Here is a 72,089-nt window from a genome sequence, read left to right on the forward strand (position 1 = left end):
AGAGCGTATGACTGAAAGCAAGAAGATGGAAAAATTCCTGGACGGTCTGGCACCCGCGCTTAAATGCCAGTTGGTCGTGCACACCTTCCCAGATTTCAAAACACTGGTGGATAAGGCTATTACCTTGGAAAATGAGCGATGCAGCTTGGAGGATTTCCGCAAGCGCAAAAGGGACCAGACTACTCTTGCTCGCAACCACCGGAGCAAGACGGATTTTCAGAAAGGTGGGACACACAGACCCACGACAAATGTTTCACACCCAATCAAGAATTTCCATGCAAGGGACAAGGAGTTCACATATCGCCCATGCGTTACTTGCTACGCTTGTGGAGAAGAAGGGCACTATGCCAAGCAATGCCCCAAGCCAAGGAACTCGACCCCAAAGCCAAACAACGGTGGCAATAATTCAGCACCCAAGCGAAACAATTTCAACCCCAATAACAACCACAAGAAGGGTCATCTGAACCACGTGACCAGAGAAGAAGCACAAAATTCCCCGGATATCATACTCGGTACGTTCCCTATCAACACAATACCTGCCACGGTTTTGTTTGATTCTGGAGCTTCTCACTCGTTCATTTCGAAGAGTTTTGCTTTGCAAAAATAATTTTTCGATGCTTCCCTTGGAAAAATCCATGATCATCAAGTCCCCTGGGATTAAGCAAGTTACTCAGAGTTACTGCCAAGGTGTGGTTATTGAGTTTGAAGGATTGAAGTTTCACGCCAACCTGATTGTATTGGAAAATAAAGGACTGGATGTCATCCTAGGGATGGATTGGTTAACCACCAACAAAGGATTTATTGACTGCAACCGGACCGTAATTCTCACCCACCATCACGGGAAGACAATAAAAGTTTCAGCAAAGAGAGACAAATATCTCGGCAACCGAGATTGAACAAGGTGGATGTTTCTGAGTTAAGCAAAGTTCCAGTAGTATGTGAGTTTCCAGACATATTTCCCAAAGAACTACCAGGCATGCCACCAGACCGAGAGATAGAATTCAGCATTGAGCTAGCACCCGAAACCGCCCCCATATACAAGAAACCATACAGAATGGCACCATCCAAGTTGGTAGAATTGAAGAAGCAAATAAAAGAATTACTGGACAAAGGATATATACGAGCCAGTTCCTCACCTTGGGGTTCACCAATTTTATTTGCCAAGAAAAAGGATGGGACACTGAGATTGTGTATAGACTATCGAGCACTTAACATGGTCACAATCAAGAACAAATACCCAATGCCGCGGATAAATGATTTATTTGATCAGCTCGCTCAGGCCAAGGTCTTCTCAAAAATTGAATTAAGGTCGGGATACCATCAATTAAAAGTGCGAACAGAAGATATCCCCAAGACAGCCTTCACCTCTAGATATGGACTGTATGAGTTCATAGTAATGCCGTTTGGACTAACAAAGGCCCCCGCATATTTTGTTCACCTCATGAACAAAGTATTTATGAAGTTTATGGACAAGTTTGTTGTGGTATTCATCGATGATATTCTGATATACTCCAAGACACCAGAAGAGCACGATGAACCTCTCAGAATTGTACTAGGAGAACTCAGGAAACATCAATTGTAGGCCAAGTTCAGCAAATGTGAATTTTGGCTAAGGCAGGTGGGTTTTCTGGGCCACGTACTGACCCAAGAAGGTATTGCCGTAGACCCGGAAAAGGTCAAGGCCGTACTTGGCTGGAAACCACCAGCCAGCGTAACGGACGTACGGAGTTTCTTGGGAATGGCAGGATACTACCGAAGATTTATTGAAGGGTTCTCCACCATAGCAAAGCCAATGACGCAGTTACTCAAGAAGGACAAGAAGCTTGCGAGAAAAGTTTCCAAGAACTAAAAAGGAAATTAACGACAGCACCAGTATTAATTGTGCCAGACATACACAAGAATTTTGAGGTGTATTGTGACGCATCCCGGAAGGGCCTCGGATGCGTATTGATGCAAGAAGGCAAAGTAGTCGCGTATGTTTCCAGACAACTTCGCAAGCATGAAGAAAATTATCCTACTCATGACCTGGAGTTGGCAGCAGTTATCCATGCACTCAAAGAATGGAGACACTTTTAACTTGGAAATCATTGTGAAATATACACAGACCATAAGAGCCTCAAGTATATTTTCACACAACCGGAACTCAATTTACGACAACGACGCTGGTTGGAATTAGTGAAGGATTATGATGTTGGAATCCACTACCATCCAGGAAAAGCAAATGTAGTGGCGGATGCTCTAAGTCGAAACCCCAGCTCGGACGACAACAACCTATCAAGTCTGAGACCTGAATTTCGGCAGGAGTTTACTAAACTCAACTTAATAATGGTCACCGAAGGCAGTGTCTCGAATTTAGAAATACAACCTACCCTGATAGAAAAGATTAAGGAGGCTCAGCATGGACACCCCAGCATTAAAGGCATAAAAAGGAAAGTGAGTTTGGGCAAGGCCTCAGAATTCATCATAGACGAGCAGGGAATATTGTGGTACGGAAATAGGCTTTGCGTACCAAATATCGAGGACCTTAAACAACAAATTTTAGCTGAAGGCCACACCGCTCCGTATTCAATCCATCCTGGAGGAACAAAAATGTACAAGGATCTTCAGGAAAATTTTTGTGGCACGGTATAAAGAAGGACAAAGCCACGTTCATTGCATGTTGTGACTTATGTCAACGCATCAAGGCAGAGCACCAGAAACCGGCCGGACTATTACAACCAAATAAGATACCCGAGTGGAAATGGGACGAGATTGGAATGGATTTTATTGTTGGACTACCTCGGTCACGACACGGGAATGATGCCATATGGGTCATCACAGATAGACTGACTAAGGTGGCACACTTCATCCTTGTGAAGACAACCCACACCACTCAGAAGCTTGCCAGGCTTTATCTTTCCCGTATCGTCTGCTTGCATGGAGTTCCAAAGACTACAATATCAGACAGAGGCACTCAATTCATCTCCCGATTTTGGGATCAATTACAACAAGCTCTGGGAACTCAACTGGCGTTTAGTACTGCATACCACCCCCAGACTGATGGACAAACTGAACGCATAAACCAAATTCTAGAAGACATGCTGAGGGCATGTGTCCTTACCTATGGAACCAGTTGGGAAGAAAGCTTGCCATACGCAGAGTTTGCATACAACAACAGTTACCAAGCCAGCCTACAAATGGCACCCTTTGAAGCCTTTTACGGGCGGAGATGTCGTACCCCACTAAATTGGTCAGAGGCCGGAGACAGCCGAATCTTCGGCCCAGACATGCTCAAAGAAGCCGAGGAAAAGGTTAAGCTAATCAGGGACCGACTCAAGACAGATCAAAGTCGACAGAAGAGTTATTACGATCGAAAACATCGGGGAGTCAATTTTGATCCCGGTGATTATGTGTACCTACGAGTATCTCCTATGAGGGGCCTGCAACGATTCAAGGTTAAGGGAAAGCTAGCACCAAGATTCATCGGACCATTCTGTATAGTGGCCCGAAGAGGCACGGTAGCCTACCAGCTAGACTTACCCGAAGAATTCTCTTGAAACATCTTATATGTTCCATGACGTTTCAAAAAATGTTTTTGTAGTCCCGGTTCTAAGCCATAAAGCATGGTGCACAAAACTATCAAGTAGTCATCATATTGAGCTAGCCAAACGTTCATAACGTCTGCATCTGCTCCTGCAATAGGTCTGTCACCTAGCGGTGCATTAAGGACATAATTCTTCTGTGCAGCAATGAGGATAAACCTCAGATCACGGACCAAGTCCGCATCATTGCTACTAACATCTTTTCAACTTAGTTTTTCTCTAGGAACACATATAAAAACATAGGGAAACAAAAAACATAGGGAAGCAACAACGCGAGCTATTGATCTACAACATAATTTGCAAAATACTACCAGGACTAAGTTCATGATAAATTTAAGTTCAATTAATCATATTACTCAAGAACTCCCACTTAGATAGACATCCCTCTAATCCTCTAAGTGATTACGTGATCCATATCAACTACACCATGTCCGATCATCACGTGAGATGGAGTAGTTTCAATAGTGAACATCAATGTGTTGATCATATCTACTATATGATTCAAGCTCGACCTTTCGGTCTCCGTGTTCCGAGGCCATATCTGTTATATGCTGGGCTCATCAAGTTTAACCTGAGTATTCCGCGTGTGCAACTGTTTTGCACCCGTTGTATTTGAACGTAGAGCCTATCACACCCGATCATCATGTGGTGTCTCAGCACGAAGAACTTTCGCAACGGTGCATACTCAGGGAGAACACTTCTTGATAATTTTAGTGAGATATCATCTTAAAATGCAACCATCAATCAAAGCAAGATAAGATGCATAAAGGATAAACATCACATGCAATCAATATAAGTGATATAATATGGCCATCATCATCTTGTGCTTGTGATCTCCATCTTCGAAGCACCGTCATGATCACCATCGTCACTGGCGCGACACCTTGATCTCCATCGTAGCATCATTGTCGTTACGCCATCTATTGCTTCTACGACTATCGCTACCATTTAGTGATAAAGTAAAGCAATTACAGGGTGTTTGCATTTCATACAATAAAGCGACAACCATATGGCTCCTGCCAGTTGCCGATAACTTCGGTTACAAAACATGATCATCTCATACAATAAAATATAGCATCACGTCTTGACCATATCACATCACAACATGCCCTGCAAAAACAAGTTAGACGTCCTCTACTTTGTTGTTGCAAATTTTACGTGGCTGCTACGGGCTGAGCAAGAACCGTTCTTACCTACGCATCAAAACCACAACGATAGTTTGTCAAGTTGGTGCTGTTTTAACCTTCGCAAGGACTGGGCGTAGCCACACTCGGTTTAGCTAAAGTGAGAGAGACAGACACCCGCCAGTCACCTTTAAGCACGAGTGCTTGTAACGGTGAAACCAGTCTCGCGTAAGCGTACGCGTAATGTCGGTCCGGGCCGCTTCATCTCACAATACCGCTGAGCCGAAGTATGACATGCTGGTAAGCAGTATGACTTGTATCGCCCACAACTCACTTGTGTTCTACTCGTGCATATGACATCTACGCATAAAACCAGGCTCGGATGCCACTGTTGGGGAACGTAGTAATTTCAAAAATTTCCTACGCACACGCAAGATCATGGTGATGCATAGCAACAAGAGTGGAGAGTGTTGTCCATGTACCCTCGTAGACCGTAAGCGGAAGCGTTATGACAACGCGGTTGATGTAGTTGTACGTCTTCACGATCCGACCGATCCAAGTACCGAACGTACGGCACATCCGAGTTCAGCACACATTCAGCTCGATGACGATCCCCGGGCTCCGATCCAGCAAAGCTTCGGGGATGAGTTCCGTCAGCACGATTGTGTGGTGAGGATGATGATGCTCTACCGGCGCAGGGCTTCGCCTAAACTCCGCGACGATATGACCGAGGTGGAATATGGTGGAGGGGGGCACCACACACAGCTAAGGAACGATCCATAGATCAACTTGTGTTGTCCCTAGAGGTGCCCCCCTGCCCCCGTATATAAAGGAGCAAGGGGGGAGGGGGCGGCCGGCCTAGGAGGGGCGCGCCAAGGGGAGTCCTACTCCCACCGGGAGTAGGACTCCCTCCTTCCTTGTTGGAGTAGGAGAAGGGGGAAAGAGGGGGAAAGGAGGAAGGAAAAGGGGGCCGCACCCCTTGTCCAATTCGGACCAGAGGGGGGCTGCGCGCCTCCTTCCTTTCGGCCTCTCTCCTCTATTCCCGTATGGCCCAATAAGGCCCATATACTCCCCGGCGAATTCCCGTAACTCTCCGGTACTCCGAAAAATACCCGAATCACTCGGAACCTTTCGGAAGTCCGAATATAGTCGTCCAATATATCGATCTTTACGTCTCGACCATTTCGAGACTCCTCGTCATGTCCCCAATCTCATCCGGGACTCCGAACTCCTTCGGTACATCAAAACTCATAAACTCATAATATAACTGTGATCGAAACCTTAAGCGTGCGGACCCTACGGGTTCGAGAACAATGTAGACATGACCTAGAACTATTCTCGGTCAATAACCAATAGCGGAACCTGGATGCTCATATTGGCTCCTACATATTCTGCGAAGATCTTTATCGGTCAAACCGCATAACAACATACGTTATTCCCTTTGTCATCGGTATGTTATTTGCCCGATATTCGATCGTCGGTATCCAATACCTAGTTCAATCTCGTTACTGGCAAGTATCTTTACTCGTTACGTAATGCATCATTCTGTAACTAACTTATTAGCTACATTGCTTGCAAGGCTTATAGTGATGTGCATTACCGAGAGGGCCCAGAGATACCTCTCCGACAATCAGAGTGACAAAACCTAATCTCGAAATACGCCAACCCAACATGTACCTTTGGAGACACCTGTAGTACTCCTTTATAATCACCCAGTTACGTTGTGACGTTTGGTAGCACCCAAAGTGTTCCTCCGGTAAACGGGAGTTGCATAATCTCATAGTTACAGGAACATGTATAAGTCATGAAGAAAGCAACAACAACATACTAAACAATCAAGTGCTAAGCTAACGGAATGGGTCAAGTCAATCACATCATTCTCCTAATGATGTGATCCCGTTAATCAAATGACAACTCTTTTGTCTATGGTTAGGAAACATAACCATCTTTGATAAACAATCTAGTCAAGTAGAGGCATACTAGTGACACTATGTTTGTCTATGTATTCACACATGTATTATGTTTCCGGTTAATACAATTCTAGCATGAATAATAAACATTTATCATGATATAAGGAAATAAATAATAACTTTATTATTGCCTCTAGTGCATATTTCCTTCAGTCTCCCACTTGCACTAGAGTCAATAATCTAGTTAACATCATCATGTGATTCAACACCAATATTCACATATGTATGTGATTAACACCCATAGTTCACATCGTCATGTGATCAACACCCAAAGGGTTTACTAGAGTCAACAATCTAGTTCACATCGCTATGTGATTAACACCCAAAAGAGTACTAAGGTATGATCATGTTTTGCTCGTGAGAGGAGTTTAGTCAACGGGTCTGTCATATTCAGAGCCGTATGCATTTTGCAAATATTCTATGTCCACAATGCTCTGCACGGAGCTACTCTAGATGATTGCTCCCACTTTCAATATGTATCCAGATTGAGACTTAGAGTAATCTGGATCGGTGTAAAAGCTTGCATCAATGTAACTCTTTACGACGAACTCTTTTATCACCTCCATAATCAAGAAACATATCCTTATTCTACTAAGGATAATTTTGACCAATGTCCAGTGATCTACTCCTAGATCACTATTGTACTCCCTTGCCAAACCAGGGCAGAGTATACAATAGGTCTGGTCCATAGCATGGCATACTTTTATAGAACCTATGACTGATGCATAGGGAATGACTTTCATTATCTTTCTATTTTCTGCCGTGGTCGGGTCTTGAGTCTTACTCAATTTCACACCTTTGCAACACAGGCAAGAACTCTTTCTTTGACTGTTCCATTTTGAACTATTTCAAAATCTTGACAAGGTATGTACTTATTGAAAATACTTATCAAGCGTCTTGATCTATCTCAATAGATCTTGATGCTCAATATGTAAGCAGCTTCACCGAGGTCTTTCATTGAAAAACCTTTTATTCAAGTATCCTTTATGCTTTCCAGAAAATTCTACATCATTTCCAATTAATAATATTTCATTCACATATACTTATTAGAAATGTTGTAGTGCTCCCACTCACTTTCTTGTATAATACATGTCTTCCAAAAGTCTGTATAAAACCATATGCTTTGATCAACTCATCAAAGCGTATATTCCAACTCCGAGATGCTTGCACCAGTCCATTGATGGATTGTTGGAGCTTGCACACTTTGTTAGCATCTTTAGGATTGACAAAACCTTTCTGGTTGCATCATATACAACTCTTCTTTAATAAATCCATTAAGGAATGCAGTTTTGACATCCATTTGTCAGATTTCATAAAATGTGGCAATTGCTAACATGATTTAGACAGACTTAAGCTTCGATACGAGTGAGAAAATCTCATCGTATTCAACACCTTGAACTTGTTGAAAACCTTTCGCAAAAAGTCGAGCTTAGTAGATAGTAACACTACTATCAGTGTCCGTCTTCCTCTTGAAGATCCATTTATTTAACATGGCTTGCTGATCATCGAGAAAGTCAATCAAAGTCCATACTTTGTTCTCATACATGGATCATATCTCAAATTTTATGTCCTCAAGCCATTTCGTGGAATCTGGGCTCATCATCGCTTCCTCATAGTTCGTAGGTTCATCATGGTCTAGTAACATGACTTCTAGAACATGATTACCGTACCACTCTGGTGCGGATCTTACTCTGGAAGACCTACGAGGTTTGGTAGCAACTTGAACTGAAGTTTCATGATCATCATCATTAACTTCCTCACTAATTGGTGTAGGAATCACTGGAACTGATTTCTGTGATGAACTACTTTCCAATAAGGGAGAAGGTACAATTACCTCATCAAGTTCTACTTTCCTCCCACTCACTTCTTTCAAGAGAAACTCCTTCTCTAGAAAGGATCCGTCTTAGCAACGAATCTTGCTTTCGGATCTGTTATAGAAGGTGTATCCAATAGTTACCTTTGGGTATTCTATGAAGACGCACTTCTCCGATTTGGGTTTGAGCTTATCAGGTGAAAACTTTTTCACATAAGCATCGCAGCCCCAAACTTTAAGAAACGACAACTTTGGTTTCTCGCCAAACCACAGTTCATAAGGCGTCGTCTCAACGGATTTTGATGGTGCCCTATTTAAAGTGAATGCAGCTGTCTCTAATGCATAACCCCAAAATGATAGTGGTAAACCGATAAGAGACATCATAGATCGCACCATATCCAATAAAGTGCAGTTACGACGTTCGGACACACCGTTACGCTGTGGTGTTCCAGGTGGCATAAGTTTGTGAAACTATTCCACATTGTTTTAATTGAAGACCAAACTCGTAACTCAAATATTTGTATCAGTGATCAAATTGCAGAAACTTTATTTTCTTGTTATGATGATTCTCCACTTCACTCTGAAATTATTTGAACCTTTCAAATGTTTCAGACTTGTGCTTCATTAAGTAGATATACTCATATCTGCTCAAATCATCTTGTGAAGGTCAGAAAATAACGATACCCGCCACGAGCATCAACACTCATTGGACCGCATACATCGGTATGTATTATTTCTAATAAGTCACTAGCTCGTTCCATTGTTCCGGAGAACGGAGTTTTAGTCATCTTGCCCAAAAGGCACGGTTCGCAAGCATCAAATGATTCATAACCAAGAGATTCCAAAAATCCATCTTTATGGAGTTTCTTCATGCGCTTTACACCGATATGACCAAAATGGCAGTGCCACAAATAAGTTGCACTATCATTATCAACTTTGCATCTTTTGGCATCAATATTATGAATATGTGTATTACTACGATCGAGATCCAACAAACTATTTTCATTGGGTGTATGACCATCGAAGGTTTTATTCATGTAAACAGAACAACAATTATTCTTTGTCTTTAAATGAATAACCGTATCGCAATAAACATGATCAAATCATATTCATGCTCAACGCAAACGCCAAATAACATTTATTTAGGTTTAACACTAATCCCGAAAGTATAGGGAGTGTGTGATGATGATCATATCAATCTTGGAACCACTTCCAACACTCATCATCACTTCCCCTTCAACTAGTCTCTGTTTATTCTGTAACTCCTGTTTCGAGTTACTAATATTTAGCAACCGAACAAGTATCAAATACTCAAGGGCTACTATAAACACTAGTAAAGTACACATCAATAACATGTATATCAAATATACCCATTTTCACTTTGCCATCCTTCTTATCCACCAAATATTCAGGGTATTTCCGTTTCCAGTGACCATTTCCTTTGCAGTGTAAGCACTCAGTTTCAGGCTTTGGTTCAGCTTTGGGCTTCTTCGTGGGAGTGACAACTTGCTTGCCATTCTACTTGAAGTTCCCTTTTCTTTCCCTTTGCCCTTTTCTTGAAACTGGTGGTCTTGTCAATCATCAACACTTGATGCTCTTTCTTGATTTTTACCTTCGTCGATTTCACCATCACAAAGAGCTCGGGAATCGTTTTCGTCATCCCTTGCATTATAGTTCATCACGAAGTTCCAGTAACTTGGTGATGGTGACTAGAGAACTCTGCCAATCACTATCTTATCTGGAAGATTAACTCCCACTTGATTCAAGCGATTGTAGTACTCAGACAATCTAAGTACTTGCTCACTAGTTGAGCAATTCTCCTCCATCTTTTAGGCGAAGTATTTGTCAAAGGTCTCATACCTCTTGACACGGGCATGAGTCTGAAATACCAATTTCATCTCTTGAAACATCTTATATGTTCCATGACGTTTCAAAAAACGTTTTTGTAGTCCCGGTTCTAAGCCATAAAGCATGGTGCACAAAACTATCAAGTAGTCATCATATTGAGCTAGCCAAACGTTCATAACGTCTACATCTGCTCCTGCAATAGGTCTATCACCTAGCGGTGCATTAAGGACATAATTCTTCTGTGCAGCAATGAGGATAAACCTCAGATCACGGACCAAGTCCGCGTCATTACTACTAACATCTTTTCAACTTAGTTTTTCTCTAGGAACACATATAAAAACATAGGGAAGCAACAACGCGAGCTATTGATCTACAACATAATTTGCAAAATACTACCAGGACTAAGTTCATGATAAATTTAAGTTCAATTAATCATATTACTCAAGAACTCCCACTTAGATAGACATCCCTCTAATCCTCTAAGTGATTACGTGATCCATATAAACTACACCATGTCCGATCGTCACGTGAGATGGAGTAGTTTCAATAGTGAACATCAATATGTTGATCATATCTACTATATGATTCACGCTCGACCTTTCGGTCTCCGTGTTCCGAGGCCATATCTGTTATATGCTAGGCTCGTCAAGTTTAACCTGAGTATTCCGCGTGTGCAACTATTTTGCACCCGTTGTATTTGAACGTAGAGCCTATCACACCCGATCATCACGTGGTGTCTCAGCACGAAGAACTTTCGCAACGGTGCATACTCAGGGAGAACACTTCTTGATAATTTTAGTGAGATATCATCTTAAAATGCTACCGTCAATCAAAGCAAGATAAGATGCATAAAGGATAAACATCACATGCAATCAATATAAGTGATATGATATGGCCATCATCATCTTGTGCTTGTGATCTCCATCTTCGAAGCACCGTCATGATCACCATCGTCACCGGCGCGACACCTTGATCTCCATCGTAGCATCGTTGTCGTTATGCCATCTATTGCTTCTACGACTATCGCTACCGTTTAGTGATAAAGTAAAGCAATTACAGGGCGTTTGCATTTCATACAATAAAGCGACAACCATATGGCTCCTGCCAGTTGCCGATAACTTCGGTTACAAAACATGATCATCTCATACAATAAAATATAGCATCATGTCTTGACCATATCACATCACAACATGCCCTGCAAAAACAAGTTAGATGTCCTCTACTTTGTTGTTGCAAATTTTACGTGGCTGCTACGGGCTGAGCAAGAACCGTTCTGACCTACGCATCAAAACCACAACGATAGTTTGTCAAGTTGGTGCTGTTTTAACATTCGCAAGGACTGGGCGTAGCCACACTCGGTTCAGCTAAAGTGAGAGAGACAGATACCCGCCAGTCACCTTTAAGCACGAGTGCTTGTAACGGAGAAACCAGTCTCGCGTAAGCGTACGCGTAATGTCGGTCCGGGCCGCTTCATCTCACAATACCGCTGAGCCAAAGTATGACATGCTGGTAAGCAGTATGACTTGTATCGCCCACAACTCACTTGTGTTCTACTCGTGCATATGACATCTATGCATAAAACCAGGCTCGGATGCCACTGTTGGGGAACGTAGTAATTTCAAAAATTTCCTACGCACATGCAAGATCATGGTGATGCATAGCAACGAGAGGGGAGAGTGTTGTCCACGTACCCTTGTAGACCGTAAGCGGAAGCGTTATGACAACACGGTTGATGTAGTTGTACGTCTTCACGATCCGACCGATCCAAGTACCGAACGTACGGCACCTCTGAGTTTAGCACACGTTCAGCTCGATGACGATCCCCGGGCTCCGATCCAGCAAAGCTTCAGGGATGAGTTCCGTCAGCATGATGGTGTGGTGACAATGATGATGCTCTACCGGCGCAGGGCTTCGCCTAAACTCCGCGACGATATGACCGAGGTGGAATATGGTGGAGGGGGGCACCGCACACGGCTAAGGAACGATCCATAGATCAACTTGTGTTGTCCCTAGAGGTGCCCCCCTGCCCCCGTATATAAAGGAGCAAGTGGGGAGGGGGCGGCCGGCCTAGGAGGGGCGCGCCAAGGGGAGTCCTACTCCCACCGGGAGTAGGACTCCCTCCTTCCTTGTTGGAGTAGGAGAAGGGGGAAAGAGGGGGAGAGGAGGAAGGAAAAGGGGGCCGCACCCCTTGTCCAATTCGGACCAGAGGGGGGCTGTGCGCCTCCTTCCTTTCGGCCTCTCTCCTCTATTCCCGTATGGCCCAATAAGGCCCATATACTCCTCGGCGAATTCCCGTAACTCTCCGGTATTCCGAAAAATACCCGAATCACTCGGAACCTTTCCGAAGTCCGAATATAGTCGTCCAATATACCGATCTTTAAGTCTCGACCATTTCGAGACTCCTCGTCATGTCCCCGATCTCATCCGGGACTCCGAACTCCTTCGGTACATCAAAACTCATAAACTCATAATATGACTGTGATCGAAACCTTAAGCGTGCGGACCCTACGGGTTCGAGAACAATGTAGACATGACCTAGAACTATTCTCGGTCAATAACCAATAGCGGAACCTGGATGCTCATATTGGCTCCTACATATTCTGCGAAGATCTTTATCGGTCAAACCGCATAACAACATACGTTATTCCCTTTATCATCGGTATGTTACTTGCCTGATATTCGATCGTCGGTATCCAATACCTAGTTCAATCTCGTTACTGGCAAGTCTCTTTACTCGTTACGTAATGCATCATTCCGTAACTAACTTAATAGCTACATTGCTTGCAAGGCTTATAGTGATGTGCATTACCGAGAGGCTTGCAAGGCTTATAGTGATGTGCATTACCGAGAGTCTCTTGAGTTATCACTTTCATATACTAGTGGGAATTTTTCATCATAGAACTTGGCTTGTATATTCCAACAATGGGCTTCCTCAAAATGCCCTAGGTGTTCGTGAGCAAGCAAGTTGGATGCACACCCACTTAGTTTCGGTTTGAGCTTTCATACACTTATAGCTCTTAGTGCATCCGTTGCATGGCAATCCCTACTCCTCACATTGACATCAATTGATGGGCATCTCCATAGCCCATTGATTAGCCGCGTCGATGTAAGACTTTCTCCCTTTTTGTCTTCTCCACACAACCTCCACCATCATATTCTATTCCACCCATAGTGCTATATCCATGGCTCACGCTCATGTATTGCGTGAGAGTTCAAAAAGTTTGAGAATACGAAAGTATGAAACAATTGCTTGGCTAAAACTGTGGTTGTGCATGATTTAAATACTTTGTGTGATGAAGATGGAGCATAGCCAGACTATATGATTTTGTAGGGATAACTTTCTTTGGCCATGTTGTTTTGAAAATACATGATTGCTTTATTAGTACGCTTGAAGTATTATCGTTTTTATGTCAAATGATAGACTATTGCTTTGAATCCCTCGTGTCTTGATATTCATGCCATGATTAGATTACATGATCAACATTATTCTAGGTAGCATTCCACATCAAAATTTATCTTTTTTATCATTTACCTACTCGAGGACGAGCAGGAATTAAGATTGGGGATGCTGATAAGTCTCCGTTGTATCTATAATTTTTGATTGTTCCATGCCTATATTACTCAACTTTCATATACTTTTATCAATTTTTTATATTATTTTTGGGACTAACATATTGATCCAGTGCCCAGTGCCAGTTCCTGTTTGTTGCATGTTTTATGTTTCACAAAAAGCCCATATCAAACGGAGTCCAAACGTGATAAAGACGGACGGAGAATATTTTTGGAATATTTGTGATTTTTGGGAAGAAGAATCAACGCAAGACGGTGACCGAGGGGGCCACGAGGCAGGGGTCCCGCCCCAGACCCTAGTGGGCACCCCATAAGGCGGTTCACGCTCTTCTTTTGCCGCAAGAAAGCTAATTTTTGGAGAAAAATCTGGGCGAAGGTTTCAACCCAATCGGAGTTACGGATCTTCGGATATAAACGAAACGGTGATAGGGCAGAATCAAAGAGCGCTGAAACAGAGAGAGACAGAGAGACAGATCCAATCTCGGAGGAGCTCTCGCCCCTCCCATGCCATGGGAGCCAAGGACCAGAGGGGAAACCGTTCTCCCATCTAGGGAGATGGTCAAGGAAGAATAAGAAGAAGAAGAATGGGGGATCTCTTCCCCTTGCTTCCGGTGGCACCGGAACGCCGCTGGAGGCCATCATCATCGCCGCGATCTATACCAACACCTCTGCCATCTTCACAAACATCTCCATCACCTCCCCTCATCTATATTCAGTGGTCCACTCTCCCTCAACCCGCTGTACCCTCTACTTGAACATGGTGCTTTATGCTTCATATTATTATCCAATGATGTGTTGCCATCCTATGATGTCCGAGTAGATTTTAGTTGTCCTACCGGTGATTGATGAATTGCTATGATTGGTTTAATTTCCTTGTGGTTATGTTGCTGTCCTATTGTGCCCTTCGTGTCGCGCAAGCGTGAGGGATTACCGCTGTAGGGTGTTTCAATACGTTCATGATTCACTTATAGTGGGTTGCTTGAGTGACAGAAGCATAAACCCAACTAAGGGGGTTGTGGCGTATGGGATAAAGGGAACTTGATGCTTTAATGCTATGGTTGGGTTTTACCTTAATGATCTTTAGTAGTTGCGGATGCTTGCTAGAGTTCCAATCATAAGTGCATATGATCCAAGAAGAGAAAGTATGTTAGCTTATGCCTCTCCCACATAAAACTTGCTATCGGTCTAGTAAAGTAGTCAATTGCTTAGGGACAATTTCGCAACTCCTACCACCACTTTTCCACACTCGCTATATTTACTTTATTGCTTCTTTATCTAAACAGCCCCTAGTTTATATTTACGTGCTCTTTATATTCTTGCAAACCTATCCAACAACACCTACAAAGCACTTCTAGTTTCATACTTGTTCTAGGTAAAGCGAACATCAAGCGTGCGTAGAGTTGTATCGGTGGTCGATAGAACTTGAGGGAATATTTGTTCTACCTTTAGCTCCTTGTTGGGTTTGACACTCCTACTTATCAAAAGAGGCTACAGTTGATCCCCTACACTTGTGGGTTATCAGCGGGCCAACCCATGGAGACGAAGAACTCCAAGAAACAAGCACTGGCCAAAGAGTTGACGGTGTTGGTGGACGAGCTCCTCTAGGAAAGTTGGAAGAACAACAAGGGCCCCACCGTGCCTACCCCAGAAACTCTAATGGCCACCTATGCGAGGCTCAAGGCCGAGTTTGAGGAGATAGTCGCCGTTGAGAAGCAGTTCCCCTGGCAAGGTGATGGCCCCCATCGAGGACGAGGAGATGGCCCACTGAGGGATGGGATCCCCCGGTGAGCTGCACAAGGTAAAAAAAATAATGGCTTACCATAGTTGTGGTTTTTGATTATTTGCAATGTGCTTGCTAATATGTTAGGGTTGTGCAGGTCCCGGTGGACGTCCTTGATGATTCCGATGTCGTGGGCCGTCCTGTGGACAATGCCCCAGAGATCGTTTTCAATGTCGCGGTCCGTCGTGTTGACACTATAAGAAATACATCAACCTGTGACCTTCTGTCAGTGACCCTGGAAGAATTGGTCATAAATTTATGACCATTCTAGACCAATTGGTCAAAAGCTGTTCGGGGGGCTGCAAACCCTAAACCATAACGACCATTTTGGTCAGAAAGGTCATAATTTCATTAGAGGAAATGGTCGTAAAGCTGGCAGCACTTTCCACTGCCTCACGTCTAGTTGATAACAACCAATATAAAAGGTCACTACACTTGAGTTCGAATGCATTAGGATGATTAAGCAGCTACCTCAGCAACCTCGCTTATGTGTCATTGTCTAGGTGTCATCTTTTTGCTAAAATGTTTATATTCAACAGACAGGCTTGGCCCATTTGACAGCAGGTGGGCACACACTGACAGGCGGGACTGAGCGCTTAATTCGCCCAAAAAAGTTGCGCGAGGCCAGACTCGAACCCACGACCTCGCGCTTGGTTCGCTCGTTCGCTACCGCTGGGCTAGAGAGGGACAGTTGCACATCTATGGGAATTTATCTGTACATTATATAAATCTACAACTCTCTCGTATCATTGACAAGTGGGACCTTCCGACCAGGTGGCATCGAATAGAGCAACACTTAGCATTTTTCTAGGTCTTCCGACCAGGTGGCGGCGGGCGTTTTTTAGGTCTTTCGACCAGGTGACGGCGGGTGATGGCGGGCGCGGGGGCCGGCAGTGGAAGCAACTGGCATGGGCGGGGCAGCGACCGACGATGGTGTTGTCGGGGCCGCTCGCCTCGACCACGACAGGAACGGCGACCTCACTGCTCGCCTCGCCCACGACAAGAACGACGACCTCGCTGCTCGCCTCTCCCACGCATGGGGGACTCGCTGCCGGCGAGCATGGGGGAGTCACCGCAGCCACAAGCAGACCTCGCCCACGTATGCACCCCTCTCCTTCTCCCCTATCCTCTCCCCCTCTCCTCTCTGTTGATGTTGATGATTTGATGTAGATTTGTTCAAAGAATCTCCACACACATACACTGATTTGATGTAAGCTTGGAAATCTCTTGGAAATGTTATTGATGATTTTGGTAGAAATTGTGAAGAGAATTTATGTTGATGAAATCGTTAGGAGAATTGTTGTTGATGAAATAGTTAAGAATTCTTTTGCAATTCAGTCAATTGTTAGCGGTGAATTATGTTTTCAGCAATTAGTAGAACCGAGCTCAAGTTGGTCTTTCCCTGAAACAGGATCCCGGGGTTGATTTAGATTTGATGTTACACCTCTGAAATTTCAGCCTCAAATCTGTTAAAGAACCTGAATATTGATGTAGATTGGATGTAAACTAGGAAAAATCTCATTGATGTAGATTTGATGCAATCTTGGAAATGTCATTCATGTAAATTTACTGTGTTGTTATGGTTGGTGGTTTAACCAAAATAGTTCTTAGTGGCAGCATATATTGTTATTGTTGGTGGTTTAACCACCTCTGTAAACCACCTCTATTTTTTGTGAACCATCATGTTTTTGTTAGCTTTTCTTTTCTCCCATGTGAAATCTGTATTTCCATTTGAACTGCTTTTTATTGCTCCCATGTGAAATCAATAAACCAAACTGGACTAAAGTAGTGAGAAATGGGAAATAGCTGAATGTTGTGGTTAGGCAGTTAGCATATAAAGTTGTGTGCCTACCTTATTTTTTGGATTTTTAGCTGCCATTACTGCCATCCATTTTCATTAATTAATGTTGATGCACTTAGATTGATTTGCTAAGTTGCAACAATTTGCTGTCTTTGGAAGATGGACAGAAGCTGGACTAGAAAAGGAGTTAGAAAGTTTTCGAAAGAACATATGAAAGGAGTTGATGATTTCATGGCATTTGTTCCGGCAAATTTTGCCAACGATGCTCACATTCTTTGCCCATGCTGCGAATGCCTCAACCGTTCAAGAATGGATCAAGGAAGAGTGGAAGATCATCTGCTTCTTAATGGGATGTCCAGCACATATGATAGATGGATATATCATGGAGAACCTTTAGACGGACAACCTCAACATTTTGAAGCTGATACAGAGGCCCCTCAGATGATGGGTGGTGGTTATGCTGGCATTGCTTTCATGGAAAAGTTTTTTCGAGATAATGCTGCTTTGGAAGAAGAGGATGGGCATGAAGATGATAGGATTCCTGACCTATTGAAGGATTTGTACGATGCTGAAGATCATGCTGCTGGAGAGAAGTTGATGTTTGCTGAGGTGTTAGAGGAGGAGAAGCGTGCAGCTCATGAAGGGGGTAAAGTTTCAAGATTTACCTTCACTGTGAAGTCACTCCACATCAAGTCTTTCTACCGGATTAGTGATGCTACACTCAACGCAATTCTCTGCCTTTTGAGCTTGCAATTCCCTGATAGCTGTGTTCCTAGGTCTTATGATGAAGCATTGAGCAAAATCCACAGGCTGGGGCTAGGTTATGTTTCAATACATGTGTGCCCAAATAACCGTGTCTTGTTTCGGAAGGATTTAGCAAAGCATGACAATTGTCCAAAATACAATGCCTCTAGGTGGAAAGATGCTAATGGGAAGAAGTCAATACCAGAGAAGGTACTGAGGCACTTTCCATTGATACCAAGGCTGCGGCAGATGTTTATCTCGAAGAAATCATCACTGGAGGTACAATGGCACAAGCTGAAGCGGTAACCTGTGGACAATGAGCTGAACCATCCAGCGGACGGAGAGGCATGGAAAGAGTTTGACAGTTAACATGTAGATTTTGCTGCAGATCCAAGGAACATAAAACTTGGCATTGCCACAGATGGCTTTAATCCATTTGGGAACATGAGCACGTCTTATAGCATGTGGACCGTTTTTGTGGTGCCGTACAACCTGCCACCATGGGCATGCATGGATCAGTCAAACTTCATGATATCGTTGCTTATCCTGGGTCCAGAGTCTCCAGGAAAGGATTTTGATGTCTTTATGGAGCCCCTCGTAGAAGAACTACTCCAGCTCTGGACTGGTGTACCTACTTACAATGCCTTGAGTCCGGAAGAAAAGTTCAATCTACGTGCTGCAATCATATGGTCTATCCATGATTTCCCAGCGCTGCACACTCTATCTGGGAGGATCATGGTGGGTTATCAGGCCTGTGTCCATTGTGACAAAGACCCTTGCTCAAAGAGAATAAGGAGCAAGATCTGCTATATTGGGCACCGCCGCTTTCTTCCCCGAAACCATCACTGGCGAAGAAGCAAATATTTTAATGGTGAGAATGAAACACGTGACAAGCCAGCTGAATTCACTAAAGAAGAGCTAGAGCAGCAACTTGAAAAGGTGAAAAATGTGAGACCAGGAAAGCTTGCGAAGAAAAGAAAGCACGAGGAAGGTCAATGTTGGGACCAAAGGTCTTGTTTGTGGGACCTTCCATACTGGGATGATATGAAATTAAGGCATAATCTCGATGTAATGCACATTGAGAAAAACATATGCGAGAATCTGCTAGGGACGTTTCTGAACATTGACGGGAAGACAAAGGACACGGTTAGTTCTAGGCTTGATTTGGAGGACATGGGCATAAGAGAAGATTTGCATCTACAACATAATGAAGATGAAGATTCATTTGAAATGCCACGAGCATGGTATACAATGAGTAAAGAATAAAAGCTTGCATTCTGTGAATTCCTAAGAGCGGTGAAATTTCCAGATGAGGTTATGCTACTAACCTAGCAAAGTGTGTTACTTCTGGTGGATTCAACCTTTCAGTACTGAAAACCATGATTGTCACATCCTCCTCCAGAGGATTTTACTGGCGGGCCTCTGAGGAATCATGGACAAGGATATATATGAAGCGGTTGCTAAGCTGGGAAATTTCTTTAGAGAACTGTGCTGCAAAACACTCAAGTTAACTGTCCTGGAAAGACTTGAAAAAGAAATCCCAATTATTCTTTGCCAGCTTGAGAACATTTTCCCTCCAGCTGTATTCACCATGATGGTCCATTTGGCGGTACACTTACCAAAAGAGGCAATGCTTAGAGGCCCTGTGCAATACGGTTAGATGTACCCAATTGAAAGAAGGCTGCTTACTTGTGAGCATTACATGCAAAACACGGCAAGACCTGAAGGTTCGATTGCTGAAGCATATGTTGTTGATGAGTGCTTGACTTTTTGCTCTAGATACTTTGGCGATGTGGAAACAAGATGGAACCGGCCGGGCAAAAATAGAGAGCGGTCTGATTCGCAAAGTGGTGATGTCTCTGTTTTCAACCATGGTGTGAACTTTCTTGGAGCCTAACAATACTTGAAGGCTGGTGATGAGTATGACAAGATGGTTTGGTATGTGCTCAGCTATTGCGCCGAGGTTCTACCATATATCGAGTACATTATATCTTGTGCACTCATTATATTTTTTTGCTTGCGTTGGCACCAGCCTAATGTTTTAATTCACATGTTTTGTTGGCATTGCAGGAAATGCAAGGAAGAGTTAAATCAGGAAGAAAGCAATATCCATGTTGATAAAAGGGTTGCCAAGGGGTTTGCTAAGTGGTTTAAGAATCATGTGAGATCTTTAGCCACATGTTTTATGTTTTCTGTGTTATTCACCAACTGTTAAATACCATTTTTGCTAAATTGTTTTTTGTGCATATTGGAAAGTTGCATGAGGAGAAGAAGGTCAGTGATGATCTATTTTCTTTGGCATGCTTACCAGATAAGCGAGTGAGAGTGTATTCAACATGCATTGCTGACGGTGTCCGATACCACAAAGTTGACCACGAGGAAAAAAGGAAGACACAGAATAGTGGAATCGTCACTGAGGGGTCACATGATCGTGAGATCATTGACTTCTATGGTCAGTTGAGATACATCGTAGAGTTGCAGTACAACTCTAGTGGAAGCATCCATCGCTCGGTTGTCTTATTTCGCTGTGACTGGTTTGAGCTTGGTAGCAAGAAGAAGAGAGACTCTTTTGTCAAATATGATGGCCACTTCAAAAGCATCAACACTGCAAGGTGCTGGTATAAGAGTGATCCCTTTATTCTAACAACACAAGCAACAACGGTGTTTTATTTGCCAGACACTCTTTTGCATGGAAAATGGCGAGTTGTGCAAAACTTTGAGCACAGACACTTGTGGAGTGTGACTGAAACTGAAGTGGAAAAGGGCCCTGATGGTGGTGGACTAACATACCAGGATTATGACTCTACGGAAGTTCCGTTGCAAGCTGACGATGACTATATGGAAGTTCCGGTGCAAAGCAGAGTGCGAAGGGACCGGGAATGTGTGCTCATTGATGCTGCAACAGTTGAAGGCATCAAGAAAAGAAGAAAGGTGGTAGCGTATGGACATGAGAGCGAGGATGAGGAAAAAAAGACTGATCATACTATGCTGCAATATTGTAGTGATGATGAGGAAAACATGTGTGGGCATAGAGTTCCTTGTTTTCGTATCAACGATGATGAGTAGCGAATGGACATGAAGGTAAATTTTGTGTCCTTGGTGATCCTTGTTTTGATTGCTAGTTTTTTTGTTGTGATCCTGATGTAGTTTTTGTACTACAATTCTCCCCAGGTACCAAAATGCATGTGATGGAGAGGCAGATGATGGTTGAAGATACAAAATGAAGAGTCAAAATGAAGTTTTGGTGTTCCTGATCCTGATCTACAAGTTTTGAAGATACAAGATGATGGTTGATGTGATCCTGATCTACAAGTTTTGGTGATCATGAAGTTTTGGTGATCATTAAGATGTTGAAGTAGTGGTCAACTATTTTGTCGACAAGTCATGAAGTAGTGGTGAACTGTTTTCAGAGCTGTTTTTCTTAGTTTTGGTGAACATGCTCTAGTAGTTTTGGTCAGAACTATTGTTGTCAAAATGTTGTCAAATGATTGCAAAACTATTGTGTTGTAATGTTGTCAAAATGTTGTCTTGTAATGCAAAAGATTGCAAAATGATCAGACAAAAGATGTTGTTTTTGTGATCATTTAGTAGGTTTGGTAATCTATTTAGTTCATGTTTTTTTGAACTAAAGATGTTTTGGTCAGATCTGTTTTGGATAGAAGATGTAACTGAATTTTGCATCATTTCACGGTGAGCAAAAAAATATGCGCGAGCAGGGACTCGAACCCACGACTGTGCACTCGTTTCACTGTGTTTCTACCACTGGGCTAGGAAGAGGCTACTTGTCTTCTACTCTATGCCATCTCTTTTCAAATCATTAAACCAGGCAAGTATTTAACACATACCTCGCTGACAAGTGGGCTACTCGACCCACTCACTGACAAGTGGGCCATTTTGCTACTCTACCCACTCGACCCACTCCCCAGAAAATATTGGCGCGTGGCCAAAAAATATGCGCGAGCGGGGGCTCGAACCCACGACCGTGCAGTTATCTCACATGGCTTCTACCACTGGGCTAGGAAGAGGTTGTTGGTTTTGTACTCTATGCCCACCCTTTTCAATATATCAAACCACTCGCTGACAATTGGGCCCGCTACTCCTCCTCTCCACTCTTTTCCCCACTCCCCCTGTCCACTCCTCCTCTCCACTCGACCCGCTCCTCCTCTCCACTCGACCCGCTCCTCCTCTCCGCCGACGCCGACTCCTTCCTCTCTCTCCATCGCCGACTCTCCCGAGGTATGAATCCACTTCCTCTTCTTCTTCTTATCTACTGTTATGATTAGATTAGGTTTCTTGCCGCCGCCTAGATTGGATTAGGGTTTGATTAGGATTGGATTAGGGTGATTGTTAATACAAATTTTGTGCTATTTTAGGTGACGGTGATGGCCTCCCATTCTCCTCCCCGGCGACTCTGCTCATCTGCTGGTCTGACGCCTCCCGCGCGGCTTCCCCTGCGCCGCCGGCGACCACTTCTTCTCGGACTCCTGCATAGGTAAGCCATACGCTTTAAATCCTCTCTCCTTTCTCTTCTGCGCCGCCGCGTGGTTTGAGAATCTAGGGTTTGTTATGCATATTAGGCATATTTTTCTAGGGTTTGAGAATTTTCTAGTTGTTCTTGGTGGATTTAGGCATATTGTTCTTAGTGGATTTAGTATGCTCTGTTGGTGGATTTAGTGTTGTTGAATTTCTATGTTGTTGTAGATTACCTGAAGATGAAGTGCTATTGCTGTTGAATTGCTATTGGATTTAGTGCTGTTGCTGTTGGTAGACTGCTGACAGTGTGGAGATGAAGGACAGTGTAATTAACTGAATTTTGTGGTAGACAGCGTGGTAGACTGTTGTTGCTGTTGAATTCTGTTGGTAGTGTGCTAGACTGCTGTTGCTATTGAATTCTGCTATTGCTGTTGCTGTAATTAACTGAATTCTGACAGTGTGGTAGACTGCTGTTACTAGTTGTGGTTATTCTTGTTGTCAAGTCTTGTGCTGTAGTGGGATGCATGCATATGCAGGTGCAGTGACCTGCATGAACATGGCCTGAGTAGTAGCAGCAGTAGATGCCAACTTTTGATATGCATGCATGCATTCTTGCTTGTTTATATTCTTTTAAACTAAACATGCTCAAGTATGGAAACATTACATCCTTCTCCAGCTTAGTGGCCAAGAAACATTACATTTATGAGTGCACATGCTCAAGTCTGTGTGTCTGTTGATGTTTTTGCCATCAAAAATGTTGATGGGTGCTATTGATGTTGATGTTTACATTCTTCTACTCATTACCCCTTTGCCAAGATAAAGTAGGAGCAAATTTAGGCTATTGCCATTTATAGTAGTATTCCAAATTGAGGCCCTAGCAAACACATGTAGTAAATATTCTACTGTTTTGAAGTGCTTGTTTCCTATTTATGTCCAGTCCTGTTGTGTAATTTACAATGCTGCTTTTCAGAGAAGTGAGATGGCTAGCTTCGAAGGTTTCGAGTTCTTCGAGATCGTAATTGAGAAATCTTGCAGTAGGTAGGTATATTCAAGACAATATCTCCCCTTCACCCATCTCTTTATCATCACTCTACTTTCTAGTGATTGATTGGCACAATTAACCACTATTTGACCCTCGCTGCAGAGGCTGCCTGACATGTTTGCGAAGATGCTCGCCGACCGTGAGCCCCACAAAGTGAAGCTGCGGGAGGCTGACAGCGGGCGCTGCAGGCTGTGGGACGTGTTGGTGGTGTTCGACAGCGAAGGCCACATGTACCTAGGGCCCGGCTGGGAGCATTTCTCCCGCGCCCATGACCTGAAGCTCGGCCACTATCTTGTCTTCTGCTACGATGGTGACGCCATGTTCACCGTGAAGATGTTCGACAACACCATGTGCCATATGTACTACCAACACGACATCGGTGCTAGTAAGCTCTCTACCTCTCTTCTTTCTATCCTTTTTGCTTCCTCTACCGGCACGATGACAACACCATGTTCACACTTTGTTGCATTTGTCCAAGCAATGGGAACAACAGCGGGGATGACGAGGAGCAGAGTGGGGATGACGAGGAGCAGAGCAGGGATGACGAGGAGCAGAGCGGGGAAGAAGAGGAGCAGAGCAAGGAGGTGCAGCCTATTCTGGCTGACGACGACCTTGCTATGGTGGTGGCTGACAACGACCCTACTAAGGTGGTAGCAGACGACGACCTTGCTATGGTGGCTGACGACGACCTCGCGATTGTGGTGCCTGATGATGACCTTGCAATGGTGGTGCCTAACAATGACCTCATGAGGGTAGTGGCGTCGGCGATCCCACAGCTTGGTGACAGGACCATGCCAATTGTGGTACAGGAGTACATCCGCATCGAGATTCGCCACTCTGTGCACATCAGGTTGATGAAGGAGAAGGAGGAGAACAAGTGAAGATGTTAAGAAATGAATTGGGAATGTTAAGCATGTTAGGTTTAAGCTTGTTAGTGTAATCTGAACATGTCAATGTTAAGTATGTCAGGTTTAAGCTTGTTAGTGTAAACCTCTTAAGTATGACAGTGTCAACCAAGCATAGTTTGAAATTGATGAGAATTCAAATTTTGTGCATGCTCATGGATGCTCAAGTATGACAGTGTCATCTAAACATGTCAGTTTCTTAATTATGAATATTCAATTTGGTAATTGATGGAATTGAAATTTTTTGTGCATGCTTATGGATGAAAGATAAAATTATGGGTTTTTGTGCATGCTCATGTATGAAACAATATAAGTTTCATTTTGTGATTGTTAAAAACATGGTTTTTCGTTAAGCGGCTACAAGGAGGGTCACCCCAAATGGCGCCATTCCATGTCACGGAATGGCTTGCCCTAGCCACGGGCAAAGATAAAACCGGCATTTCGCCACAGAATCAACAACAGATTTGCATGACTCAAACCCTAGCCACTGACGGCCGCCGCGACGAAATCAACCGGTTTTTGAAAACACCGTAAAAAATTAAAAAAAGGGAGACCTCCACGTCACATCATCAAATGTGGCCTACTAACTAGCAAAAATACTAAACTTGGAATACCGATGTTTTCTTGAAAAGGTGTTTTCAAAAACGACCTACCATGAATGAAGATGCATGTCTTTCAAGCCAAACTAGCAATGATATGGTCGCATTCATTGAATAGTTTGTGATAATATGCCAAAATTTGGCGCATGCCTCCGTCTTGTGATGGCAAACAATATTGCCAAAGCTAGGTTCCAACTTGTTTCACAACAAAACCGTTTTTCAGTTTTTGAATGCTAAAAACATGCGTTTTTCGTGAAGCGGCTACAAGGAGGGTCTCCCCAAACGGTGCCATTCCATGTCTATCTCAAAGTAGACCCTATTTTACGGACGGTCGCCAAAAATCATGCATTTCTGACCCTTGTAGCTACTCCCGGCCATTCAGACAACCTTCTACCGATTCAGCTGGAACCGACTGGAATTTGAACTGCGGGTCCTCCATAGCTTGCCCGTTATTTTTGCTAAAAATCCTTTTTAGCTTCACAGGTAGGCATTTCATCATAGAATCAACAATGGATTTGCATTACTCAAACCCTATCCACAGACGGCCACCACGACGAAATCGGCCAGTCTTTGAAAACACCGTAAAAAATTCAAAATAAAAAAAATAAAAAATGGGATACCACTGCATCACATCATCAAATGTGGCCTACCAACTAGCAAAAATACTAAACTTGGAATACCATTGTTTTCTTAAGCTATTTGGTATGATTTTAACCATGATTTCTACAAAGTTTACAAAGAAAACCTAAATTTTTCTGCCCCCAAACCTCTAAAAACTGGTGAAAATTTCCATCCCACCCCACCAAAACTTCCCTCCTAGCACCAAATTTTCACTCCCACCCCACCAAAATTTCCCACCGCTCCTCTCCCACTACCATGCGGGACCGACCACCCCTCTCCCACTAAACACATGGGATCCCACTCCCTTCCCCTCCCACTCCCCAAAATTTCCCCATTCCATTCCCCTCCCTCTCCCTGACGAACCCTAGCTTCTCCCCCCTCCCCTGCTCCACGCGGCCCCACCTCCACTCCCTCTCCTGCTCCACGCCGCCCCTCCCTTCACTGCTCTATGCCGCCCCACCGCGCTGCTGCGCCGCCCCGCCCCACCGCATCACGCCGCCCTCCCCGATGACGAATCCCCTCCCCTTGATGGCTACATCGCCCCATCGACTACGATCGACGACATCAACAACGACGGCGGCTACATCGACTACATTGATGATGGTGGCCGCCGCTGCATCATCAACGACGACGACCACCGCTGCATCATCAACATCATCCGCCCCTAGGTACTTCTCCCCTTGATATTCATGGGTTGATCTTCTAGGGTTCGGTAGATCCCCCTCATGAGTTCTTCTAGAGTTCATGGGGATGGATCGATGGAGATGGGGATGCTTAGGGTTAGGGTTCATGGGGTAGACATTTCTCTGGTTCATGGAGATGGTTAGGGTTAGGATTGATGGATCTACTGGTTTTCTTGTTCATGGAGAAGGATCAATGTGGATTCATGGGGATAATCTCCCTCTGGTTAGGGTTCATGGGTTTCATGGGGTTAGAGTTTGATGGGGTTCATGGGGTTAGGGTTTGATGGGGTTCATGGGGTCCTGCCTATGCATGATTTCAATTTTTGTTAAGAGTGTGTGCTTATTTATGTATTGACTACTATTGTTAAGAGTGCATGTTGGTCCTGTAAATCTTGTACTAATTCACTTGACATACTTCATATGTAAATCTTGTACTAATTGGTAAAGTAGTCTAAATTCCGATGAGGGTGAATTACAACAGGGAATCATGCTACTACTACATGCTACTCTTGTTTATGATGGTCTGCCTATGCATGGGTTAGCCTGCATTTTTGATGGGGGTACAAAAAGCCACTTGCTTGCAATTGTTGTGGGTCTTAGCAGAATTCTATTTTTCCGTTCCATTATTATGAGAGTGTGCTATTGCACATTTATTAGGATGAGTGTATCAAGCATGCTTTACTAATTCAACATGATATGTGTCTATATGGGTTGATATACCAAATCAAACCGGGTTTGGTTGCCCTCTTGAAGTTCTGAAAAATTGTTGTATAGGTTGTAGAGGAACATGCATGGGAATTTTTTTTTTCTTGTTTTGAGTTATATTCCCATTTACGCTTATCATCATCAAAGGTTGTTGAAGTGAAACTATGGACACTAAAAGCAGCTTATGCATATCCTGTTCATAGAGGATGCCCATAAGGTGCCTGTTGGTGGATGTGCGATTTACACTTTCACTTCCTGAAATAGGAACCATACTAGATAATCTATTTTTTCTATGAATAGATTGATGCTGATTTCTTATTTATTAAAGTCATCTTTGTTCATCACATGTAATTTCTATTTATCTTAGTTTAGTTTAGTTTTGCTTGGCATACATAGAGTAATACAATTAGTAGAATGTCAGTCTCTTCAGTACATCATGGGGATGCTTGCTTGCTTGTTGCTACTCTTCAATTCAGTTGCTTGCTAGCGTACATAGGGTTAGGGTTTGCATCAGCAGTACTACTAGCACTTTGCTTGCTTGTTGTGTACTTTATATGAGGCACTAGGCACATTTCTTGATGTACATTACTACCTCCTACTTGATGTAGTGTAGATATTAAGAGATGCTTCATATCTTTCTAGTGTACATGCATGCTTGTTTAGTGCACTTACATGTTTGCCTATAATTAATAACACTAGATCATTGTATTGTTGATCCATCAAGTTTGCTTCACATGTATTACATGTATGTGCATGATGGTCCAAAAGCTTTCCTTTATTGATACAAGTGCATCATTTTACTTTATCCCTACTGTATCTGATTGTTGTTTATTCTATTTTGCATGTACCACCTCAAGATGATCCATGGCAAGGAGGACAAGGTCAAATATGAGGCCAATAGTTTGTATGCAACTTGCTCCTTGTGGTTATACTGTCAGTTTTAAAAAATATGTGTCTTAATATGCTAAGTGAAATGTATTGCTGCAATCTGAATAAGGTGGCTTAATTGTGCCTGTGTTCTTTTAGTCTTACTTACTTGAATAACTAGGGTTAAATGATAATAAAATATCATAAGATATGTTTGGCTGTCTGTCCATGCATTCCAAACATTCACCTAATAGTTACATTTCCTTTATCATGCAAAGAAGAGCCTATCACCGAGTATGAGAAGGTTAGGGCTAGAAATATGATGAGGAACAATCAGATGTTCCAGTCCCTTGGCATCAGTGCAATAGCGCCAATGATTAAGAAAACAAATGATGTACAATAAGGTAGAAGTGATGAGGTTCAAGAAGGTAGTGGAGTTATCAATGATGACCCCGAGTACTATCCTAAGGAGGATGAAGTTATTGATGAAGAGGAACTGGACGATGTTGTAGTGCAGAAGATTGTTAAGGTGCAAACTCTATCTTGCTTGGAGGGTTGGGGTTCTTGTATGCTCTGTGTTTTGTGCTCACATATTTCTCTTGTGATCTAATGCTTTTTTCGTGCTGTTTATACGAGACATTGAAGGAATCTAGGCTGAAAAGGCCTGGTGTTAAGAAGATAGTCAACAAGAAGAGAGTCAACAAGAAGAAGAAGAGCTCAGAAACATCTGCTGCAATGCCTCCAGGAAGGGTGATGGCCCCACCGCCAGGACAAATAAAGAGGATCCTAGAACCTGATGAACCTGCCCCTGATAGAGTCACAAGGCAGAAAGCAAAGATGGCGACTGCGACGGACCATCAGGAAAGTCTGCTGCGCATGGACTCTGAGACCTCGGTGCAAATGGGTGATGAGTTCCCGCCCATGGATGAAGAAACCACTGTCCGCATGGATGAAAGTGGCACTATCTACCTAGATGAAGGAGGAACTATCTGCATAGATGAAGCAGGCACTGTTCACACAGACCTCAGCCCTGTTGCACCTTCTGTGGATAGGAATGTTGTCATCAATGAAGAAGAACAGCAGCTTGTGCTTCAATCAGGCAAGTTGACCTTTGCAATGCTCTCTTTTACTAGTGCATTTTCCAAATGGAATGATCATGTATGCTTACCTGTTTAGCAGAACCATTCCTGCATTTGTCGATTTCTATTCTAATTTATGAGTTCAATTTCATTTTCAGATGCAATGACCACCAAGACTAGACTTAGAAAGGGCAAAGGGCTAGAGACAATCACCAAGTCGCTTCGTAGCAAGGTGCCTATCAAAATTGCCGAAGGGATGAAGCGTACAGAGAAGCCTCTACAGGCAACAAAGCTTGCTTCCGAGTGTGGACTCGTTGCAAGAAGCCATCTGGCGGTTCTTCCTCACTTCAAGCTATACAAAAAATGCTAGTCAATTGGAGAACTACATTGGGAAATTTGTTGTAAGCTACTTGTTTCGTAGTTAATGTGCTATCTTTTTTCTGTTACACCTATGCATGATCACCAATATTGTTCCTACCTTGTTTGCTGTCTTGGTAGGCAAATTTTAGACAAACACGGACTCGGAGACCATCAAGACCACATGCAAAGATATCCTGCAGAAAAATTCAAAGAATAGACGCCATCATATCAAGAAGAAGTATTTTGATACCATAGTTGCAAACAAAGTTAGCATCAAGTCTCCGGTGCCAGATCTGACGGACGGTGAATGGCAAGCTCTGGTGGAGATGTGGTCTACTCCAAGACACAAGGTTTGTCTCTGCTTTGTTTGCTGCTTTATGTTCTGCACATGATATGCTAGTGCTAGATCATGCTGACAGTATGCTTTTTTGTAGGAAACCTGTGTGTTGAACAAGATGAATTGAGAAAAAGTCATGTACAATCAGAGAACTGGTTCCAGGCACTACACAACACACATTTTTGCCACTGTGAGAACTTTTCTCTAGAGACCTTACCGTTTGATCCTCGTTGAATAACATTTCTGATTCTTGCTAAATAATATTTTGTTTTTTTTGAAAAACATTTCAGAAAGAAGAGCGTAAGGGTGAGGAGCTGTCTGCGATTGACTTGTGTAAGGCCACCCGCGACAGCAAGAAGCACGGGTTTTTGAAGCCAGTCAAGACTGCTATAGTAAGTCACCCCATGATTTGTCCAGCCAGTTCAAAAATTTGTTGCTGTTTGATTCACAACCAGCTTTGATGCTGTTTCATGCTTTGATGCTGTTTGATTCGGAGCCAGTCAAGAACACACACTATGTTCCATGCTTTGATGTTGTTTGATAGTTCAACAAAGATACCAGAACTTGTTGTAGCTATTTGTTGCATTTTTATGATATGATGAAATTTGATCTGAATGTTAGTTTGATGATCAGCTCACCCGAGAAGCCATCTTATATAGAACCACCATTCTAGGCTTAATGAAGCGATCATATTGCTCCAATTGCATGTCTCCAGGTCACATAAGTTACTAGTTAAATAATGTTGTCAAGTTACTAGATTTCGTCTGCTGGTTTGGTTACTTCAAATAATCCATTTGTGTGCTGGTTTGGTTTCTCTTGCTTGGTTTGGTTTGCAAAATGTGAAATAGATCTGCCACTAATGCCTATCATTTTCCTCCACATGCTAGCTTGAGATGGAAAAAATGAAGGACGCGCCGGTACCAGAAGGTGAAGAGCCAGAGTTTGCTGCTGAAACTGTTGAATAAGTGCTCAAGACCAAAGTCAAGCAAAGCACATTCCTCAGGAATGTTGGGATCCAGTCATCTAGGAACAACTCCGGTAAAGCAACTGCTGATGTGGCTGCTCATGTTCGTGATCTTGAGCAGAAGCTGGAGAGGTTGGAGCTTCAAGCTGAAGTGATGCAAGAACAATTGGCGGCAATCAAGATGAAGACGGAAGAAGCTGAAGCTGCACGCGACAAGGAACTTGAGCTGCTGCGCAATAAGTCTCAAGAGCAGGATGAGAAGTTAGCTCACTTGATGGCTCTCTTTGGAGCTAAAGCAGTTTGATGCCTGTGCAGTTTGTCTTTGAACATGTGAAGTTATGTCATAGTAGGTCGTGAACTTATGCAGTTTGTTTCATTTTGCACTTGGCAAGTGAACTTGGGAGCACTTGTGAACCTGGGATCTTGTGAACCTGGGAGCACTTGTGAACCTAGGAGCACTGTTGTTGAACCAGTGAACTTGTGATGGCTGTGAAGTTATGCCATTTTGGAAGCTGTGCAGTTATGCCATTTTGGAAGCTGTGAAGTTATGCCATTTTGGAACCTATGAAGTTATGAACCATTGAAGTTATGCATTTTTTAAATTATTTGAGTTTTGTTTGGATCACAGAATATTATTTGGATCAACTGGGCTCTAAACTTAGTTGGACTGCAAAAAGACCGAGGCCCAAACAAGAATTATACTAAAAAGGCTTGGGCCTAAAAAAAGAGTTGACTCTAAAAAATATAGTTTGTAAAAGGCTGCATCCTCGAAAATAAAAGGCCAATGCCCAAACTAGAACTAGATTAAAAAGGCTGTGACTCAAAACAAGAGTGGATAATAAAAAAAAAGTGACAAAAAAAGCCTTCATCCCAGAAAATAAAAGGCCAAATTATTGGGCCAGGCTCACGCAGGTAAGCAAAATAAAGAGAAAAAACATTAAATGGGCTGAATTATTGGGCTTGGCCCATGTAGACGGCCGAAATGGACCGGGCTGATACTATTTTGCGATCTTTTCATTTGGTCATAATTCTGCCATGTCAGCTTGCCACGGTGGATCTAACGTGGTGTGGGCGGATTGCTAGTGACCAAAATAATTGGTCGTTGAATTTATGACCTTTTTGGTCATAAACGTCTACGACCATTCCAGAAGAAAGGTCATAAATTTCAGTTTACGACGGCCAGCTTTTGACCATCAGTTTTTGGTCACAAAATGGTCACAAATGGAAAACAATGACTGTGACTAATAGTGATGGTCACAAGTTGACGTATTTCTTGTAGTGTGACATCGCCCCAAAGATCGATTCTGATGCCGCTGTCCATCCTGTGGACATAGACCCAGAGATCGATTCCGAGGGACATCGCCCCAGAGATCGATTCCCATGCCGCTGTCTCTGCTGTGGTCATTGCCCAAGAGATCGATGACAAGAAATAGTTGGTTGCACTAATCCTTCAGGGTAGTTTGCATTACCCTGTGTTTAATTATTAGAACGATGCGTGCTATCAAACTATCTTAGGGCTAGTGCACTGTCTTGTGTGGGCGGTACTCTACTTTTGTTTGATAGTGAATCATGAAAACCCTCTCAGAGTTATTTAAACATATATATCCTCACCAGCTTTTGATGTAATATATGGCATGCTTAGATATAAGTTTGAACTGTTTATCATATCAGTAGGGCTTGTTTGATGATTCTTGGTGCTAGTAGGCTAGCTACTGTGTGAGCTATAGTACTTGCAAAACACTCACCGAAGAGAAACGTTGGGGCTGATGAGCTTGTGGTACGCTTATACTTATCCGTCATTGATCGACCAATAGCCCAAGCTCCTAAAATTGTAGGCTTAGCAATCGATCAGACAATAGTCGACACAAATAGATTCAGGCCGCATTTGGTTCATAGGGTAGGAAAATCGTAGCAAAATTACATAGACGTACAACACAAAATCATAGCAGTATAGAGAAGTACTCCCTTTGTTCCGAAATAGATGACTAAACTTTTTACTACTAACTTTGAAACGGAGGGAGTACAAATCCTAGGCGGGCTAGTTTGGCCTAGTGGGCTTCAGTCATATGACATGGTACAACGCCGTCCAGTCTTCACGTGTGGTAGCAGTATTGCGGGTATAGTAAGTTTTCTTGAAGAAGCGGAATTCAACGAAGTCATGTTGGTTCCTTCGTCCGACCAACTTACAGTGGGAAAGGTTGTGCCTGCGCTACGACCGGGGTGGACCAGGATAATTTTGTGCATGCTAGGTGGACTAGGATGGTCAACGTCCCACATGTCGGCGAATGAAAGTATTCTTTCCGATATAGAGGATGAGCAAGGAGTATTCATTGTTTATTTTTGATGAAAGCTATTGTCTCCACTGTTACGACGGAGGAGTGTGAAACACGGCAGCCCAGTGAACTTGGCATGTGCACCACTCCCTCCTTCCTCATGTAATACTACCATAGTGTTGCCTATAAGGTTACAACTTTTTCTTACTTTCTCTCTATCTATTTCCTCTCAAAAGTTTTTTACCTTTCTTTTTTTAGACACAATTTTTTTTATGCCTCTTTTTTTAGAATTAGTTTTTTATACCTAGGAGCACGTGTAGAGACGGGCTCTTGCAGAGCCCACTCCTTGACTTTGTCAATGCCTCTCTGTCCTCCACACATGAGCGGGCTTATAGCCCAGTATTTTACTGGTACTACTTGCTATGAATACGGGCAACCGGCGTCTGAGGGGGGAGCATGCGCGGGGAGGTGGGGGGGGGGGTTCTGGTGGGCCAGGGCGGTCAGAAGCGGGCTTGGAAGCGGTCTGGACTCTCGCATGGCCCACCTCACATTATCACCATATATTTCCTGGAATCTGTGCGCGGCGGGCGGGCAATCTCTTCTCCCTCCCCTTTGTCTCTCTTCTCCGCCGACACCCGCCGAGCGATTAAATTTCGGCTATCGACGGTTTATTCAATTGCAGTCCCACATGTCAGTGAAATTGCAAGACAACGTGTGTCCCCTCTGGTGAGCGGCGTGTGAGCCAGAGTGTCGGGGGTGCGACGCATATGAGTCGTAAGTGTGCCGCCTTTCCTTTTGAACTTTCAAAGCGTAACATTTTTGTGTGATCGATCGATAGAAATTCAGAACAAAATGACGAGGGCGGTGTTTTCCCGCGCTTTAGGCGGGCTAGTTTGAATGATATGACGTGCTACAGTGCCGTCCACTTGCTCCATTTTTATGTAAGCAAGGGTTTACACTCTTACATGGGAAGAGTGCGAAACACGACGGATCTGATTTTGATCAAGGGATAACTGTTCCCTGCCAAATAATGGAGCACTGTTAGTGATTATAGCATGATAGTTAGGGAATCTCCAGTGCTAGCCCACAAATTTACATCGGCATCTGTCCGAGGACACTGATGGATGCCATCTAATGCTGACCGCATACCTTTCGACAACTATATGAACTAACCGAACGAAATTCGTGCAAACAAAGCAAATTTCAAATTAACCAGATGAAATTCATTATATTTCGAAATTTTTTCCTACAAACTGGACAAAATTCATTACATATTTCGCACAAACCATACTAAAATCTACTGTAAACCTAATCTAAACGATCGCCGGCGCCCGACCACCATGTCCGGCCATGAACCCGAGAAAGCCCGCCATTGCCTTTGCCTCCTCCTCATCCGCCTCGATAACCTCCTCCTCCGGAGCACAAGATTCTGAAGATTTCCGCCTTCATGTCACCGTCAAGCGACTAATCGGTCGCCAATGTTTATCCCACCAAGCTTGGCATCGACTGAGTAGAGGAGCAGTGGCCTTCCTTGGACCAAAGTGGTGGCGACCTACCATGTACTACTCTTCCTCGCTACCGGCTGCGCCCGCGCCCGCGCGCCTGCTTCGTGGTCGGTGCGGTGAAGGGCGGCCGGGGGGGGGGGGAGACGGCGATCTCCTTCGTGTGCTCCTACGACAGTACATCCAAGAGAGCTTTGGACTGCGCCTAGAGTGGAGCGGCTGATGTCCTTCGTCTGCTCCTGCGACAGTACATCCAAGAGAGCTTTGGAGCACCAGGAGGCCATGGTTGGAGTTGTTCCTACAGAAGGAAGGGACTGGAGGAGAATGAGTGTGGGTCTTTGGCTATGGTTGGGAGCTGGGGCTCAAGTTAATATAGCAGGTGAATGGCAATGAGCCGCGGCAGACGGATGGATGGCTAGCGCCGGAGTAGGTTCGTCGGGCATGAATGCGGATGCTACTTCAGTGACTTAATTGCAGGTGCGTTGGGTCATTGACATGTGGGCCCAATGGGCATCTAGCCCGCATGTTAGTGACACACCAACTGCACCTGCAGTTAAGTCCGGTGAATGCGACATTGACGTTCTAGAGAGATGGTGACCATTTTAGGCAGGAAGCGCACACTGCGATGGAAGGGGTTTCGGTAGGCCAGGGCGGTCAGACGCTGGCGTGGTGGTAAAATGTGAACTCATGGATGACGTGCCTTTGAAGCGGATGTGGCACGTATTGACAACCAGGCGTCTATGCAACCGCTCTTGTCGCCAGCTAGCCTTCGATGACCACCATTAGACACCACACAACCATGCATAACTTACGAATAATGGATGAATTGATCAGACACACACTCATGTGAAGTGGCACTATGATCGACCGCTCATGATAGTACATACTCCGTACCATAGTACCCTCTCTAGCTAGGCTGTTTTATAGATTGTCGTTATGATGGACGATATACATGAGCAAGACGCCGAGTCCCGAGTATGACCGTTGGTGTTGAGCTAGGTGAATACATGCTCGGCGTTCGCTGAGGCCTCCATCAAACGTCTAAATAGTAATGTCAGGCACCACCGGGGCATGCAGGTGACAGGCTCGCCATTTGCGTCTGTGGCATCCCGATCCGCATGGAGGAGGGGGCCTTCACACGTTAGACCAGGATAACACCTGACGCACGACAAGTCCATGATACAGCATTCCAGGTATAAGAATATTCTTCAAATACATGTGTATATGATTACATCAGTGATGAATATAATCTTCTGGCGTAGCCCTAAGGCTATTTACATGGCAACAGAAGTCTATTCAAATTGCGGCAGAAGTCTCGGTTTGGCTGTATATCACTCTGGCTTGGCTCCACAACTCACAGGACTGACAAGATTACGGCCTAGCACGATGGAACAAGCGAATGACCTACAAAACTAGCATGACATGCCAGGTCAGTACATTGAATGTACTTGCAAGACAACCAAATACATAGCATCCTAACAAACGGATGACAGAGCAAGAACCAAGCGTCTGCAACAACCTATCTCACAGCAGAAAACTAAGCATGGCAGGATATTAACTAGAATCATGAATCAAACTAAGCATCAACATCATGGCATCTAATAGCATTGCAACAACATGGCATATCAAACTCACTTCTAACATGGCAACGGCAAAACAGGGCAAGGCATAACATCTTGATCATAACATGACACAATCTAAACATGGCATAAGTTCAATCAAAACATGGTATGGCATCATGAAACTATGCTGAAAATAAACTACCAATCATATCCGATGCAGACATAACATGTTAACTGTATGCAACCATCTCATGTTCTACCATGGTTCTTTAAATGAAAATAACAACTTACTACTCATACAATGCAACCAAACTTGTGCACTGAGTCCCTCAGACTCTCTTTCCAATGGGTTGCCTCGCAACCGAACGGTGATCATTCACGGATCACAAACGGAACCATTCTCGGTTCAACGGGTTACCTTGTAACCAAACGGTGATCACTCATGGATCACAAACGGAACCATACTCGGTTCAACGGGTTGCCTCGCAACCAAAACGGTGATCACTCATGGATCACAAATGAAGCCACTCTTGGTTCAACATTCACTGAGACCTTGTCTCGTGATCATATCAACACATCCTCGTGAGTACTCATGACTGCCTCATAGTCCAAGTCACCTCATTATTTGTTACACATTATTCACCAACTTAGTTGTTTTAGTTTCATCCTCCATTTCAACCAAGACCCGATAGTGTGACCTACTACGAACTTGTGCCCATGACTGAGGACGTGGCTATCGGTAGATTAAATACACTCTGCAGAGGTAGCGCACCGTACCCACACCACGGAACCCATGGCCTCGCACTACCATTCGGGTGGACCAACGATGTTCCGACAAAACCGTCCTACTCCCATGACACTCTCCCGGCCACTCCGACTAACTCCCCACTGGGCTAAGTCATGGGTGGCCCCGTGTCTACCCCAGACACCAAAGACCACCGTCGTGGCAAAACGGCCACATCATGGCAAAACGGTCCCAAACGGGGACATGAGCTCAAAACCAACTATGGGCACACAAGGTTATGTCTGTTTACTGGGCCAGGGTATTGCACGCCCATAACCTTCCCTCGTTGGAGGCACTGGCGAGAGGCATGACAATAGACCCAGTTAGGGTTTGCCATAACAGGCAAATGTGGCTGCACTGGAAAGAAAAGCTTGATTTGGTGGCACTATGACTCGATCCCATTGATGATGGAGGAGGTTTGTTATTAAGTCATAGTATTAAATTCTCCATCATCAATCCTCATGCAAGCATTTTTAACATGAATGCAACAACCAGCATGCAACATATGAATGCTTTAATAAAATACCACGCTTCTCAAGTGAACAACTATAGCACAAAGAACATGACAATACCAAGTACTAGCATATCAACGGTGTATTACAATCATCATAACATTTTATAACGATGACATGAAAATAATGTAGATTAGTGACAAGGCATTATCAATAACAATATTCTAATTAACATGGCAAAAGATATCATGAAAAACACAAGCATACATGTTAAGCATAATGGAGTGACTGCAAACGAAAACGATAAGAAACAACTGCAACTACACACACACACACAAGGTGTTAGCAAAGTCAACATGCAATTTAAGGGCTCATGATAAGAGGTTGGCTTGCCTGGGGGTCGACAAATACTCCGGGAAGAAGTGTGAAATCATAGCGGAAAGATTTGCCGGAAACAGTTCTCTCTCGGAGGGGGCTGTTTACATGCAAGGGCAAAATGGTCATTTTCAGAATGTTCAAACATGGTGAAAATGATTCCATCAGAATGGGCTCGACAAAACAAAGACGTGGGCTTCGGAATCACCTAATTTGGAGCTACCGTTGAAAAGTTGTGGTTGTTCATTCGATAAGCAGAGTAATGGGCCACGAGTAGGCTAACCCGAGGCCTAGAGCCTTTCAAGACATCGGGGCAGGCTGCGCCCCTCAAGCCGAGTCCCAGGCGCGACTCCAAGATAAGCCGAGTCCCAGGCAACGACTCCAAGATAAGCCGAGTCCAAGGCAGCGACTCCAAGATAAGCCGAGTCCTAGACGGCGACTCCAAGAGAAGCCGACTCATGGCCGGCGACTTCCAGCATGGCCGTCATAGCATGGCCGTCACCCCCTGCTTACGAGGAGCTGGCATGGCTACAGTGCGCCATATCGCTGGAGATCTCCATCGAGGCGCGGCACTGTTGCCATGCCTGCCCTGACTTCAGCCTTAGTGGGCGGCGCACTGTGCCCACGTCGGCCTACCTGTACGACCCAGAGACGGCAGGACCCGCCCGTCAGCGAGAGCACAGAAGATAGCGAGTACGCCCCGAAGACGGACCCGTGGGAGTCGGCCCCCCTTGAGTCGGCCGGCCCCTCCCACGGGCCCCCCGCGCCATTAACCAGACAAGACAGGGAATGGCGACAGTGATCGTCCGATAGACGGCGGCACTGTTGCCACGACCCCATGACCAAGCCTGCGTCATTAGAAGCGCGGCTACAGTACCGGACCCGTCGGCGGGGCCCACCAGTCGGCGGACCCCACCAGTCAACGGAGAAGACTGCGGCCTGAGAGACAGACGGCTGGGCCCTGCGCCCAGCCGGATTACCATTGTACCCCCGGGGGGGTAGGCCAATATAAACCCCCCGGGGCACCCATGCAAAGGGTTGGAATCCATTAGCACTAGACCAGATCATATAGGAAGGGGAGAGCTAGCCTTGCCATCTCCTACCTCCAGAATACAGCTCTAGGAGCAACCTTGTAATCACTTTGCCTTAGTGACCATGCAGAGACCCCGCAGAGCAGCAGTAGGGGTGTTATCTTCCCGGAGATCCCCGAAGCTGGGTAAGATCCGCCGGTGTGCATGTCTTCGCCTCATCCCGTTTCCTGGCACCTGCGACGTTCTACTCGCTCCCACCATGATAAGCCATCCTTTGGCATATGTCGCACCCAACCCCCGACATTTGGCGCCCACCATGGGGCGAGGTGCACCGTCGTCCGGAGACCTGCTCTGGACGGGAACCCTTTTCCTCCCCAGCGAGCGTAGCCAGCCCGGCACGCCCGATGGCGCTTGCCCCGACGTGCCGCAAGGCATCAACGACGCCTGCGCAGCGAGCTGCCTCGCCGATCTTCTTGGCGAGGTTTGCATCTCTGACGAGCCTGCATCCGACGCAGGCACGGGCGGCCCCAAGAGCCTCCTCGCGGGCCTCCTCGACCAACTGCACGTCGCCGGCGAGCCCGCCGTGGACTTGGAGTCCGTAGGCTCCACCGACCCAATGCTGGTCGACTCCGACAGCGTGTCGCTCGACACGTTCCCCACCAATGTGGTGATCTACGACGAGCCGCTCCCTCATGAGGAGAGCGGCGGGAGCACCGTCACGCAGGTGCTCGTTATCAGTCATGGCGAGCACTCCGGTGAGGGAGCTCATGACCCACTCGACGCAGCTCTGCAAGACCTGACTGCACCCATTCTGGAGGACGCTGACGCCGAGACGCTGGAGGCGCGCCGCCTTCAGCTCATCGAAGGCGCGAAGAAGCTGGAAAGCATGAGACGCTTGTCAGAAGCCTACCAGCGTGAGATGGATCGAGCTGTGGGCGGCTCGCCGGCCCCGACTGGGCCTAGCCGCCTAGGCGCGGTCCGGCAACGCGGCGTGGCCATCGCCAACCTGTTTGGGGCCGATCGCCCCGTGTATGCCACGCCTGCGGAGAACATCCGCACCGCCCAGGCGGCGGCGGACGAGCTAGACAACTTCGAAGGCGAAGAGCGCCGCCTGATGACCGAGCGGGTCCAGCGGCTCCTCAAAGCGGATGCCGCGCAGAACGAAGCTGGCTGCCGCACGGAGGCGCCGCAACGACAAAACGACGACTTGCCTCCCCGCCGAGATCAAGGCGCGACGTCTCAGACACCGACTGGCGGTGTCCGCGGAAGAAAACAGAAGGATCCGGCTGTCAGCCACAGTCGGACTCGCATCACCATCGAGCGCGACCAAGACGACCGCCCAAGAGCAGTGGAATGGTAGGGCGACTATCTGCCTCCCCCACCACAAAGAGAAAGGCGAGTCTCCCCGCCACCTGTTGAACATCCGACTCTCGGCGACCGCCTTGGCTGCCGAGAGGGAGTCGGGGAGAACGACGCCCGCCACCGGATCGACCGACTCCACCGATCCCTGGCGCTGGAAGAAGAAGACGAGCTGGGCCCGCCCTGTTTCGGACCCCGCATCCGAGACGAGCCCTTTCCCAAAGGGTTCACGCTCCCCCGAGACACGCCCAAGTACACCGGCTCCGTGAAGTCGGAAGATTGGCTAGTTGACTACTCCAGGGCCGTCAACATAGCAAACGACAACAAGTGTGTTGCCGTGAAGTATGTTCCACTCATGCTCCAGGGCACGGCCCGCACATGGTTGAACAGTTTGAAGCCCCGCAGCATCAACAGTTGGGTCGACTTCACCGAGGCCTTCATCCGCAACTCCACAAGCACGTACAAGCGACCCCACCTTCGCCGCATTGAGCCGGCATGCCGGCGACCCTTGGCTGGTGGCGTGGGACGACTTCCCCTTCGGCGTCGTCTTCAGGCCAGTCAGCGAAGGTGGCCGAGGGCCTGAGGCCGCTTCCCGCTCCTCCTCCCCCACCTTCGGCATCAGCCTCCATCGCCGCCGCCCCCAAGTCGGGGTCATCAACATCGCTCTCCGCTCGGTTGGGGACGAACTCGTGGGGCAGTCTTGCGACGCCGGCTGCGGGCTGAATGAGGGGGTTCTAACTCAGAGAAACCAATGAAGATTAGAAGTCGGATTCGGCTATAAAGAAAACAAAGCAATAAAGAGATGTGATTTACCACTGGAGGGGGGTTGGCGCGCGAGTATGGCTCCTTGCCGAACAGCCAGTCCGCCGCGAGCTCGCAGTTCGCGATGTGGTTCACCATGTTCGCCACTTCTGCGCGGGGCATCTCCTTGGTGCACATACGATTCTGGTCCCGGTGGTCGCTCATCTGACTGATCATATGAGGCTGGCCTTGGAGAGGGAGGACTCGGCGCGCCACAAAGGCGTCCAGCAAGTCGGCCCCAACCAGGCCCTCCGACTGTGTCGGGGATATGCCCCGCGGCGTAAACCGGCTGGAAGGATAAGCCGGCCGGACTTGGCGATTCACCGGTGACCTGCACAGACCAGACGGTTTACAGTTCATTGGTAATCCGGCAGGCGGGCCAGAGGAGCGACAAGACCCGGTGGCCCGTCTGGCGGTTCATGAAGGCCGGTTCATATTATGGTGGGCCGGTTTAAGGGGAAAGGAATATTTACCTTACAAAGAGTTAAGACCGGGACTTGTATCCGGTTTGTATTAGAGATAGACTAGTCCTAATCCTAATAGGACTCCACATGTAACCCGCCCCTTCAACATATATAAGGAGGGGCAGGGCTCCCCAAAGAGGGACAAGCTAGAAGCTACAAGCAAGAAGAAACAATCTTAGGGCTAGACACAAAGAGGAGAGCCGGTTTACGGCGACTCCCTCGTGATGATAATGAGACCTAGCCTCAAACAGCATGTAGGGTTTTTACCGGATGATGTTTCCCGGGGCCCGAAGCTCTCTAAATCCCTGTCTTATGTTGCGTCTCTCGATTCCGCTCAACCCCTCTCAAGCTACCACATAGATGCGTTGGCCTCACGACTAAGTCCTCACCCTAGGACATCTGCCGTGACAATTCCACGACAGTTGGCGCCCACCGTGGGGCGTGCGCACGGTGGTGTTGAGTTCTTGGAGGGACCTAATTCCAGGATCGAGAAGCTCGCGATTGATGAGATGAAAAAGAATCACGCAGAAGAGCCGCCAAATTTTTCGTTGGAAGATCAGAATTATGGTTAAAGCTTTGGGAACCGGCGGATACGAGATTTTTAAAGATGTTAGGGTTTGCGTGCGGCGCCTCACGCGTTGCACGGCGACCCATCGAATCCGAGCACAGATCGTTTTGCCCGCTGCAGACGGACCGGACAAGATGCCTACTCTTTTTCGCGTCCACATCAGTACGGATTGATGTTTAACCCAGCCGCAGTGATCCAAGGAATAAACAATTATTGCATGGCGGGGCTACTGAGGATTGATGAAAGCAACTCCCGTTTGGGAATCAAGAAAGCTTAATACTAGTATATCCGTTACTACTACCAATAGTACATCATGTACACCTGTACTCAATCGATCTATCCATCTGGATTCAGCCGTCGAGTCATCGGAAGATGGAAGGGAAAGAAGAAAGGACTCGGACGTGAGACAGTTGACCACGCCCTAAACTCTATATTGTCGTTTGCGCAACTCCGCCTCCTCATACGAGATTCCATCTGGCCTTGCTCCACTTCGTTGCCATATCTCGTTTCATCGGGGCATTTTTGCTAAGACGCCGATCTCAAACTACGTCGAGCCACCGCTGCAACTGCGTCAGGCCGCCCTCGCGTTTTTCTTCAATCCGCCATCTTCCTGGCCTCGCCTCCGCCTCGCAGGGGGCCTCACCAAGCCGTCTATGCCCCAGGCTGCTGCTGAGCCGCCTGGCTGTTACAGCCTTATTAAAACAACTATGGCTTTGCCTCAAGCCGCCATCACGCAGCCTTGTTCCGAGTCGTCGGCCGCTGACTTCACGTCCGAGCCGGTCGCCTCCGCCGCCGTTCCCTCTGCCGTCACACGCCTGAGTCGCCTTCGCCATGCTGCCGTGGCCAAGCCGCCCGGCCGCCTCTGAAGCTGCTTGGACTTGCTCCTCCTCGAGTCGCCGACCGACCCTCTTCTGCCTGCAAGCCGCCCCGCCCTTCGCTTCGCCCCACTGCTGCACCACGTGCGCCCTCTGCCGGCTTGCGCCACTGCGCGTCCCGTCTGTGCGATTCGTGCCAAGCTTCTGTCGGTCTGCCGCTGTGGACTCCGTCTCCTCTACCAAGAGCCGCCCAGCGCCGTGGTTTACTGAACAACTGGTTTGATGAGGGACCGCATGGAGCATTACTATCATCTGTCATCAGACGTTATGACTGACTCACCCATCTGCACCGGCTTACCACGCTGCGGTCGGTTCGGCCGTGATTGATTTCAGCATCACCATAGTGATCATCAAACTCCACGGCGGATAATTTCCGGCCTAAACGAATCAGGTGCTATCCATCTAAGGTTTATTTATTAGCACGTATTAGTTTTGTCAAAGAATAGTTACTTTGATCTATGTATTTTTTATATACAGGACAATCATTCACTATAAATGTGGGGAGCACGGGCTGACAATATTCCTCCCGGCAATAGTCCATACCATATTACCCGATGAATGGGCGCGCACAAGCCGCCGCCCGTGCGGCCCGGTCTACATCAACTAGTCGGGACTGCGCGTGTGATCGACTCGCGCATCCGCACCGGTTTAACATCCGGTTCACGCATCCGCGCTGACTTACAACGAGGAGGACAACTCGCCCGTCCACGCCGGATTATAACACCGCGGCCGACTCAGCTATCTATCTTTTTTGTCCGTCTCTCGCGGCCTAGTTTACATCAACACACCGGGTCGCACCTGTCTGCATGAGCTGCTTATTGAATATAAAGCCAGTCACTGCTTGGGTAGCCCAGTTTTCTTTCAACAAAAGGGAGGCAAATTATCATATACTATCAACCGCCGCCCGTGCTGGATGGCTCAATGGGCAGGCGCACAAGTCGCCGCCACTACAGTTTGGCTAACTTCAAATCACCAGTTGGAAGGAACCATTGACCGAGTCGCTGAACACGGCTCATACGGGATCATTTATAACCCGCCGCAGTTACATCAATCCTCAGTGGATTCACATCGGGCTATCAACACCGATGATATACAACTTATGCCGGTTTACATCACGGTCACATATGAAGAGTCTCAAGAAAACTCCTCGAGTCACCTTTGAAACTCGAGGGTTATGTTTCAGCAAAATTAAGAACCTGAGGACGATGGAGGGACAGATAACCCGATACTGGAGGCTCCTGTTATATTGATAAAAACTTAAAGGCCGTCAGAAAATTTCCGGCTTAGAAAGTATATGACAGTTACAAAATCCCGGCTCAATGAAGAAGTTCCGGATCATCAGAAAAGATTCCGGTTTAAAATCCGGCTCAAGGGAAGTCAGTCTCACTGAAGCTCTCAAATATCCGGGTTACAATCCGGTTCAAGGGAAATCTGTTCTCCTGCAAAGCCATGAAGCTCTCAAATCCGTTTTAAAAAAAATGTGTCCGGTTCAAAAAGGAATTAATTTCTCGCAAGTTCGAGTTGAAAGGCCGTCAGAAAATTTCTGGCTGAAAATGAAGATTCCGGTTTGCAATCCTGTTTAAGGGATGTCTGTTCTCCCACAAAGCTTTGAAGCTCTCACTATCCGGTTCAAGATCCCGGTTCAAGAAGAATTTATCTCTTGCAAAAAAGTTAAAAATTACCGAAGAGAACCTGCTGCCATGATGCGCGGTTCAAACATGGGTATCCTGCCTTATTGGCCTAACATATTATTGATCACATGGGGGCTTCTGCTTCATAAAGCGGGGTCTCTGTCTTTCTTATCATGCGTGGTTACATGGAGTGGCTCTGTTTTTAAAGCGGACTCCGGTTTACCCCTTGACATTTGCTTTTTATACATCACTGGGGGCCTTGGTCGTGTCCGAACCAACGCGACACCTTTTGATAGGCGACAGCCACCATATCACTTGGGGACATGGTCAAGTCTGAACCAGTCACGCCTCTTGGTCGGCCTAAGGCCACAAAATCACTTGGGGGCTTGGTTGAACCCAAACCATTGCCACGCCTCTTGATCTGGCATATATGCCAGGAATCATTTGGGGACCTGGCTGACTTGAATCATTGTCACTCCTATTGGGGGCTTGGTCCTGTCCGACCATGGTAATACCATCTGATCAGCTCAGTATAGCATATTTTTGCAAACGGTTTTTACCTTTGCCTTTGCTTCCATATTTTTTCATAACTGTTATTTGATTTTTGTTGGATTTTTTTAAACCGACAACGTTTTAATCCGGTTCAACTATCAATTACAAATTGAAGAAACACGGTCAAGTCCTAATCCGGGGGCCATCTGCCCGGTTTGATTTTCTATTATCACCCTATTATGGAGTAAACCGGCGTTCATTAACCTGTCTTGACATTCAATTACAAAATGTCAGTACATGACCAATTATAATCCGGCGATTATTAATCTGGTCTGGTTCGACTACATGTCGCCAGCATTATATATGGATAATCCGGTGTCTATCATAACCCGGTGCGATTTTATCATAAACCGACACAATATGGAAGGAGTTATCAGTACTCAAGATTGGGATTATCACCCTTACTACAGAAAGTTGGTAAACCAGCGAGGTGATTCAATGTCACAGGTACGATATATTTCATATTTGACTGTTCTTAAGTGCAGCCTTGGTTATAAACCCAGGTTATATGTTGGGCATTATGACCCGTCCGGCGGTAAACCGCCAGGACACTTTAAACTTGTTGTATGCAGAAACAGGTTGAATAAAGCATGATTATAAATCGTCGGCGTTTATTAAACCGGCCTGGCTTGTGAACATAAGTCACCAGTATATATTTGGATTGCGACATTGGAATCATGCGCTTATAAATCATTGGGTTATATTATTCAAATAGCCGAACTTGGCTGAATTTTCATTATGATATTAAATGAATATGGTTTTCATAGCGGATTATATTATCTTGAATAGCCAACATGGCTGGATTTTTATTAATAACCAATATTATTGAGGTTTTCAAAGTCGCTTTAGCGCACTGGATATTATTTTTTCAAAGGATATGGTTTATTCTACAATTGAAGGAATAGTCCCGAGTCGCTGCAGGCTTACGACCCGGCACTTGGGGGCTACATTATTCAAATTGAGGTTATATGCAAGTCGCATGTCGCTGCAAGCATGCACCATGACACTTGGGGGCTAATGCAAAGTCATTTTTTGCTCATTTTATTGAAGACCCGACTCATCATATCATAATGAGCCGGCCCTTGGGGGCTACACATCATTGCTCAAATCTGCATGATTATATTTACAAAATCCCTACTCATTATTGCATAAATGACCCGGCCCTTGGGGGCTACACTGGTTGAAGTTTTATGATTATAAGGCAATTTCAAGTCCCTGGTTGCTGCAAGCATGACAACCCGGCACTTGGGGGCTACATAATATGGAGTGTTCAGTTTTTACTAGTGACTGGGATGAACAACATGGATTTCTTCAAAAGTGGCAGTATTGATATTGAAGCAAGTCTTAAACCATAACTTTGTTTTGTTCAAGACTTGGGGGCTACAGGTAATATGGATATAAGGGAGAAGTATCTTCCAAATTTTCATTTTTGGAGCAAACCAGATTGAACCAGCGTTGGCAACAATCATGAACCGGCGTTGGAAACAATCATGACCCGGAATTATCAGTTTTTATAACCCGACAATGGTGGTTATCGTAAACCGGCAAGTTCTACATCTTCAAACTGGCCGAATATCAAATGAGTATTTCAAGACCAATATTTCTTAAACCGACGCTTTGGAAGCCGACTCAAGTGGATTATTCTTCACAATATTTTTTCTATAAGAAACCAACATCAGCAATTTGAGTATGAAGCTGGTTATTAACCCGGATTTCCTTGAAGGAGGAAATGACAAGGACTTAAGGATGATCAGGTGCCGGTTTACAAGAATTCTTAATCCAGAGCACAACCTGTCAAATGTGTTCTTGTGTTTATTTTTGCAGCATAAGTTTACCATGGATAAATCCAAGCTAAACTTGGGGGCTGATGTCGGGGATATGCCCCGCGGCATAAACCGGCCAGAAGGATAAGCCGGCCGGACTTGGCGATTCACCGGTGACCTGCACAGACCAGACGGTTTACAGTTCATTGGTAATCCGGCAGGCGGGCCAAAGGAGCGACAAGACCCGGTGGCCCGTCTGGCGGTTCATGAAGGCCGGTTCATATTATGGTGGGCCGGTAGGGGAAAGGAATATTTACCTTACAAAGAGTTAAGACCAGGACTTGTATCCGGTTTGTATTAGAGATAGACTAGTCCTAATCCTAATAGGACTCCACATGTAACCCGCCCCTTCAACATATATAAGGAGGGGCAGGGCTCCCCAAAGAGGGACAAGCTAGAAGCTACAAGCAAGAAGAAACAATCTTAGGGCTAGACACAAAGAGGAGAGCCGGTTTACGGCGACTCCCTCGTGATGATAATGAGACCTAGCCTCAAACAACATGTAGGGTTTTTACCGGATGATGTTTCCCGGGGCCCGAAGCTGTCTAAATCCCTGTCTTACGTTGCGTCTCTCGATTCCGCTCAACCCCTCTCAAGCTACCACATAGATGCGTTGGCCTCACGACTAAGTCCTCACCCTAGGACATCTGCCGTGACAATTCCACGACAGACTGCGTCAGAACTCGGAGTCGCGCTACGGCGGCGGCTCCGGCGGGAGTCAGCGTCTTGACTCGGTGGGGCCAGCTGGGGAGCCTCCCAGCCGGTGCGCCGGCTTCGTAGGGCGGCAGATTGACCCAGTCGCCGTCTGGGGCGATGTTCTTCATGTAGAAGTACGACCGCTGCCACATCTTCACCGACTTGATCAGCGGGATGGAGGGAAACGGATTGTCGGCTGTCGATCGCTGCATCGCGATGAAGGCGCCGCATTGAGCCGGCACGCCGGCGACGTGCGTGCCGAGCTTGGATTGGAAGAATTCTCCCCACGGCTCGATGGTGGGGAGAACGCCGAGAAAGCCTTCGCACAGGGTGGCGAAGGCAGCCAGCAGCACCACCGTATTCAGGGTGAGGTGGTGCGGCTGGAGCCCGTGGAACTCCAAGAAGGAGCGGAAGAAGCCGCTCGCCGGCAGCCCCAGGCCGCGCATGAGGTGCGAGCGGAAAATGACCCGCTCGCCCTCCTCCGGCGCCGATGATATCTCCCTCACCGGCGCGGCGCGGGCTCGCACGAGGTTTGCACCGGGGAGGCGGCGCGTCTTGCGGAGAAACTCGGTGAGGTCGTCGTCCACTTCAGAGTTGTCCCACACGCCGGAGCGCACGGCGGGAGCCGCAGCGGTGGAGGAGGAGCTCATCACTGCTGGCACGGCGTGGTTCGGCACGGCGGCGGCAAAAAGTGAGGAGAAGGAAGCGGAGGGAGCAAGAGGAGGCGCGGGAGCAGGGAAGATGGGCGCGCGTGCTTCTCCGCTCCTCCCCCCGCCTACTTATAGCCTTGAAGGCTGAGAAGCCGATGGGGTGGGCGTGGGATTAACTGCGCACAGGACCCCACGCCCTCCCATGATTTACCCCACGAAGTTACTGCGTGCAGTAACAACATGGGAAACCCAACTGTCAGCACGGCCGCAACGGATCCGTTCGCGTGCCGAGGCGCGGTAGTGGCGGGCCCCGCCTGACGGCCTGTCCTGTCGCGCGCGTGGGTAGGCAGACTGTCCTTGCGCGTGGCGCCGCGCGATATGACCGCGGCGGGCGGCTACGGGAAGCATATTAGGCATGCCGCCTGTTCTCCCGCCACGACTTTCGAACTCTTTACAGAGCAAGACGGCCCTCTGCGAATCCGACTCCAGATAGTCGACCAGAGGGAAGACGGCAAACAAAGCTCAAATTCTACCACCAGAGGAATGAAACTGTTGAGGCCCCACAACGTGTCACTCTCGGAGCCTCACCAGCTTCGGGGACTACTGTCGCAGTAATGGGCCACGGGTAGGCTAACCCGAGGCCCAGAGCCTTTCAAGACATCGGGGCAGGCTGCGCCCCTCAAGCCGAGTCCCAGGAGCGACTCCAAGATAAGCCGAGTCCCAGGCAGCGACTCCAAGATAAGCCGAGTCCCAGGCAGCGACTCCAAGATAAGCCGAGTCCCAGACGGTGACTCCAAGATAAGCCGACTCATGGCCGGCGACTTACAGAGAAGCCGGCTATAGAGAGTCGGACCGCGACTCCACCCATCACCTACCTTCGCCACGATAGGCGGGGCGGGGTACGGTCACAGCATGGCTGTCACCCCATGCTTACGAGGAGCTAGCATGGCTACAGTGCGCCATATCGCTGGAGATCTCCATCGAGGCGCGACACTGTTGCCATGCCTGCCCTGACTTCAGCCTCAGTGGGCGGCGCACTTTGCCCACGTTGGCCTACCTGTACGACCCAGAGACGGCGGGACCCGCCCGTCAGCGAGAGCACAGAAGACAGCGGGTACGCCCCGAAGACGGACCCGTGGGAGTCGACCCCCCTGGAGTCGGCCGGCCCCTCCCACGGGCCCCCCGCGCCATTAACCAGACAAGACAGGGAATGGCGACAGTGATCGTCCGATAGACGGCGGCACTGTTGCCACGACCCCATGACCAAGCCTGCGTCATTAGAAGCGCGGCTACAGTACCGGACTTGTCAGCAGGGCCCACCAGTCGGCGGGCCCCAGCAGTCGGCGGCGAAGACTGCGGCCTGAGAGACAGACGGTTGGGCCCCGCGCCCAGCCGGATTACCATTGTACCCCCGGGGGGTAGGCCAATATAAACCCCCTGGGGCACCCATGCAAATGGTTGGAATCCATTAGCACTAGACCAGATCATATAGGAAGGGGAGAGCTAGCCTTGCCATCTCCTACCTCCAGAATACAGCTCGAGGAGCAACCTTGTAATCACTTTGCCTTAGTTACCATGCAGAGACCCCGCAGAGCAGCAGTAGGGGTGTTATCTCCCCGGAGAGCCCCGAAGCTAGGTAAGATCCGCCGGCGTGCATGTCTTCGCCTCATCCCGCTTACTGGCACCGGCGACGTTCTACTCGCTCCCACCATGATAAGCCATCCTTTGGCATATGTCGCACCCAACCCCCGACATTACTCAAGTTCGTCCGTCCACTCCTGGGTACATGTCCGTCTCGTAGTTCCAGTCCCATATGTTCTTCACAGATGGAATGATCCATATCATTGCAGTTAGTGTGGCTCCCCATGATGGAGAGTCATCCAAACTATGGCCAGCCTCGATGCAGAGCCGTCGCGCTGCTTCAAAGCCAGTGCCAGTCAGAGGTCGCCTCCGCTCTGGCCGGGCATTAATGCGGCACTGACGCTCCATGGTGACGCTGACCATTTCACGTGGGAAGCGCGCGCTGGCAAGGGAGTGTTGGTTTTGAACCGTTTTAGGTGTAGTACTGGTAGTTTACAAAACTACTCAATTATTGCACTCAGTTTCCTAAGAAATTGTGGTAACAAATGTTACTCCACAGCCTGCTTCCCTTCTCGTTCCTCTTCCACCGCCCGCGCACATCCACGGGAAGCGATCAGTCAACCCTTATATAGGAGTGCTAGCACAAAAAGATGCATGCATGACCACTAAAACTTCCAGATTAAAGTGCCGCTCCGGCGGGAGTATGGCGTATGTCGTTACCTTCGGCCGGGCCATGGCTACCGGGCGACGGTGACCAAAGAAGAGGCAGCGGGAAGGAATGAATACAGCTACTGTTTGGGTTCGCCGTCCGGCTTAAATAAATGCGCACCATCACATGTACCCGCGGGTGCACAAATTGTAACATACGTGTCTGCTTAAGTGGGAGTCATGTAACTGGTGTGTGTGTGAGATTCTAAGAGACAGAGTGCGTGTGTGAGACTCTACTCTTTGGACATGTACTCAACCTTTTGCATCGGGATATAAGTATAATGGTATTACACTTTAGCTAGTGATTTACGTGGCCATGTTAACGTGGTTGTGTAAAAAAATGTCACTTCCTGCTCATGATTTGCGTTATATAATTACAAGCAAGATGCTCGTGCATTGTGCGGAACATCAATATGCTTTTTTTACAAAACACCTGTTGTGATTGACCCATGCAGGAGTAATCCCATGTGTAAAAACTAATGATATCTCGAGAAATTTATCAGAAAACCGGTATCTCAAGCATTTAATCAAAAAATGAAAGATGAGAGATAAGGTGAGGAGGAGTGGAGCGTGGTGGTGACTGGTGGTCGGACTGGGCGGGGGCATGAGGATGGACAGCGCTGGCAGGCAGCAGCGGCCACCATGCTAGATTGTTCCAGAGACTTCCTTTTTTAATTGCTCAGCAATGAGGTTGTGGGAGATAAGGATGTGGAGAGAGGTGCAGGTATCTTTTGTAAAATTATCATAGTTTGCTTTCTATCCATCAGATATAGATCGGACGGTCTATATTACAAGATGGTAGGCACACCATCATCACCAACTCGGTTTTTATAAGAGTAGAGATGATAAGTTTGCTATCTACTAAAGTAAAGTGGAATTTGTTCATGTTATACAAGTAAATGAAGGTGATTGATATCATACGAGTAAGGTTGGACGAAGGGTGGTAGGAACAAATGCTCCACCTAGAGCATGTGTGTGTGAGATGGAGTCTTAGTGTGTGTGTGTGTGTGGATGGGTGGGTGGGTGCGTGTGTGTGTATGTGTGTGTGTGTGATGGAGTCTTAGTGTGTGTGGTGGGTGGGTGCGCGCGCGCGCACGCGCGTGTGTGTGTTTGTGTGTGTGTGACGCGGGATCTGTCGAATTCAAAACCGGCGGATCTCGGGTAGGGGGTCCCGATCTGTGTGTCTCAGGCTGATGGTAACAGGAAGCGAGGGACACGATGTTTACCCAGGTTCGGGCCCTCTCGATGGAGGTAAAACCCTACTTCCTGCTTGATTAATATTGAATATATGTGTAGTAAAAGAGTAGATCTACAACGAGATTGTAGAGGCTAAACCCTAAGAGCTAGCCTATGATGGTATGATTGTAATTGTGATCGGCCTTCTAAGGACCAACCTCTCCGGTTTATATAGACACCAGAGGGGGCAAGGGTTTACATGGAGTCGGTTACAAGGAAGGAAACACAATATCCGGATCGCCAAGCTTGTCTTCCACGCAAAGGAGAGTCCCATCCGGACACGGGCCGAAGTCTTGAGTCTTGTATCTTCACGCTTCAATAGTCCAGACGATGTATATAGTCCGGTTGTCCGGATACCCCCTAATCCAGGACTCCCTCAGTAGCCCCTGAACCAGGCTTCAATGACGATGAGTCTGGTGCGCAGTCTTGTCTTCGGCATTGCAAGGCGGGTTCCTTCTCCGAATACTCCAAAGTAGTTATTAAACATTCAAACCATGTTCGGATCTGCAAGATTATCTTCACATACCATTGTAGGGAACATAGCGTAAATCTGATCCACTGGCAATCTTCGTACGTCGTGCCCTTGCATCATGGCCTGGCCCAACACGAACCGGCGTTTCTTGCCCCACCTCGACTCACGTTGCGAGGTGGTTTTATTGGCACATCCTACCAAAGCAGAGATCGTGTTCCTCTTATTACGGGATTTTCCATCAATATGGGCGTGCGTAACCCCACGATGACCGTTGGTATGACTCCGTGTATTTTTGGATAAGTCTCAAGCAGTCACGCTGAGGACTCTTGATATTCACCCCCTTTATAAAGGGGTCAAGTCCTATGCCTCTTTTCCACCTCCCTTGCACCTTCTCACACCTCGAGCTCCAACACCCAAGACCTGAGCTCCAACACCCCAGATCCTCCAGTATGTCTGGATCCAACCCTAAAGGTCGGTGGGTGGCCTCCTCGATCCAAGAGGAGGACATTACGAGGCTTAGGGAGGTCCGATACCTGACCGCCGATATCCAGCACAGGCTTCCTACTCCGGGGCAGGTTATCCCTACACCAGAGTCCAATGAGAGCGTTGTGTTTGTCCCTCACTTCCTCCGCGGCCTGGGCCTCACCCTCGACCCCTTTGTGAGGGGGCTCATGTTCTACTATGGGTTGTATTTTCATGATCTGGCTCCGGACGCTATCCTCCATATCTCGCTGTTCATTATTCTGTGCGATGCTTTTCTCCACGTCACCCCACACTTCGGCTTATGGCTCAAGACCTTCAATGTGAAGCCGAAGATGATCGAGGGGCGACATGCGGAGTGCGGAGGTGCCATAATAAGCAGGAAAGCCGATGCCCCATGGCCAGAGGGTTCTTTCTCGGAGGTATCCGATGTATGGCAACGGAGGTGGTTTTATGTTACGGCTCCCAGAGGCACAAAGTGGGTAGCCGCCCCCGAGTTCCGCTCGGGCCCTCCGCCACAGTTGGCGTCTTGGACCGACGTAGGACGGAATTGGGGGCCCGCTGGTGATGTACCAGTACTGCAGAATCGCATCCGGGAGCTTCTCGAGAGGGACATAAATCTTGTCAGCATAATTCAAGTGATGTTAATCCGACGGATATTGCCGTGCAAACGTCGGCCTCTCTGGATGTGGGAGTTCAATTCAGAGGGTCCGCGGACTATTAAGCACTTCTTCGGCCTGAAGCTCGAAGGGATGTGTAAACTATTCTTCGGACCACAAGTGAAGTGTCCGGACACCACCGAGGATGCAGGCCTCAGCTGCAATCGCCTAGATGCCCAAGTAAATAAACTTTAAAGCCGGACACTTCGTTTATATTTGTCATTATTCTGAAAACCCTCCGTGGCCAGGAATGTCTCAACAAGGCGGAGAGAATCAGGTGTCTGGCGCCACTTCCTGAAGGCTCGCCTGGTCCAACCGTCGCCAAGATGCTTGGCCGGGTGCTCAGCAAAATTCCCTCAAGGAATGGCGAAGGAAAGGGGAGTGAAGCCGAACTTCACACACTACGCATCCAAACCGGGGGAATCATTACCTCCCCTGAGGAGGATAGTCGGGAAGGGGAGGCTAAAGCCTCCTCCCTGCGCAGGAAGAAGAGGGCCGCCTCCGAAGACTTGGAGACGGAGATGCCCAAGCAAGGGAAGAAGGTATCACCAGGGGGCTCTGCCGTGACGGGCACCCTCACCGCGTCGTGCCCACCAACGTTCCAGCCCTCCACCGAGCTGTAAGTTAATCGTTAATTTGAAGGTACGGTGTTTCTTTGAGATCCCTAACCAGGATTCGTTTTTTGAAGTCCGGCTAGCAGCTCTTCTCAACAGAGTTCGTCTTCGGGGGATCTTCCTCCAGAGATGATGGAGAGCGAGACCCCACCCACTTCTCCACCTCATGAAGCGGGCGACATTGAGGTGTCGTCACGGAGGAGTCCGGTCTTGCCAAAGCCGGAAGCTAGTACGTCAGCCGCCCTAAGCCCGGAGCGTTTGGCTCCCACGGGGGGCGATGAGGAGGGTCCGGCACAGTTCGGTGTTTGGTCGGACGTACTGACAGGTCTTATGGAGCGAGTCGCGCTCTCGGAGGAGCACCGCTCATTAATGAGCGCGATGCTTAAGAAGATTTCCTCCGCTACAAGCGGTTTGAATGAGGCATTTACAAGCCTGCTCAGAGGCTTTGAGGTATGTAGTGAAAATGCACTATTGTTTGGCTGTGAGGCACGCGCAAAGTGTGCTCCATATGGATAGTAGCCCCTGATACTCTGGTTGCCCGCCATAAGCGGCAAACGGGGGATCATATAGTGATGGCTGCGCTGTACATGTGCGCAGGTGTCTAAGGATCCGACAGCCGACCAGTCTGTTGGGGTTGCCGAACTAAGGAGGCAAATCGGATCTATCGATGCCGATATCACGCTCGTGAACAAGCGGCTGGATGAGTCACAGGGTATGTGCTCTGCTTTCCTTATTATGTTGTATAGGAAAGTGTGAGAGGGGCATAATATTAATGCAATGTGTTTGTACTGAAGATGGAGCTGCTGTCGTGGAGGCCCTGAGGGCGGAACTTGCTCAAGCCAAGGAACAAGCTCGGGCTAGGAATGCGGCTGCCCTAAAGGCGGCCGAAGAATTGAGAGCCGAACAGGCTGCTCATCGCTGAAGCGAGGAAAAGATAGCCGAAATGGCTGTGGAGTTGAAAAATGCCGCCGACCGGTATGTACTCCTTGAAAAGGAGAGTAAGGCTAGCTCGGCCGAGCTGGACAAGGCATTTAATGCCACCAAGGATATGCGGACCGAGATCTGGGGTATGCGTGAGGAGCTCCAACAGGCCGACAAAATCGTGGCTGGGGGCTCGTACTTACTGCGGACGGTGTTTTTGGATCCGAAGTATGCTCCCCTGGATGGACGCTGGAGTCCTACAGACGCATATGCAGATTTGGCGAATAGTACAGCTGACACTGCCAAGTTCTTCGAGGATCAATGTGATAAGGAAGTGGAGAAGCTTTTCTGGTCGCAATTCAATGCTCCCACTCGCTCGCTGTCGTTAAATGAGAAGATGGCTGCTGTAGCAGGGCTTCACATGCTGCTTGCAATGCGGTCTGTAATAGACCATCTTTGGCCGAAGGAGCCTAAGGCAGACAGTTACTTTGGCTTGGTGCAACAATTTCTTGGGTCCGTGCCTCAGATCGACGCCATGAGGAGGTCGACGTGCATAGAGGGTGCACGAATGGCTCTTGCCCGCGTTAAAGCCTATTGGACGGATATGGAGGCCACCATTATAGCGACCCAGGATCCGGCGGGGGGCCAATATCCGGCCGAGCACTACTTGGCGCAGGTCATAGAAGGTGCCCGCCTAATAGAGGCGCAGTGCTCGAAGAATGTCTTGTTCGAGTGATGAATCGAATCGTTGTAAAAACAATGTTTATTTTGATTATGAGGCTATATTTATAATGTTTGCCTGAAAATATGATTGTGTCCCCTGTGCGGCCGTTTATATATATTTATATATAAATATGTAATACGAAAGTTAGCAGTCATTGGCTTCAGCCCCCACACATACAATGAGGAGGTGTTCGCAAAAAATATGCTTAATCACAATTGATCCAACATCTTGGTTCATTAAGGAGGTGATCTCACGTCGAACTAGGCAACCGGACTATATAGCTGTAACACTTTCGCTTAGCCATGGGAGTCTAACGTTGTGGCTACTATTTAGCCCCTCGTACCTTCGCGTGCATCCGAATATGGGCGCGTATGTACATGACCGCGAAATGGCCCTTCGTTAATGCGCAGGAATCCTAAAGATTCCGGTGAGTCTTCGAGTGCTTGATCAGTCTCTCGCTGTATCATGACAGTCAGTTTTCGGCTTTCTCTACTGAGGTGCTCATCCGGAATAACAAAGGCACAATCGCAGTAGTTCTCTTTTGGCCGCCTTAGCCGATAATGACAGAACATAAGGCAGCAAACCCAGGAGCCGGGCAAACCCAACATTTGACCAAAGACATGATTCGGAGCTAATGCATATAAGGCCAAACTCGTGAAGCCGAACACTCTCGAAGGTATTCGGACTTTATAACAGAAGATGGGTTCAAGAATGCCCGTTTATTATAAACCCTGTGTTTCCAGGTACGTGCTTTAATCTGTCGTGGTGAAATGCCAATAACGGCAGTATCCTCTGTGGGTATGGAACACATGGGATGGTTAAACAACAAGAGGCAATAGAAAAGGTTTACACAAGGGCTTAATCTAAAAAGAAACATGTTGAACGGGGCCCTGCTGCACGTGTGCGCCTTTGTCTCTGTTGTGCCGTACCCTGGAAGGGTATCGCGCGAACGTTGTCTGTGGAAAAAAACGTAACTCGTAGGAGAGTACAACGTAAGTATGCGATGGATAGTAAAAGTGTAAGATGTTGGCCTGCCAATAATGTTGAGCCAAGTGTGGGGCTGTATTAAATATTTATAGCCCCTGGTGTCCGCTATGGGATTACATATACGGTGCCCTGGTTCAATTTTGTCTGGCTACCGGACTCGTCTAACCGTGTATGTGGTCTTAATGACCAGTCATGTTTTCTGATATTGGAGGCCGCTTATAGTCCGGCCGCCAGGGCCGTCGCGTGTTCCTCTGCGCGTGAAGAGCGCTCTGTGATTCCGCTAATGGTGACGATGCCACGTGGATCAGGCATCTTGAGTGTAAGGTAGCCATAGTGCGGCAATGCGTTGAAGCGGGCGAAGGCCGTTCTTCCAAGCAATGCATGATAGCCACTTTGGAAGGGTGCGATGGTGAATAGTAGTGCTTCGCTTCTGGAGTTGCCTGGGGAGCCAAATGTTACTTTCAGCACGACGGAGCCCCTGCCGTAGGCTTCAATGCCTGGTATCACCCCTTCAAAGGTGGTATTGCTTTGGCTAATTCTGGATGGGTTTATCCCCATCCCACGGACAGTGTCCTCATATATTAAATTGGGACTGCTGCCGCCGTCCATGAGGACACGGGTGAGACGGTATCCGTCAATTATTGGGTCAAGCACCAAGGCCTCTGATCCTCCTGTTGGGGAACATAGCAGAAATCAAAAAATTTCCTATGTGTCACCAAGATCTGTCTATGGAGAAACCAGCACCGAGGGGAAGTAGAGTGCATCTACATACCCTTGTAGATCGCTAAGCGGAAGCATTCAAGAGAACGGGGTTGAAGGAGTCATACTCGTCGTGATCCAAATCACCGGAGATCCTAGTGCCGAATGGACGGCACCTCCGCATTCAACACACGTACAGCCCGGTGACGTCTCCCATGCCTTGATCCAGCAAGGAGAGAGGGAGAGGTTGAGGAAGACTCCATCCAGCAGTAGCACAACGGCGTGGTGGTGGTGGAGGAGCGTGGAAATCCTGCAGGGCTTCCCCAAGCACCGCGGGAGAGGAGAAGGGAGAGATGTAGGGCTGCGCCAGGGAGAGGTTTGGGGTTCAGCACACTGAGCGGTGCATTAAGGACATAAGCTTTCTACTGTCCGCATAATTGCTACTTTCAACTTTCAACTATATTTTCTGAAGGAACATATCTAAACAGTGGAACTAAAGCGCGAGCTTACGACATAATTTGCAAAAGATCTTTTGACTATGTTCAGGATAATTAAGTTCATCTTATGAACTCCCACTCAGATAGACATCCCTCTAGTCATCTAAGTGATTACATGATCTGAGTCAACTAGGCCGTGTCCGATCATTACGTGAGACGGACTAGTCATCATCGGTGAACATCTTCATGTTGATCGTATCTACTATACGACTCATGCTCGACCTTTCGGTCTTTTGTGTTCCGAGGCCATGTCTGTACATGATTGGCTCATCAAGTCAACCTAAGTGTTCGCGTGTGTAAATCTGGCTTACACCCGTTGTATGTGAACGTAAGAATCTATCACACCCGATCATCACGTGGTGCTTCGAAACGACGAACTTTCGCAACGGTGCATAGTTAGGGGGAACACTTTCTTGAAATTTTAATGAGGGATCATCTTATTTACTACCGTCGTTCTAAGCAAATAAGATGCATAAACATGATAAACATCACATGCAATCAAATAGTGACATGATATGGCCAATATCACATTGCTCCTTTTGATCTCCATCTTCGGGGCTCCATGATCATCATCGTCACTGGCATGACACCATGATCTCCATCATCGTGTCTCCATGAAGTTGTCTCGCCAACTTATTACTTCTACTACTATGGCTACCGGTTAGCAATAAAGTAAAGTAATTACATGGTGTTTGTTCAATGACACGCAGGTCATACAATAAATAAAGATAACTCCTATGGCTCCTGCCGGTTGTCATACTCATCGACATGCAAGTCGTGATTCCTATTACAAGAACATGATCAATCTCATACATCACATATCATTCATCACATTCTTCTTGGTCATATCACATCACATAGCATACCTTGCAAAAACAAGTTAGACGTCCTCTAATTGTTGTTTGCATGTTTTACGTGGCTGCTATGGGTTTCTAGCAAGAACGTTTCTTACCTATGCAACACCACAACGTGATATGCCAATTGCTATTTACCCTTCATAAGGACCCTTTTCATCGAATACGTTCCGACTAAAGTGGGAGAGACTGGCACCCGCTAACCACCTTATGCACCAAGTGCATGTCAGTCGGTGGAACCTGTCTCACGTAAGAGTATGTGTAAGGTCGGTCCAGGCCGCTTCATCCCACAATACCGTCGAAACAAGATTGGACTAGTAACGGTAAGCATATTGAACAAAATCAACACCCACAACTACTTTGTGTTCTACTCGTGCAAAGAATCTACGCAATAGACCTAGCTCATGATGCCACTGTTGGGGAACGTAGCAGAAATCAAAAAATTTCCCACGTGTCACCAAGATCTGTCTATGGAGAAACCAGCAACGAGGGGAAGGAGAGTGCATCTACATACCCTTGTAGATCGCTAAGCGGTAGCGTTCAATAGAACGGGGTTGAAGGAGTCGTACTCGTCGTGATCCAAATCACCGGAGATCCTAGTGCCGAACGGACGGCACCTCCGTGTTCAACACACGTATAGCCCGGTGACGTCTCCCATGCCTTCATCCAGCAAGGAGAGAGGTAGAGGTTGAGGAAGACTCCATCCAGCAGCAGCACAACGGCGTGGTGGTGGTGGAGGAGCGTGGCAATCCTGCAGGGCTTCGCCAAGCACCGTGGGAGAGGAGAAGGGAGAGAGGTAGGGCTGCGCCAGGGAGAGGTCAAAACTCATGTGATGGCAGCCCTCAAGACCTCAACTATATATAGGGGAGAGGGATGGGGGTGCGCCCCCTCTAGGGTTTCCACCCCAAGGGGTGCGGCAGCCCCAATCCCATCTAAGGGTGGCGGCCAAGGGGGGGAAGAGGGGGAACTTGCCCCCCAAGTTAGGTGGAAGCACCCCTCCCCAAACCCTAGGCACCTTGGGCCCTTGTGGGGGGCGCACCAGCCCACCTGGGGTTGGTCCCATCCCACACTTGGCCCATGCAGCCCTCCGGGGTTGGTGGACCCACTTGGTGGACCCCCGAGACCCTCCCGGTGGTCCCGGTACGTTACCGATAAAACCCGAAACTTTTCTGGTGACCAAAACAGGACTTCTCATACATAAAACTTTACCTCCGGACCATTCCGGAACTCCTCGTGACGTCCGGGATCTAATCTGGGACTCCAAACAACATTCGGTAACCACATACAAACTTCCTTTATAACCCTAGCGCATCGAACCTTAAGTGTGTAGACCTTACGGGTTCGGGAACCATGCAGACATGACCGAGACGTTCTCCGGTCAATAAACAACAGCGGGATCTGGATACCCATGTTGGCTCCCACATGTTCCACGATGATCTCATTGGATGAACCATGATGTCAAGGACTCAATCGATCCCGTATTCAATTCCCTTTGTCTAGCGGTATTGTACTTGCCCGAGATTTGATCGTCGGTACACCGATACCTTGTTCAATCTCGTTACCGGCAAGTCTCTTTACTCGTTCCACAACACATCATCCCGTGATCAACCTCTTGGTCACATTGTGCACATTATGATGATGTCCTACCGAGTGGGCCTAGAGATACCTCTCCGTTTATAGGGAGTGACAAATCCCAGTCTCGATTCGTGCCAACCCAACAGACACTTTCAGAGATACCTGTAGTGCACCTTTATAGCCACCCAGTTACGTTGTGACGTTTGGTACACCCAAAGCACTCCTACGGTATTCGGGAGTTGCACAATCTCATGGTCTAAGGAAATGATACTTGACATTAGAAAAGCTTTAGCATACGAACTACACGATCTTTGTGCTAGGCTTAGGATTGAGTCTTGTCCATCACATCATTCTTCTAATGATGTGATCCCGTTATCAACGACATCCAGTGTCCATGGTCAGGAAACCGTAACCATCTGTTGATCAACGAGCTAGTTAACTAGAGGCTTACTAGGGACATGGTGTTGTCTATGTATCCACACATGTATCTGAGTTTCCTATCAATACAATTATAGCATGGATAATAAACGATTATCATGAACAAGGAAATATAATAATAACTTATTTATTATTGCCTCTAGGGCATATTTCCAACACCTCCGCGCCGAATACTAGTTCGGCCGTCCATGTGATCGAAGCTGATCGGATAAGACATCCAGTAGTTAGGTGTGGGTACGATGGGCTCTATATTGTGCACGTCTCTATGCGCGCGTTCGTGCCTTCTCGTGAATGTGTGAGTCGCGTGGATCATGTTTACTGTTTTAACCTCTGGCGGGAATTTCTTCTGTCCCCCAGTGTTCGGCTGGCGAGGTTCATCCTCATCTTCACTTGGCGTTTCCCTTCCCTTGTGTTCGGCATTTAATTTGCCGGCCTGCTTGAAGACTCAACACTCTCTGTGCGTGTGGTTTGCAGGTTTGTCAGGGGTGCCATGAATTTGGCACAGTTTGTTTAGGACTCTGTTTAGACCGGACGATCCCTCTTTACTGCCTTTAAATGGCTTCTTTTGTTGATCGGGTTGAGAGCCCCTGAATCCGGCATTGACCGTTGTGTTGTCCGGGCTCTCTTCCTTGTTTTGGCGTTTGTTTTTATTACGCCGTGGCTTCCCATTGGCATCCCTTATTTCGGATGTGCTGGGGTTGCTGGTACCTTTACGGGCTAGCCAACTATCTTCACCCGCGTAAAAGCAGGTCATAAGGCTTGTTAAGGCTGCCATTGTCCTTGGCTTTTCTCGGCCGAGGTGTCTGGCGAGCCACTCGTCGTGGATGCTGTGTTTGAATGCCGCTAAGGCTTCGGCGTTAGGACAATCGACAATTAGATTCTTCTTAGTGAGAATCTGTTCCAAAGCTAGCGGGCGGACTCTCCGGGCTGTTGGATTATGTGGCTTATGTCGTCCGCATCCGGAGGCCGGACATAAGTCCCTTGAAAATTGGCCCTGAAAGCGTCATCGAGTTCCTCCCAACTCCCAACTGAATTTTCGGGGAGGCTTTTCAACTAGTGTCGAGCTGGTCCCTTCAACTTTAGGGGAAGGTATTTGATGGCGTGGAGGTCATCCCCACGAGCCATGTGAATATGCAGGATAAAATCCTCGATCCAGACCCCTGGGTCTGTCGTTCTGTCGTATGCCTCTATGTTCACAGGTTTGAAACCCTGTGGGAATTCATGGTTTAGTACTTCTTCGGTGAAGCACAAGGGGTGAGCAGCCCCTCTATATCTGGACGCGCTGTGGCATGCGGTCGGCTGTTGTAGTGTCCGGTGTTTATTCCGAACTGGTATTTGGCTTGTATGATCGTTCTGGTGACCATAGTTCCTCGCTGGGGTGTGTCCTTTAGATCCGTAGATGGACCTAGTCGCACCGGCTTGCTTATCCAGATGCTCACGTAGATCGTGCGCGGCGTCAGTAGCCGTTTTGTTGCAGTTGTGAAGCGGTGCGTCTGGTCTCCTGGTCGTATTATTCTTTGGTGGAACAGCCTCGTCGTCGAATTCTGGTAGTAGCTTGCGTTTTGGATAGCTCTTTGTATGGCGATCGTCGCCATATCTTTCTTCAGTGTCTAGCACTTTATTCCATCTGTGATTGAGCGTTTCCTGTGCGGCTTTGAGCTATTGCTTCTGCTTCTTTAGACTTCTCGCTATGGCCGTAAGCTTTCTGTGGAGGTTATCTCGTTCCACGCGTTCTTCAGGAATGATGAATGCATCATTGTCTGGACTGTGTTCTTGTCCTGGGGTGGCTTGATGAACTCGTCCCTCTGGATCATTGTGATCGGGCATCTGCTCTGAACTTGGTTCGGCGTGACCTGGCTCGTCCTGCTCCATCGCGGGGTCCTCGTGGTCGTTATTGCCTTAAGAGTTTATTGGTATGTCGATCCTTCTTGCGCTCTTGTTGCTATTTTTACTGTTGCTGGACTTTGAGCGGTGTCTACGTCGCCATTTTGGCTTTTTCCCGGGGGTTTTATCTTCTGGATTGCCGCCGTCGTCCTCCTTGGGCGTATCCACCATGTATATATCGTGTGACGAGGTAGTAGTCCAGTGCCCCAGAGATTCTGTATCTTCTCCTACATCGTCGTCCATACCATCGATGCCTTTGGAGTCCAAGTCGAGCACGTCGGTTAAATCATCAACGGTAGCAATGAAGTGGGTGGTGGGCGGGCAACGAATTCCTTCGTCGTCTGCTCCCCACTCGAGCCGGACATAGTTCGTCCAGGAGCCTCCTGACATAGAGAGAGACTTCAACGAGTTTAGCATCTCGCCAAAAGGCGAGTGCTGGGAGATATCCGCAGCGGTAAACTCCATTATCGGAGCCCAACCTGGCTCGGTTGGCTCGAGAGTGCATGGACTGGAACCAACAATCGGATATGAGTCTGGGGGTCCGAAGTCACAGGTTTCCACAGAGGCGGGAACTGTGTTCGGCTCCACCGCCAATGAGTGTGCGACCTGTGGGGCGGGGTCCACCCCTCCGTCTTTATGCAACGCAACCTGCTCCGGATTTAGATCCGGGGTTACTGCAAGGGTGATTTCCCGAGCATCGTTCGACAGCAGGTCTGAGCCGTGCCCATCGTAACTGTTCGGTGCTCCTGGCGCAGGCCCAAATCCGTCCAAGATCAAGTCTCCGTGAATATCTGCCGTGTAGTTCATGTTTCCGAACCTGACCTGGTGGCCAGGGGCGTAGCTGTCGATCTGCTCCAGATGGCCAAGCGAATTGGCACATAGTGTAAAGCCACCAAACACGACGATCTGTCCGGGGAGAAAAGTCTCCCCTGGACCATGTTGTTGACGATTGAAGGCCCCATCAAGCCCTGCAGCGACGACACAGAGGAACTCTCAAAGAAAGCACCAATGTCGGTGTCAAAACCGGCGGATCTCGGGTAGGGGGTCCCGATCTGTGCGTCTCAGGCTGATGGTAACAGGAAGCGAGGGACACGATGTTTACCCAGGTTCGGGCCCTCTCGATGGAGGTAAAACCCTACTTCCTGCTTGATTAATATTGAAGATATGTGTAGTACAAGAGTAGATCTACCACGAGATCGTAGAGGCTAAACCCTAAGAGCTAGCCTATGATGGTATGATTGTAATTGTGATCGGCCTTCTAAGGACCAGCCTCTCCGGTTTATATAGACACCGGAGTGGGCTAGGGTTTACATGGAGTCGGTTACAAGGAAGGAAGCAGAATATCCGGATCACCAAGCTTGTCTTCCACGCAAAGGAAGGTCCCATCCGGACACGGGCCAAAGTCTTGAGTCTTGTGTCTTCACGCTTCAATAGTCCGGATGATGTATACAGTCCGGCTGTCCGGATACCCCCTAATCTAGGACTCCCTCAGGGTCCTCGGGGGCGGATGTAATTTAAGTGTGCGTGGCTTCATCATAGAGAGATGATGTGTATGGCAGAGGCCACCAACAATGGGGTGCGAGAGAGAAAAGGCCCGTAGAGAGGGAAGAGAAGGTGTGTGCGTGTGAGAGGAGTCGACATCGAGAGAACGTGTTCATCCGAGAGACACCGAGGAAGACTACTATATATCAATGGTGCATGTAGGCGGGATTAAACAAAGGGATGGTCTTATCACTACAAAAAAATACACTTCTGTGATGATACGTGTTTGTCACAGTAGGTCGCGTTTTCTGTCATGCATGTACATCTATGACGATTTTATGATAGAATCAAGATAGTCATACCTGTGCTGTCGTAGAAGTGTTCCATGACATTACCAAAATTATCATCACGGAAGTGTCCACTTCCATGACGATAAATCGCGCATCACAGAAGTGCTTTCGTCAAGGGTGACCGACACGTGGCATCCGCCGTAACGGAATGCCGTTAAGCTATCGGGTCGGATTTTGGATCCGATAACCCATTAACAGCCACGACCAATGCCAATTTTGCACGTGTAAAATTCTCATTGGCTGACGGATCCACGCGTCAACTCCGCGTTGGCACAGGTGTCACTCATCCAATGGTCGAGATGGGCCTATGATATGTTGACACATGCACCAGCCCAAAAGTGGCCCACAAAGTTTAAATGGGCCGGCCAAACCGAAGGCCCATAAGATTTAGCGGACCATAATGGGCCGGCCCAGCTAAATGCCCACAAAATTTAGCGGACCATAATGGGTCGGCCCAGCTAAAGGCCCACACGATTTTGCACACCATAATGGGCCGACCCAGCTAAAGGCCCACAAGATTTTGCGGACCACAATGGACCGGCCCAGCTAAAGGCCCAACATTCTCTGTCAAACCGGCCCGTCAACGGCCTATCCTAAACTTGTCATCAATGCGGCCCATGGTCACTTCTGGACCGTTAACAGTCCGCTAAGTAATTGGGCCGAATTACGGCCCGGTGTATTTCTGGCCTGTTAAAGGTCCACTATAGATTTGGGCCACTTTCGGCCAGTTGTCATTTTCGGCCTGTTAACGCCGGATGTAAACCATGGGCCATATGTGGCCCAACGTCATATCGGGCCCATTAACGGCCCATATAAAAATGACGATAATCTAGCCTGACCGAAGTTCCAGCCTATTAAAGGCCCGTGTATTAGGTCGGCGCATTTATGGCCCGTCCAAATTTTGGCCTGTCAAATATCCGCATCATAAATGGGCCACCATTTCGGCCTGCTAAGTCTAGTGGGTTATTTGGCACAATCAGGGCCCAATCTCACTTTCGGTCTATTAAAGGCCCATGTTTTTTATGGGCGCGAGATATTTACACCTATAAATGACCTATTTTACCTAAGGGCCCAAATTATGTTTAGGCCTGTTAAAGGCCCACTATGGGCACAGGCCTACCAGAAAATATGAAAGCTTATGCTAATTTAGGCCCAGATATTTTTAGTGGGCTACATGCCAATTTCGGCCCGTAATCATTTTTAGCCCAATTGGAATGGGCCCGACGAATGTTAGCATGTTGGGCTCCTACGAAGCTTTCTGCCGAATACATTACTAAGATAAACCTACACTATACAAAAATAGCATCGTAATTACTGTAGCCTGTGGCAGCATCTTAAATGTTGTATCACAACAAAATAAATTCCAACCATACAACAAAAGGCCTGTTGGCATAAAGTTTACAGTCTTTCTAGATAAAAGCACCATCAGATGTATAGAAGCACAGATCATTTGACCTGAGTGCTAATGTTTCAGGCTGTAGAATCTGATGGAGCAGCACGTTCTCCACCTTTTTCCGCCATTGCTCTTGAACAACGAAGCGAATGTCTGATAGTCTGGTTTCAAAACCATTCATATCTTGACGACATTTCTCAACCACTATTCTTGTTTTCGAAACAACGTCCATTAGGGATTGGACTTGTGTCTGGAGCATAGATATATCACCCTGTCTAGCAGGAAGATTTTGTTCAGTAGGCGATTTGGACGAGGTTACCTTGACAACCAACCCAGAATTACGCAGGAAGGTGCTTTTTGCACTGTTAGTGGAGAGATACTGACGCACTGCAGCAAGAGCTGACATTGTGCCTGTAGTAGCCTCGTCACCTTCAGGTGGTTGTGGTTGTTCAATCATTTGTTCCATAGCTTCTTGAAAGTTTGAACTTGTAGATTAGTGTACCAGATAAGTTACTAATGAGACAAAAACAAACAAAGTAGGTTAAACGTTTATACATAACTTATTTTGGTGAACTACTGTAATACATTAGCATGTATTGTAGTGCCAACTACATAATAAAATCACTTTCAGAACATATGTCCATGTAGCATGCCTACTGTATTGTCCATTTCCTCACATTCCTTGACATCTAAGGATAAAGAGACATGGTTTAAAGTAGGATGAACATAGTATGACATCATTAATATCATGGGCAAACAGATATAAAACAAACAAGTTATTTTATCATTGTGTGTGCACGTGAACATAACAACTAGATTACAGATCAAGACCAAAAGAGTATCCTTCATCTCTTTTAAATCATGTAAGGTGAAATGATACGTTAAGACAACTGTGTATAAAAGTGAACAGAGTAACTGACATTGGCTGCAAACCAAGTAGCTAAATGAACACATCACAGTACCAATCAGCTCAAGGCAGGAGGAGTAAGGACTTACAACAGCGGCTTGAAGTGGTGTGCTCATGCCCTTCATCTTGCTGGTGTGGCAATCCTTGAAGATTTGCACTGCATTCGGTTCAGGTTCTTTTTGGTCCGCACAGGCTTTCCTCTATATTTGGAACGAGTCAATATAGATACGATAATATGGCACAAAAAGAAGAAGGAAGTAGCAGCTATTTACAAGAGCCTCGCAGTGTGCAATATAGCTACAAGATCCTGTTGTCTGTTGGAATTTCACTTTAGAACGGTTGGTTTTGTTCTTCAGACAGTTAGCCTAGAAGAAGATACACTTGTAAGGCACATACATAAATACAAGTTCAATATGTGGTCTGATCAAATACATATAGCCTACCTGATACTTTGGATCAGACCAGTGTTTAACGAGGGTTGTCCAGTCTTCATCTGTAATATATTCCACTGGAGATGTTTGGGCGATTTCATTGTTAGCCTTGCCTTCAAAGTGAGATTTTCTAAGGTGGTACTAATACTGTCATAGAGCAGACTGAAAAACATGAGTGCATGCTTGTTTAGTTGCATCATCTTTCGGATCCAACTTGAACCTCATCTGTTGAAAAAAGAATGTGAGTCTTATTAGGAGGAAGCTAGAAAGTATGGGACATAGAAAGACAATATTACTAATTGCGATGAATAACATTACTTACGGATAAATGGTCAAGGAAGGTGTTAAACTGGGTATTGTCTTTCTCATTCCTGTACTGGATCCACGTTGGGAGGATACGTGCATGACACCTAACGGCGACGGCTACCTCTGATACTAACTTGGCTGACTCTGTAGCATCACGTGGCCTTTTTAAACCTGCCTCAAAATGGATCTCCATTCTTCCTCCTTTAGATTTTGTTAATCTGTCAAGCATTATCCCTGATGTCTGTTTCCAATTGCGCCGTGGTGCTAGTTAAACAACGAATATGGAAAGTGTTAGTGTACATCAAACTATGAGAGTACATATAAAGGAGCATCCAACTACAACTTGACTTGGTCAGGTACCATCTTGGTGTTGATGCTCATGAGGTTCATCTGATCTTGCCAAGTCCTGTTGTGTCAGTAGTGCTTCAGAAGTAGTGTTAGGTGTGAAGGCAGCTTGGGAACTGGCCAGTTCCGGAGCAAATGAACGAGTAACTAGTTGAGATGCTGGTACAGTTGAAGCTGATGTTGCAACTGGTGGATCAGGTGATACTGTGTTTGTAGATTTAGCCGGTGGACTTGAACATTCTACTGCACTATAAGTACCAGCAGAATCTCGATGGCAAAACCTTTTCAGTTTCACACGATGAGTAACATCACTCCCTACTATATTATTTTCCTTGCTCTTTTTTGACTTTGCCATGTCAAGCTGTACCCACAACACAAAAGAATAAAATCACTCTTCAGAACTCATTGATGCATGATACAGACAAGCAATACTTTGATGTAAGACAACCGTATGAGGATGGAATATGTAAGAAAAACAGGACGGCATGACATATTCACAGCTACGATGTGCAAACTAAGTAGAAGGATTTTCAATAAAATAGAAGTAATGCAAGCTAGACACCATATGAAAGATGCAACCAATATTAATCTGCCAAGTTAAAAGTGTCTTGTCATAAGTGGCCATTCGAAAAATTAGAAGCAGTACAACGTAGCAATCAATGCAAGATGCAACCACTATCAAACTGCCATGTTAAAAGCGTCCAATCATGAGTTACTGATGCGGGATACACAACAACAGTACTTTGATGTAAGAACATGGTATGATAGATAGATGCAGTGTATTCTAGACATAGAAAGCCATGTCATATGCACATGTATAACATACAAACTCAGCAGGTGCAATTTAATCAAAATAGAAGAAATACAGGCTAGACAACATATGCAACATGAAACCATTTATCACACTGTCAACTTAGAGCAAGCACCTGCGATGGTGGAGTACGGGAGATGAACTCATCATGTAGACTTGGGACTTCAACTTCATTAGCAGTAGCAGTGGCAAATCTAGTGAGTCTCTGTTTGCATCGGTGCGGAGTACCACCAACATCCCCTAACTTACTCTTTTCCTTCCTATTTTCTGATATTGCCTTATGAAGTCAAAACCACAAGAAGATGAATAAAATTAGCTCTGCATAACTGGTTGATGCATGACACAGACGAACACTACTTTGATGTAAGGCAAGCGCATGATAGGAGGATGGAATATATACAAAAAAAGACATCGTTTCATATTCACATGTACGATAGGAGGATGGAATATGTATGAAAAAAGCGTAAGCGGAAGGCATTTCAACGAAATTAGAAGAAATGAAAGCTAGGCACCATATGAACATGCAACCAATATCACTCTATCAGGTAAAAAGTGTCTCGTCATAAGTGCCATTTCAAGAAATTAGAAGTAGTACAAGCTAGAAGACAATGCAAGATGCAACCTACATCACAGTCCCAAGTTAAATGTGTCTTATGGGTAAGTGATCGTTGCAGGTATAAGTTATAAGCTACGCAGATGCAATTCTACATAATCAGAAGCAATACAAACTAGACATCCTACGGAAAACGCAACCACATATAACAGTTCCAAGTAAGAGCAAGCACCTGTGATGGTGGAGTAGGGGAGATGTGCTCATCATGTACACGTATGTTCTAAAAACATGAACACGTGTCATATTCACAGGCATTATGTGTAAAGTAAGCAGATGCAATTCAAGTTAGAAGCAATACAAGCTAGACATCATACGCAACATGCAACCACATATAATAGTGTCAAGTTAGAGCAAGCACCTGTGATGGTGGAGTAGGGGAGATGTGCTCATCATCTACACAGCTATGTTGAATGTCCAGCCTTGTGTTGTCTTGCAAATCTTGTTGGGAGGATGGCGGAGTAGAATCTGTAGAGACCCCCTGTTTGAGTTGCTCTGAAGGACCACCATCATCCACTGCCGGACTAATTTCCTTCAGTTGTAATGATTTTGCATTGTGAAGTCAAACCGATAAGGAAAAGGAATAAAATTCGCTCTTCAGAACTCATTCATGCATGATACTAACAAACACTACTCGGATGAAAGGCAAACACATGATGCGAGGATGGAATATGTATGAAAAATAGGATGGTGTGACATATTCACACCTATGATGTGGTAACTAAGAAGAAGGCATTTCAACAAATTAGAAGCACTGCAAGCTAGACACCATATGAAAGATGCAACCAATATCACTCTGCCAAGTTCAAACTGTATGGAGTTTCAACAAATTAGAAGCAGTACATGCTAGAAATCATATGCAAGACACAACCAATATCACAGTGGCGACTTAAAGGTGCTTTATCATAAGTGACTGATGCGGGATATGCAAGAATAGTAGTATGATGTAGAAACAGGAACACATGTCATATTCACAGGAATTATGTGTAAAGTAAGAAGATGCAATTCAACAAAGTTAGAAGCAATACAAGCTAGACATCATACACAACATGCAACCACATATAATGGTGCCAAGTTAGAGCAAGCACCTGTGATGGTGGAGTAGGGGAGATGTGCTCATCATCTACACAGCTACGTTGACTGTCTAGCCTTGCGTTGTCTTGCGAATCTTGTTGGGAGGATGGTGGAGTAGAATCTGTAGAGAACCTCCCTTTCAGTTGCTCGGAAGGACCACCATCATCCAATGCCTTGCCAACTTCCTTCAGCTTTATTGATTTTGCATTGTGAGGTCATACTGACAAGAAAAAGGAATATCATTCGCTCTTCAGAACTCATTCATGCATGATACTGACGAACACTACTCTGATGAAAGGCAAAGTCATGATACGAGGATGGAATATGTATGATAAAATGGACGGCTTGACATATTCACACCTACGATGTGGTAACTAAGCAGAAGGCACTTCAACAAATTAGAAACACTGCAAGACACCATATGGAAGGTCCAATCAATATCACTCTGCCAAGTTAAAACTGTCTCGTCATAGGTGGCATTCATCAAACTAGAAGCAATACATGCTAGAAATCATATTCAAGACGCAAACCAATATCACACTACCAACTTAAAGGTGTCCCATCATAAGTGACTGATGTAGGGTACATGTCGTGGATTTGTCACGACAGATGTCCTTGTGAAAGGACTTAGTCGTGGAGCCATCGCTACGGGTTAACTTGAAGGGGTTAAAGCGGACGCAAAGACACAAGGGTTTATACTAGTTCGGCCCCTTAGATGAAGGTAAAAGCCTACGTCTAGTTGTGATGGAATTGATGTGGTTTCGATGGCTAGGGAGCAAACAAGCTTCGCCTAGGCTCGAGTTGTTGTTGTCTGTCCTTGAACCGCCGCCGGGTCGTCCCCTTATATACACGGTGACGCCCGTCGGTCCACAGAGTCCCACACCGGTTCATACTCGTATCCCGGTTGGTCTCTCTCTATTCCTAACTTACAATGCAAGTTTACATATCAAGCCGGTTTACGGCTACAGGTTCTAAACCGACTACAGGCCTTGGGCCTTCATCTGCTTAATCACCTTTATACTACTAATGAAGTTAACCCGGCCCAGGTAGGCCGGTTCACACCTAGCAGTAATATCCCCAACATTAGGCCCCAGATTGATTTGAACTGGTTCATGTCAATCCTTCACAAAAATCTTTGTCTTCAACATCTTCTGGTAATTGGTAAACCGCAATGTCGTCATCATCTCTAGTTGCTGTAAACCGGCATGACGTCATCATGAAGTTAACATTTATGACACCTTCTTTTATTAATAGATCTGTGATACCCAAGGCAGCAGCTCCACTTCCGAATTATGTGGCTCCCGGATTCGCGCGCCTGACACACGTCCTTTGCCTTATAAATAGGACCGAAGGGTCATTTCCTTTTCTCCCCTTCGTCTCTTTTTCTTCGTCTTCCTCGCGTCGCCAGCCTCGGAGCTCCGCCACCGCCATTGACCTCTGCACCATCTTGGGCAGGTGCATCAACCTGAACGATCCAGAGCACTGCGGTAGCTTTTCGCGTCTTCCTTGATTCTGGTAAGCCTTCTGCTCTTCTTAACATAGATCTGTTCTAGGGTTTCGTGTTCTTGCCGTGCTCCTCATTTGTTCATGCTCGCACCTAGACTCCTGGATAGATCCGTGAAACCCTGCTCTGATTAGCAGTAGCCTTTTAGCATCCACCTGTAGTTTCACGCTCAAGTCCATAGATCCCATCTACATACCTGCCCATTGATTCACTTCCGCTCTGCTTTAATCTATTGAATATTTTCTGTTTTTCTGAACTTGCTTCAGATCCATTACTACAATAG

This window comes from Triticum aestivum, chromosome 5B (genome assembly GCF_018294505.1).
Source record: "Triticum aestivum cultivar Chinese Spring chromosome 5B, IWGSC CS RefSeq v2.1, whole genome shotgun sequence".
NCBI classification, from domain to species: domain Eukaryota; kingdom Viridiplantae; phylum Streptophyta; class Magnoliopsida; order Poales; family Poaceae; genus Triticum; species Triticum aestivum.